The sequence below is a fragment of the Lethenteron reissneri genome, unplaced genomic scaffold, assembly GCF_015708825.2.
Source record: "Lethenteron reissneri isolate LAM-NWPU_2019-01 unplaced genomic scaffold, ASM1570882v1 scaffold_1639, whole genome shotgun sequence".
In the NCBI taxonomy this organism is placed as follows: Eukaryota; Metazoa; Chordata; class Hyperoartia; order Petromyzontiformes; family Petromyzontidae; genus Lethenteron; species Lethenteron reissneri.
The window spans coordinates 3,862,952-3,935,040 of NW_026891376.1; the positions used below are offsets into that span (position 1 = coordinate 3,862,952).

General features: G+C 54.8%; 2 protein-coding genes across 2 annotated transcripts in view; one reads left to right on the top strand and one right to left on the bottom strand.

Moving 5' to 3' along the window:
- The first annotated feature begins 1,149 nt into the window (after positions 1-1,149).
- LOC133362993 (1-phosphatidylinositol 4,5-bisphosphate phosphodiesterase gamma-1-like) lies at positions 1,150-49,293 on the top strand. The gene is made up of 32 exons (XM_061581979.1): positions 1,150-1,159; positions 5,902-5,995; positions 6,409-6,456; positions 13,081-13,165; positions 13,986-14,069; positions 14,665-14,708; positions 16,402-16,453; positions 17,218-17,319; positions 18,569-18,687; positions 20,439-20,524; positions 21,674-21,794; positions 23,183-23,351; positions 23,705-23,812; positions 26,617-26,727; positions 28,408-28,625; positions 30,136-30,336; positions 31,277-31,396; positions 32,763-32,946; positions 33,380-33,457; positions 34,387-34,490; positions 35,308-35,398; positions 36,262-36,328; positions 36,948-37,105; positions 37,857-37,947; positions 38,414-38,629; positions 40,464-40,615; positions 40,962-41,076; positions 41,569-41,736; positions 43,528-43,616; positions 44,354-44,547; positions 47,160-47,542; positions 48,911-49,293. Exons 2-31 carry the CDS (start codon positions 5,934-5,936, stop codon positions 47,215-47,217), a joined length of 3,495 nt encoding a protein of 1,164 aa, XP_061437963.1. The 5' UTR covers positions 1,150-1,159; positions 5,902-5,933; the 3' UTR covers positions 47,218-47,542; positions 48,911-49,293.
- Positions 49,294-60,573: 11,280 nt separating this feature from the next.
- Positions 60,574-72,089, bottom strand: part of LOC133362995 (uncharacterized) — a 12,165-nt gene continuing 649 nt past the window's right edge. Inside the window, exons 1-3 of the mRNA XM_061581986.1 lie at positions 71,694-72,089; positions 67,976-69,578; positions 60,574-63,268 (exon numbers count right to left, since the gene is read on the bottom strand). The exon at positions 71,694-72,089 is cut by the window's right edge and continues 649 nt beyond it. Coding sequence (XP_061437970.1) covers positions 62,176-63,268; positions 67,976-69,549 — 2,667 coding nt within the window. The 5' untranslated portion in view covers positions 69,550-69,578; positions 71,694-72,089 and the 3' untranslated portion in view covers positions 60,574-62,175. The remainder of the gene's footprint in view (positions 63,269-67,975; positions 69,579-71,693) is intronic.

Here is a 72,089-nt window from a genome sequence, read left to right on the forward strand (position 1 = left end):
TCACTCAACCACTCACTCACTCAACCACTCACTCACTCAACCACTCACTCAACCACTCGCCCGCTCACCTCACTCACTCAACCACTCACTCAACCACTCACTCAACCACTTAACCACTCACTCACTCAACCACACACTCACTCACTCAACCACTGACTCACTCACTCAGCCGCTCACTCACTCACCACTCACTCACTCACCACTCGCTCACTCAACCACTCACTCAACCGCTCACCCACTCACTCACTCGCTCAACCACTCACTCAACCACTCACTCAACCACTCACTCAACCACTCAACCACTCACTCACCCGCTCGCCCGCTCACTCAACCAACTCGCTCACTCAACCACTCACTCACTCAACCATACCCTCAGCGTCGCCGGTAACTCGACCGCTCACTCAACTCACTCACCGTATGCTCACTCACTCACTCCAACCGACTCACTCACTCACCGTATGCTCACCCGCTCACTCATCACTCAACCACTCGCTCACTCAACCATACACTCACTCACTCAACCACTCCTCCCTCACCCACTCACTCATTCAACCCTCCATTCAACCACTCACTCACTTCAACCCTCACTCAACCACTCACTCACTCAACCACTCAATCACTTCAACACTCACTCACTCAACCACTCAATCATCAACCACTCACTCACTCACGCCACTCACTCACTCTCAACCACTCACTCACTCACTCCCCCCTCACTACACTCACTCAACCATACGCTCACTCACCCGCTCACTCACTCACTCACCACTCGACTCACCTGCCCCTCACTCACTCGCTCACCTGCTCACTCACTACAACCATACGCTCACTCACCCACTCCACTCACTCACTCGCCGCCTCACTCACTCATCGACTACCATACGCTCACTCATCCGTTCACTCACTCACCCGCTCACCCGCTCACTCAACCATACGCTCACCCGCTCACTCACTCGTACACTCAACCCGCTCACTCACTCGCCCATATGCTCACCCGCTCACTCACTCGCTCAACCACTCACCCACTCACTCACTCGCTCAACCACTCACTCAACCACTCACTCAACCACTCAACCACTCACTCACCCGCTCGCCCGCTCACTCAACCACTCGCTCACTCAACCATCTCACTCACTCAACCATACCCTCAGCGTCGCCGGTAACTCGCCCGCTCACTCACTCACTCACTCACCCGTATGCTCACTCACTCACTCAACCACTCACTCACTCACCCGTATGCTCACCCGCTCACTCACTCACTCAACCACTCGCTCACTCAACCATACACTCACTCACTCAACCACTCACTCACCCACTCACTCACTCAACCACTCACTCAACCACTCACTCACTCAACCACTCACTCAACCACTCACTCACTCAACCACTCAATCACTCAACCACTCACTCACTCACCCGCTCACTCACTCACTCAACCACTCACTCACCCGCTTATTCACTCACTCACCGCTCACTCACTCACTCAACCACTCACTCACCCGCTTACTCACTCACTCACTCACCCACTCACTCACTCACTCAACCATACGCTCACTCACCCGCTCACTCACTCACTCGCTCACCTGCTCACTCACTCAACCATACGCTCACTCACCCGCTCACTCACTCACTCGCCGCTCACTCACTCACTCAACCATACGCTCACTCATCCGTTCACTCACTCACCCGCTCACCCGCTCACTCAACCATACGCTCACCCGCTCACTCACTCGTACACTCACCCGCTCACTCACTCGCCCATATGCTCACCCGCTCACTCAGTCATCCGTACGCTCACCCGCTCACTGACTAACTCACCCGTATGCTCACCCGCTCACTCATCTGTACGCTCACCCGCTCACTCACTAACTCACCCGTACGCTCACCCGCTCACTCACTCACACACTCACTCACCCACCTGTACGCTCACCTACTCACTCACTAACTCACCCATACGCTCACTCACTAACTCACCCGTACGCTCACCCGCTCATTCACTAACTCACCCGTACACTCACCCGCTGTGTCCATGCATGATTGCACCCAGCAGTTCACTAAACCCACTGACAAAGTCAAAGATCCCCTGCGTAGCCTCTAACAGGGCTGTAGGGGCAAGTGCTGTCAGTAGCGAGTAGCAGCAGCACCTGTGAAGGCTACCGGTGCGGTGGCACCTGAGGGGGTGGGTGGCCAGCACCACGCCCGGCCGACAGAGACACGCACAGACAGACACACAGACAGACACACACAGACAGACACAACAACAACCGCCATTCGCCACTAAGTGGCGGTGACGTCACCACGACGCTTGTGCCAGACACACACACAGACAGACACACACAGACACACACAGACACACAGAGACACACACAGACACACACAGACACAGACAGACACACAGACACAGACAGACACACACAGACAGACAGACACACATACACAAAGACACATACGGACACACAGACATACACACGGACACATACACAAGGACACACACACATTGACAAAATACACACGGACACACACACAGACGACACACACACAGACGACACACACACGCGCGACACACACGCGACACACACACGCACAAATACTAGAGCGGGGTCATGAATACTGAACGAATTTTTATCATTCTTCTTTCGCCGCTAAGATATTTACAGCAAGTTCACAATCGCCACTTTGGTTTGCAAAGTTACTACTCCTTGAGGAAGTAGCTGCATTCGTGTGTGTGTATGTATGTACGTGTGTGTGTACATGTCATCCACTCACCCACCCAGCCATCCACACACTCACCCACCCAGCCATCCACACACTCACCCATCCACCCATTCACCCACCCACTCACCCACTGACTCACCCACTCACCCACCCAGTCACCCACTCACCCACCCACTCACCCACCCACCCACTCACCCACCCACTCACTCACTCATCCAGTCACCCACCCACTCACCCACTCACCCACCTACTCACTCACTCACCCACCCACTCACCCACCCACTCACCCACCTACCCACGTGTTTATGTTACCAGCTGTAATGCCCCACCGAGCTACTGTGTAGGAGATCTTTTACAGAATCCACCTGGTCCATCGCAGATGATAGCAGCTCACACACACACACCACCATCACCACCATCGTCATCACCACCATCACCACCATCACCACCATCATCACCATCACCACCACCATCATCACCATCATCACCATCATCACCACCATCACCACCATCATCATCACCACCATCACCATGATCACCACCATCACCACCATCACCATCATCACCATCATCACCATCATCACCATCACCACCACCACCATCACCACCATCATCATCACCACCATCACCACCATCACCACCATCATCATCACCATCATCACCATCACCACCATCATCACCATCATCACCATCACCACCATCATCACCACCATCACCATCACCACCATCATCACCATCACCACCATCATCACCATCATCACCATCACCACCATCATCACCACCATCACCACCACCACCACCATCATCATCATCACCACCACCATCATCATCATCATCACCACCACCATCATCATCACTACCATCACCACCATCACTACCATCACCACCATCACCACCACCATCATCATCACTACCATCACCACCATCACTACCATCACCACCATCACCACCACCATCATCATCATCATCACCACCACCATCATCATCATCACCACCACCATCATCATCATCATCACCACCACCACCATCATCATCATCACCATCACCACCATCATCATCATCACCACCACTACCATCACCACCACCACCATCATCATCATCACCATCATCATCATCACCACCATCATCATCACCATCACCACCACCACCATCATCACCACCACCACCACCATCATCATCACCATCACCACCACCACCATCATCACCACCACCATCATCACCACCACCATCATCATCATCACCATCATCATCACCACCATCACCATCACCACCATCATCACCATCAGCACCATCACCACCATCATCACAATCATCACCACCATCATCATACATCACCACCATCACAGATGATAGAGACACATAGAGACACATAGTGACCCATCGAGACCCATAGATACACAGAGACCCATAGAGTCGCATAGCAACACATAGATACACAGAGACACGCAGAGCCCCATAGAGACCCACAGAGACCCATCATAGAGACACAGAGACCCACAGAGACACATAGAGACCCACAGAAACACATAGAGACCCATCATAGAGACACAGAGACCCACATAAACACATAGAGACCCATCATAGAGACCCATCATAGAGACCCATAGAGACCCACAGAGACCCACAGAGACCCACAGAGACCCACAGAGACACACAGAGACACACAGAGACCCACAGAAACACCACGTAGCGATGACGAATGACAGCAGCCCCCCCAGGTGGCTGCTGTCATTGCTGTCGTCACGGCTGTTAGAATTCAGAGCAGCGGCCGAATAACTCTGAGGGCATGGCGACTTCCATTCTAGAGGCGGTGACCGCCACGGGGAGAGAGACGCAGACTCCACATAGACAACAGCAGCAGCAGCAGGCATTGTCAGGGGTCGGGATCGAACCCACGACCTCCTGTAGCCCAGGCGAGGTAGTCAACATCTCCAAGCCACTGTGGTGATGATGATGATGATGAGAGAGACACAGACTCCACATATACAGCAGCAGGGATCGAACCCACGAACTACTGTAGACCAGGACCTCCTGTAGACCAGGCGAGGTAGTCAACATCTCCTAGTCACCGTGATTATGATGATGAGAGACGCAGACTCCACATGTACAGCAGTAGCAGCAGGCATCGTCAGGGGTCTGGATCGAACCCACGACCTCCTGCATACCAGGCGAGGTAGTCAACATCTCTACACCAAAAACGACATTTTTTTTTAGTTGAGCAGCTAAGGTCCCACTGAGTGTCTATAGACACTGCTGTTGCTACTCGCTACGAACAGCACTTGCCCCGACAGCCTGTTAGAGGCTACACGGGGGACCTTTGTCTTTGTGTCTCTGTGTGTATGTGTGTGTGCGTGTGTATGCGTGCGTGTGTATGCGTGCGTGTGTGTGCGCATGTGTGTTGGGGAGTGGTGGGGCAGTGGTTAGCACTACGCTGCGCTACGAACCCGGCGACCCGAGTTCGATTCCCGCTCACGGCCAACACCAGTGACGATTTTCTAAACCGGTCCTGGGCCTCCCCTAGGTCGACTCGGCCTCAAATGAGTTACCTGGTGTAGCGGTGGTGTAGTAGTAAACATCGCCACTGGGGGAGAGACAAAGGCGGCCGGGCGTGATGCTGGCCACCCACCCCCTCGTGTGCCACCGTGCCGGTAGCCTTCGTAGGTGCCGCTCGCTAACAGCACTTGCCCCTACAGTCTGTTAAAGCTACACGGGGGATCTTTGTGTGCGTGTGTGTGCGTGTGCATGCGTGTGTGCGTGCGTGTGTGTGCCTGTGTGTGCTGTGTGTGTGCGTGTGTGTGTGTGCGTGTGTGTGTGTGTGTACGTGTGTGTGCGTGTGTGTGTACGCGTGTGTGTGTGTGGGGGGAGCGGTGGTACAGCGGTTAGCGCACTGTGCTATGAACCCAGCGACCCGGGTTCGATTCCCGCTCACGGCCAACACCGGTGACGATTATCTGAACCGGTCATGGGCCTCCCCTAGGTCGACTCAGCCTCAAATGAGTACCTGGTGAGGTGTGTAAACATCGCCACTGGGGAGACAAAGGCGGTCGGGCGTGGTGCTGGCCACCCACCCCCTCGTGTGCCGTGCCGGCCTTCATAGGTGCTCGCTAACAGCACTTGCCCCTACAGTCTGTTAAGGCTTTATGGGGGATCTTTGTTTTTTGTTTGTGTGTAATCGCACCCTTCCAGCCCTGACGCGGGAGGATGTGAAGATCTGGCTGATGGGCCTGCAGTGGTTTGTGGCCGACACACAGAAGTCCGCCACGCCCCTGCAGATCGAACGGTACGCCGGTCAGCTCGCGCGCACGCACGGACACACGCACGTGCACGCACGCACACACGGACACACACGCACGCACGGACACCCTCGCTCGTACGCACACTCGCACGCACGCACACACACACGCTCGCTCACTCCCACACTCGCACGCACACTCACTCGCTCGCTCACTCCCACACTTGCACACACACTCGCACGTACACTCACACGCTCACTCACTCCCACATTCACACACTCGCACGCTCACTCGCTCGCTCGCACACACACTCGCTCCCTCACTCACACACACACACACACTCCCTCATGCACACACACACACACTCTGCTGTGTGATGAGTCTGTGGGTCTCTGCTGTGTGATGAGTCTATGGCTCTCTGCTGTGTGATGAGTCTATGGCTCTCTGCATTCCTTCGCAGGTGGTTGAGGAAACAGTTCTACTCGTTGGATCGTAACCGCGGCAACACGTGAGTCCAGCCACCAACACGAACCTCCCCCTGCCAGCACCTCCATAGAGACCCATAGACTACTCACACAGAGACCCATAGACTACTCACACAGAGACCCATAGACTACCCACACAGAGACCCATAGACTACTCACACAGAGACCCATAGACTACTCACACAGACCCATAGACTACTCACACAGAGACCCATAGACTACTCACACAGAGACCCATAGACTACCCACACAGAGACACATAGACTACTCACACAGACCCATAGACTACTCACACAGAGACCCATAGACTACTCACACAGAGACCCACAGACTACTCACACAGACCCATAGACTACTCACACAGAGACCCATAGACTACTCACACAGAGACCCACAGACTACCCACACAGAGACCCACAGACTACTCACACAGAGACCCACAGACTACCCACACAGAGACCCATAGACTCATCACACAGAGACCCACAGACTACCCACACAGAGACACATAGACTACTCACACAGAGACCCATAGACTCATCACACAGCAGCAACAACAACCGCCATTCGCCACTAAGTGGCGGTGACGTCACTACGACGCTTGTGCCAGGCTATGTGCACCTTGAGGCCATGTGAAGTGTTGAACGCCCGCTGGCAGGAGGTCACGGGGCAGACCCAGCAGGTGCCACGGGTCGACTGACTGAGATGACTGGCTGATGCACCACCTGTGCCCCCATTGTGCCAACTCGCTGTGCTTTGGCCACCCGGCGCTCCGCTCGTTGTTGTGAGCGTCGCTCCTCCGCCCTCCGTTGTTGTTGGAGGGCGACTGCCTCCAACTGCCCAGTAGCGTCCTTCACGAGCCTCCTCCACAGAGGCCGATCTTGACACCGCTGGTACCGGTCATCGGCAAGTTCACTCAGCTCCACGTCCTCCTGTACCACGTCACTCCATCTCTTCTCTAGCCTGTGCCGCGCCCGTTTAGCCCCCTCGATCCGGCCGAACAAAAGCTGTTTAGGCATGCGGTAGCTGGGCATGCGGGCTACATGGCCCAGCGAACGCAGCCTTGCCTGCCGGAGGAGCTCACAGATGCGACTTTGTCCAGATCTTTCAACGATTTGTGAGCTCCTCACACAATCCAGCCTGGCTAAACCCATGATGGATCGTAGGCAGGCCAGCCTAAATGTTTCCAACCGGCGAAGATGTTCCATTAGGGGGGTCCACGTTTCACAAGCGTAGAGAAGGGAGGGAATGACTGTGGCCGAGAAGACCTGAAGCTTCGTGCGGAGCGACAGACCAGGTAGCTTCCAAACAGCGTTACGCAACCAATGAAAAGATATTGCCGCTCGACTGACCTCTGCTGTTAAACTGGAGCCGGTCATAAACACACTGCCCAGGTATGGGAAACTCTCCACTCTCTCCACAACTGCCCCATCGCCGATTGGGAGTTGTGGGGGTGGAGTGTCCGATGGTACAAAATACCCAGGCAGGTGCTGAGTTTTGGTGGGGCTGATGGTAAGGCCCCACCTCTTAGTGGCATGCTCCAGTCTCAGCAGCAGCGTCTCCCAACTCCTCCTCTGAATGAGCAGCTATTACCAAATCATCGGCATACATAACGTGGTTGACCAATAGGGAGCCATCCCTTGATCGCACCCGGACATCGATCAGCCTCCCATTATATCTGTACCAAATGGAAATTCCCCCGGTACAGCTATTGAAGGCTTCACAAACTACGCAGTCAAAATAGATGTTAAATAATGTGGGAGCCAGAGGACATCCCTGTCGCACCCCAAGGTGTACAGGGAAAGGCTCCGACTCCCAGCCACGTAGTTTTACCCGGGCCCGCTCACCATCATGAAGGTCCTTAATGATCGTGAGCAGAGGGTCAGGGACTCCGAAAGCACGAAGAACAACCCAGAGCCCAGGCCTACTGATGGTATCATAGGCCTTGACCAGGTCAATAAAGCAGAGATGTAGGTCTTTTTGGAATTCCCTACACCTCTGCTGTAGCAGACGGACAGAAAATATGGCATCTGTACAGGACCGCCCTTTCCTGAAACCGCATTGGGGCTCCGCAAGCCTCTCCTCAGCGTGCCTAGAAAGGCGATGTTGAATAATCCTTGCCAGGACCTTACCCGGCACACACACGCACGTACACACACACACACATGCACGTACACACATGCACGTACACACACACACACGTACACGCACGCACGTACACACACACATGCACGTACACACGCACGCACGTACACACACACACGCACGTACACACGCACGTACACACACACGTACACACACACACGCACGTAGACACACACACATGTACACACACACACACGTACACACACACGCACGTACATACACAAATGCACGTACACACACACACGTACACACACGTACACACACACACACACACGTGTACACACACACACACACATGTGTTATCGATTCCCGGCCGAGTGGGCGCCGTGGTGGTTTTGCCTTCTCTCCCCCCTCATGCCGGGTCTGGTCCTGGACCCCGCCTGGGTGTTGGTGGGTTGGTGGGTGTGGGTGGGTTGGTGGGTGTGGGTGGGTTGGTGGGTGTGGGTGGGTTGGTGGGTGTGGGTGGGTTGGTGGGTGTGGGTGGGTATGTGGGTGTGGGTGGGTTGGTGGGTGTGGGTGGGTTGGTGGGTGTGGGTGGGTTGGTGGGTGTGGGTGGGTTGGTGGGTGTGGGTGGGTTGGTGGGTGTGGGTGGGTTTGTGGGTGTGGGTGGGTATGTGGGTGGGTGGCTGTGTGTGGCTGGGTGTGTGTGGCTGGGTGGGGTCTATGTGTGGCTGGCTGTGTGTGGGTGTGTGGTTGGGTGGGTGTGTGTGTGTGGCTGGGTGGGTGTGTGTGTGTGGCTGGGTGTGTGTGTGTGTGTGGCTGGGTGGGGTGTATGTGTGGCTGGGTGTGGGTGTGTGTGTGGCTGGGTGGGTGTGTGTGGCTGGGTGTGTTGTGTGTGTGGGTGCGGGGTGTGTGGTTGTGTGTGTGTGTGGCTGGGTAGGTGGGTGGGTGCGTGTGTGGGTGTGTGTGGCTGGGTGCGTGTGTGTGTGTGGCTGCGGGGTGGAGTGTGTGGGTGTGCGTGTGTGTGTGTGGCTGGGTGTGTGTGTGGGTGTGTGTGTGTGTGTGTGGCTGGGTGTGTGTGTGGGTGTGTGTGTGTGGGTGTGTGTGTTGTCGGTGTGGGTGGCTTCCAAACGGCTTCCTTTCGCCCGGCTGGAGGAAGCCGCTTGTACGTTATCGGCAAAGATCCCGGCCTCCTGGCAAAGATAACCGTCGGTGGAACTCCACGGCCTCCTGCGGCGTCGCCCGGCAACCGGCGGGTGCGCGCCCACCGATACCAGTGAAGCCGCGGTGACGTCACCGCCCGTGCCAGGCTAGGTGCAGGAGGAGGTCACGGGGCAGACCCAGCAGGTGCCGTGGGTTGACTGCTGTGCCAGGCTAGGTGCAGGAGCAGGAGGTCACCGGGCAGACCCAGCAGGTGCCGTGGGTTGACTGCTGTGCCAGGCTAGGTGCAGGAGGAGGAGGTCACGGGGCAGACCCAGCAGGTGCCGTGGGTTGACTGCTGTGCCAGGCTAGGTGCAGGAGGAGGTCACGGGACAGACCCAGCGGGTGCCGTGGGTTGACTGCTGTGCCAGGCTAGGTGCAGGAGGAGGTCACGTGGCAGACCCAGCAGGTGCCGTGGGTTGATTGCTGTGCTAGGCTAGGTGCAGGAGGAGGAGGTCACGGGACAGACCCAGCAGGTGCCATGGGTTGATTGCTGTGCCAGGCTAGGTGCAGGAGGAGGTCACGGGACAGACCCAGCAGGTGCCATGGGTTGACTGCTGTGCCAGGCTAGGTGCAGGAGGAGGAGGTCACGGGACAGACCCAGCAGGTGCCGTGGGTTGACTGCTGTGCCAGGCTAGGTGCAGGAGGAGGAGGAGGTCACGGGACAGACCCAGCAGGTGCTGGGTCTGCCCGTGTGGCGATGTTTACTGCACACCGCACCGGGTAACTCATTTGAGGCCGAGTCGACCTAGGGGAGGCCCAGGACCGGTTCAGATAATCGTCACCGGTGTTGGCCGTGAGCGCGAATCGAACTCGGGTCATAAGCCGGGTTCGTAGCGCAGCGCAGCGCTAAGCACTACACCAACGCTGCCCATCCGCTCCCCGCACTCACACACACAGGCACACGCACGCACACGCACACACACACACAGGCACGCACACAGGCATGCGCACACGCACACAGGCATGCGCACACGCACACACGCGCACACGCACACACACACACAGGCACACACACAGGCATACGCACGCACACACACACACAGGCACGCACACAGGCATATACACACACAGGCACACGCACGCACACACACACACACACAGGCACACGCACGCACACAGGCATATACACACACAGGCACACGCACACAGGCATGCGCACACGCACACACGCGCACACGCACACACACAGGCACATACACACACACATACGCATGCACACACACACTTGCACACATACTATACATTACACTACACACTAATATACACTACACACTACTATATAGTACACTACTACACACTACACAAGTATAGACCTTTAGACTCACACCATAGAGACCCATAGACACCCACAGACTACTCACACAGAGACCCACAGACTACTCACACAGAGACCCACAGACTCTCACAGAGACCCACAGACTCGCACAGAGACCCATAGACTACTCACACAGAGACCCACAGACTACTCACACAGAGACCCACAGACTCTCACAAAGACCCACAGACTCACACAGAGACCCATAGACTACTCACACAGAGACCCACAGACTCACACAGAGACCCATAGACACCCACAGACTACTCACACAGAGACCCACAGACTCACACAGAGACCCACAGACTAACACAGAGACCCATAGACTCACACAGAGACCCACAGACTCACACAGAGACCCACAGACTCACACAGAGACCCACAGACTACTCACACAGAGACCCACAGACTCACACAGAGACCCACAGACTCAACACAGACTCACAGACTCACAGACTCACACAGAGATAACCACAGACTCACACAGAGACCCATAGACTACTCACACAGAGACCCACAGATTCACACAGAGACCCACAGACTCTCACAGAGACCCACAGACTCACACAGAGACCCACAGACTCACACAGAGACCCATAGACTCACACAGAGACCCATAGACACCCACAGACTACTCACACAGAGACCCACAGACTCACACAGAGACCCACAGACTCACACAGAGACCCACAGACTCACACAGAGACCCACAGACTCACACAGAGACCCATAGACACCCACAGACTACTCACACAGAGACCCACAGACTCACACAGAGACCCATAGACACCCACAGACTACTCACACAGAGACCCACAGACTCACACAGAGACCCACAGACTCACACAGAGACCCACAGACTCACACAGAGACCCACAGACTCACACAGAGACCCATAGACACCTACAGACTACTCACACAGAGACCCACAGACTCACACAGAGACCCACAGACTCACACAGACAGACCCATAGACTCACACAGAGACCCACAGACTTACACAGAGACCCACAGACTACTCACACAGAGACCCACAGACTCACACAGAGACCCACAGACTCACACAGACTCACACAGAGATAACCACAGACTCATACAGAGACCCATAGACTACTCACACAGAGACCCACAGACTCACACAGAGACTCACACAGAGACCCACAGACTCACACAGAGAGACCCACAGACTCACACAGAGACCCATAGACTACTCACACAGAGACCCACAGACTCACACAGAGACCCACAGACTACTCACACAGAGACCCATAGACTCACACAGAGACCCACAGACTCACACAGAGACCCACAGCTCACACAGAGACCCACATACTCACACAGAGACCCACAGACTCACACAGAGAGACCCACAGACTCGCACAGAGACCCACAGACTCACACAGAGACCCACAGACTCACACAGAGAGACCCACAGACTCGCACAGAGACCCACAGACTCACACAGAGAGACCCACAGACTCACACAGAGACCCATAGACTACTCACACAGAGACTCACAGACTCACACAGAGACCCACAGACTCACACAGAGACCCACAGACTCACACAGAGACCCACAGACTCACACAGAGAGACCCACAGACTCACACAGAGACCCATAGACTCACACAGAGACCCACAGACTCACACAGAGACCCACAGACTCACACAGAGACCCACAGACTCACACAGAGACCCATAGACTACTCACACAGAGACCCACAGACTCACACAGAGATACCTACAGACTACTCACACAGAGACCCACAGACTCACACAGAGACCCACAGACTCGCACAGAGACCCACAGACTCACACAGAGACCCACAGACTCACACAGTGACCCACAGACTCACACAGAGACCCACAGACTCACACAGAGACCCATAGACTCGCACAGAGACCCACAGACTCGCACAGAGACCCACAGACTCACACAGAGAGACCCACAGACTCGCACAGAGACCCACAGACTCACACAGAGACCCACAGACTCACACAGAGAGACCCACAGGCTACTCTCACGTGCTCCCTGTCTCCGCAGTGTGGGCATGAAGGAGCTAAAAGTCTTCCTGCCAAATGTCAACTTCAAGGTGCCCAGCATGCGCTACCTGAGGGACAAGTTCGTGGTGGGTGACTCTTTGCGGCACGCACGCACACACGTTCGTGTGTGAGTGTGTCTGTGTGTGAGTGTGTGAGTGAGTGAGTGTGTCTGTGTGTGAGTGTGTAGGTGAGTGAGTGTGTCTGTGTGTGAGTGAGTGTGTCTGTGTGTGAGTGAGTGTGTCTGTGTGTGAGTGAGTGTGTCTGTGTGTGTGTGAGTGAGTGTGTCTGTGTGTGTGTGAGTGAGTGTGTCTGTGTGTTCGTGTGTGAGTGTGTCTGTGTGTGAGTAAGTGCGTCTGTGTGTGAGTGAGTGAGTGCGTCTGTGTGTGAGTGTGTCTGTGTGTGAGTGAGTGTGTCTGTGTGTGAGTGAGTGAGTGTGTCTGTCTGTGAGTGTCTGTGTGTGAGTGAGTCTGTATGTGAGTGAGTGTGTCTGTGTGTGAGTGTGTCTGTGTGTGAGTGAGTGCGTCTGTGTGTGAGTGTGTCTGTGTGTGAGTGAGTGAATGTGTCTGTGTGTGAGTGAGTGTGTCTGTGTGTGAGGAGCTGCTACTCGCTAACAGCACTTGCCCCAACAGTCTGTTACAGGCTACACTGGGAATCTGTGTGTGTGTGTGTAAGTGTGTGTGTGTGTGTGTAAGTGTGTGTGTGTGTGTAAGTGTGTGCGTATGTTGAACTCTTCATTTGCGCCATACGTAGTCAACTGTGCTAACCGGAGGTGCTGTGTGTGCTGTGTGTGCTGTGTGTGTGTGTGTGTGCTATGTGTGTGTGTGCTGTATGTGCTGTGTGTGCTGTACGTGCTGTGTGCTGTGTGTGTGCTGTGTTGTGTGTGTGCTGTGTGTGTGCTGTGTGCAGGAGGTGGAGCCAGGCCCAACAGAAATGTCCTTTGAGCAGTTTGCACTTTTCTACAAGAACCTCATGTTTGACTGCCAGCGTGTGGTGAGTGCCGATGGCGGTGACGGTGGTGGTGGTGGCGGCGTTGGTGGTGGTTGTCGCGGTGATGGTGGTGATGATGATGATGGTGGTGATGATGACGATGATCGTTGTGGTGATGATGATGATTGTGATGATGATGACGATGGTGGTGATGATGGTGATCGTGGTGATGATGATGATGATGATCGTAGTGATGATGATGATCGTAGTGATGACAATGATGGTGGTGATGATGACGATGATTGTGGTGATGATAACGATGATGATGGTGGTGACGATTACGATGATCGTGGTGATGATGACGATGACGATGGTGGTGGCGGTGATGATGATGATTGTGGTGATAATAACAATGGTGTTGGCGGTGATGATGATGATGGTGGTGATGATGACGATGATCGTGGTGATAATAACAGTGATGATGATGGTGGTGATGATGACGATGGTGGTGGTGATGACGACGATGATGGTGGTGATGATGATGATGGTGGTGCACTGCAGCTTTGGCCACGTGTTTGTATCTGTTGTTGTTACCGGACGTCCCATAGACTAGCGGAGTTGCAATAACAGGGGCTACGCTGTGCTCATTGTCTTACAGATCCTGCAGCATCTCCTGGAACAGGGTCTGTCCGTGAGCTTCAGGTACACACAGCATTTACCCCGTGCGCCAGTGTGCGTCTCTATGGGTCTTGTGAGTCTCTGTGCATCTCTGTGTGTTTCTGAGTCTCTGTGAGTCTCTGTGGGTCTCTATGGGTCTCTGAGTCTCTGTGCGTTTTTATGGGTATCTGAGTCTCTGCGAGTCTCTGTCAGTCTCTGTGGGTCTCTATGGGTCTCTGAGTCTCTGTGAGTTTCTGAGTCTCTGGGTCTCTGAGTCTCTGTGGGTTTCTGAGTCGCTGTGCATCTCTATGGGTCTCTAAGTCTATGTGAGTCTCTATGGGTCTTTGAGTTCCTGTGAGTGTCTATGGGTCTCTGAATCTCTGTGTACTCACAACTGACTCCCCCTGTCATTACCTCCCGTGGCCACCAGTCCCTTCACACTCACAGCTGACTCCCCTGTCATTACCTCCCGTGGCCACCAGTCCCTTCACACTCACAGCTGACTCCCCTGTCATTACCTCCCGTGGCCACCAGTCCCTTCACACTCACAGCTGACTCCCCTGTCATTACCTCCCGTGGCCACCAGTCCCTTCACACTCACAACTGACTCCCCTGTCATTACCTCCCGTGGCCACCAGTCCCTTCACACTCACAACTGACTCCCCTGTCATTACCTCCCGTGGCCACCAGTCCCTTCACACTCACAGCTGACTCCCCTGTCATTACCTCCCGTAGCCACCAGTCCCTTCACACTCACAACTGACTCCCCTGTCACTACCTCCCATGGCCACCAGTCCCTTCACACTCACAGCTGACTACCCTGTCATTACCTCCCGTGGCCACCAGTCCACTCACACTGCAGGCTGACTCCCCTGTCATTACCTCCCGTAGCCACCAGTCTCTTCACACTCACAGCTGACTCCCCTGTCATTAACTCCCGTGGCCACCAGTCCCTTCACACTCACAACTGACTCCCCTGTCATTACCTCCCATGGCCACCAGTCCCTTCACACTCACAGCTGACTCCCCTGTCATTAACTCCCGTGGCCACCAGTCCCTTCGCACTCACAACTGACTCCCGTGTCATTACCTCCCGTGGCCACCAGTCCCTTCACACTCACAACTGACTCCCCTGTCATTACCTCCCGTGGCCACCAGTCCCTTTGCACTCACAGCTGACTCCCCTCTCATTACCTCCCGTGGCCACCAGTCCCTTCGCACTCACAACTGACCCCCCTGTCATTACCTCCCGTGGCCACCAGTCCCTTCGCACTCACAACTGACCCCCCTGTCATTACCTCCCGTGGCCACCAGTCCCTTCACACTCACAGCTGACCCCCCTGTCATTACCTCCCGTGGCCACCAGTCCCTTCACACTCACAGCTGACCCCCCTGTCATTACCTCCCGTGGCCACCAGTCCCTTCGCACTCACAACTGACCCCCCTGTCATTACCTCCCGTGGCCACCAGTCCCTTCACACTCACAGCTGACTCCTCTGTCATTACCTCCCGTGGCCACCAGTCCCTTCGCACTCACAACTGACTCCCGTGTCATTACCTCCCATGGCCACCAGTCCCTTCACACTCACAACTGACTCCCCTGTCATTACCTCCCTTAACCACCAGTCCCTTCACACTCACAACTGACTCCCGTGTCATTAGCTCCTGTGGGTGTGTTTACCCACGAGCTGTACGGCACTTTTACCTTTTGCGCGTTTTTCTTTTTTCTCGTCCGCAGGAACCGCATTCCTCTGGATGAGTTTCAGAAGTTTCTCATCTGGGACCAGAAGGTGAGTTAGCGGCAGAGCATGTGTGTGTGTGTGTACGTGTGTGTGTGTGTACGTGTGTGTGTGTGTACATGTGTGTGTGTGTGCGTGTGTGTGTGTGTACGTGTGGGTCTGTGTGTGTGTACGTGTGTGTGTGTACGTGTGTGTGTAAGTGTGGCTCTGCTGTGTGAGTCTATGGGTCTCTGCTGTGTGATGAGTCTATGGCTCTCTGCTGTGTGATGAGTCTGTGGCTCTCTGCTGTGTGATGAGTCTGGCTCTCTGCTGTGTGATGAGTCTGTGGCTCTCTGCTGTGTGATGAGTCTATGGCTCTCTGTTGTGTGATGAGTCTATGGCTCTCTGCTGTGTGATGAGTCTATGGCTCTCTGCTGTGTGATGAGTCTATGGGTCTCTGCAGTGTGATGAGTCTATGGCTCTCTGCTGTGTGATGAGTCTATGGGTCTCTGCTGTGTGATGAGTCTATGGGTCTCTGCAGTGTGATGAGTCTATGGGTCTCTGCTGTGTGATGAGTCTATGGGTCTCTGCTGTGTGATGAGTCTATGGCTCTCTGCTGTGTGATGAGTCTCTGGCTCTCTGCTGTGTGATGAGTCTCTGGCTCTCTGCTGTGTGATGAGTCTATGGGTCTCCTAAATTCCACCATGATGATGGGAGAGAGAGCGATGATGTTGTGTTGTTGATATTGTTCATGTTGTTATTGATGTTGATATCCGCGTGCTTGTTGTTGTTGCTGTTGTTGTTGTTGTTGTCCTTGCCGCCGTGGCTGCACGCAGGAGAGCTGGGCCAACGACGTGTCGAAAGTGCGTCGCTTCATGGAGCTGTACCTCAACGACCCCATGCGGGAGATTGAGGAGCCCTACTTCGCTCTGGAGGAGGTGGCCCATGACCTCTCCCCACCCCCACACTCACCCACACGGTCACCCACATGCTCACCCGCACGGTCACCCACACACTCACACGCTCACCCACACGGTCACTCACACGCTCACCCACACGGTAACCCACACCCTCACCCACACGGTCACCCACACGGTCACCTACACGCTCACCCACACGCTCACCCACACACTCACTCACACGGTCACCCACACGGTCACCCACACACTCACTCACACGCTCACCCACACGGTCACCCACACACTCACTCACACGCTCACCCACACGTTAACCCACACCCTCACCCACACGGTCACGCACACGGTCACCCACACGGTCACCACCACGCTCACCCCCACGGTCACCCCCACGCTTACCACCACACTCACCCACACGGTCACCCACACGGTCACCCACACGGTCACCACCACACTCACCCACACGGTCACCCCCACGGTCACCCCCACGCTTACCACCACACTCACCCACACGGTCACCACCACACTCACCCACACGGTCACCACCACACTCACCCACACGGTCACCCACACGGTCACCCAAACGGTCACCCACAAACCTTTACCCCCACACACTCACCCACACACTCACTCACACGCTCACCCACACACTAACTCACACGCTCACCCACACGGTCACCCACACGGTCACCCACACACTCACTCACACGGTAACCCACACGGTCACCCACACGGTCACCCACACCCTCACCCACACGGTCACCCACACGGTCACCCACACACTCACTCACACGGTCACCCACACGGTCACCCACACACTCACCCACACGGTCACCCACACCCTCACCCACACGGTCACCCACACGCTCACCCACTCCCTCACCCCCACGCTCACCCACACGGTCACCCACACACTCACTCACACGGTCACCCCCACACTCACCCACACCCTCACCCCCACACCCTCACCCCCACACTCACCCACACGCTCACCCACACGGTCACCCACACGGTCACCCCCACACTCACCCACACGGTCACCCACACCCTCACCCCCACACACTCGCACGCTCACCCACATGGTCACCCACACGGTCACCCCCACACTCACCCACACGGTCACCCACACGGTCACCCCCATGGTCACCCCCACACACACCCCCACTCTGTGTGTCTATAGGCACTGCTACTAGTTCTGTGTGGACGCAGTTTATGACGTTCTGTTCTGTGTGAACGCAGTTTGTGACGTACCTGTTCTGTGTGAACGCAGTTTGTGACGTACCTGTTCTCGCGCGAGAACAGCATCTGGGACGCCAACCAGGAGCGCCTCTGCCCCGAAGAGATGAACCATCCCATCAACCACTACTGGATCGCCTCGTCGCATAACACGTGCGTGCCATACGCAACCACGCACAACAACAACAGCCGCATACACACACTCACGCACACACACACTCACGCACACTCACGCACACGCGCACACGCACGTACGCACACACACACAGTGGCGATGCTTGCTACACACCGCACCAGGTGCTCGTTTGAGGCTGAGTCGACCTAGGGGAGGCCCAGGACCGGTTCAGATAATCGTCACCACTGGTGTTGGCCGTGAGCGGGAATCGAACTCGGGTCGCCGGGTTCATAGCGCAGCGTAGCGCTAACCACTACACTACCGCTCCCACTCACCCACACACTCACATTCACTCACATTCACTCACATTCACTCGCTCGCACTCACTCACATTCACTCATACACTCACTCACGCTCACACACTCACATTCACTCGCTCACTCGCACTCACACACTCACTCGCACTCACACACTCACTCTCGCTCACACACTCACATTCACTCACACACTCATTCACGCTCACACACTCACATTCACTCGCTCGCACTCACTCACATTCACTCATACACTCACTCACGCTCACACACTCACATTCACTCGCTCACTCGCACTCACACACTCACTCGCACTCACACACTCACTCACGCTCACACACTCACATTCACTCACACACTCATTCACGCTCACACACTCACATTCACTCACACACTCACAATCACTCACACTCTCACATTCACTCACTCGCACACACACACAAACAAACAGTCGCACAACAACAACCACCATTCGCCACTAAGTGGCGGTGACGTCATCACGGTGACGTCATCACGGCGCTTGTGCCAGGCTAGGTGTCTGTTGAGGCGACGTGAAGTGTTGAACGTCTGCCGGAAAGAGGTCACGGGGCAGACCCAGGTGCCACGGGTCGACTGACTGAGATGACTGCCCGATACACCTCCTGTGCCCCCTACTGTGCTAATGTGTCTCTGCTGTGTGATGAGTCTATGGGTCTCTGCTGTGTGATGAGTCTATGGGTCTCTGCTGTGTGATGAGTCTATGGGTCTCTGCTGTGTGATGAGCCTATGGCTCTCTGCTGTGTGATGAGTCTATGGGTCTCTGCTGTGTGATGAGTCTATGGGTCTCTGCTGTGTGATGAGTCTATGGGTCTCTGCTGTGTGATGAGTCTATGGGTCTCTGCTGTGTGATGAGTCTATGGGTCTCTGCTGTGTGATGAGTCTATGGGTCTCTGCTGTGTGATGAGTCTATGGGTCTCTGCTGTGTGATGAGTCTATGGCTCTCTGCTGTGTGATGAGTCTATAGGTCTCTGCTGTGTGATGAGTCTATGGCTCTCTGCTGTGTGATGAGTCTATAGGTCTCTGCTGTGTGATGAGCCTATGGCTCTCTGCTGTGTGATGAGTCTATGGATCTCTACTGTGTGATTAGTCTATGGGTCTCTGCTGTGTGATGAGTCTATGGATCTCTGCTGTGTGATGAGTCTATGGGTCTCTGCTGTGTGATGAGTCTATGGATCTCTGCTGTGTGATGAGTCTATGGCTCTCTACTGTGTGATGAGTGTATGGGTCTCTGCTGTGTGATGAGTCTATGGCTCTCTGCTGTGTGATGAGTCTATGGGTCTCTGCTGTGTGATGAGTCTATGGCTCTCTGCTGTGTGATGAGTCTGTGGCTCTCAATGTGAGTCTACGTATGTGTGCGTGTGTGTGCGTGTGTGTGTGTGCGTGCATGTGTGCGTGTGTGTGTGTGTGTGCGTGTGTGTGTGTGTGTGCGTGTGCAGGTACTTGACGGGAGATCAGTTCTCCAGCGAGTCGTCCACAGAGGCGTACGCACGCTGCCTACGCATGGGATGTCGCTGCATTGAACGTGAGTCAGCATCAATTAATAAAAAAATATCGCCTGAAATCCACAGGAGGTCGTGGGTTCGATCCCGACCCCCACGACGCCTGCTGTTGTACATTTGGAGTCTGCTTCTCTCTCTCTCTATGTCATCATCACGGTGGCTAGGAGATGTTAATTGCCTCGCCTGGTATACAGGAGGTCGTGGGTTCGATCCTGACCCTGACGATGCCTGCTGTTGTACATTTGGAGTCTGCTTCTCTCTCTATGTCATCATCACGGTGGCTAGGAGATGTTAACTACCTCGCCTGGGATACAGGACGTCGTGGGTTCGATCCTGACCCTGACGATGCCTGCTGTTGTACATTTGGAGTCTGCTTCTCTCTCTCTATGTCATCATCACGGTGGCTAGGAGATGTTAACCACCTCGCCTGGGATACAGGAGGTCGTGGGTTCGATCCTGACCCTGACGATGCCTGCTGCTGGAGATTTGGAGTCTGCGTCTCTCTCTCATCATCATCACGTTGGCTAGGAGATGTTAGCTACCTCGCCTGGTATACAGGACGTCGTGGGTTCGATCCTGACCCTGACGACGCCTGCTGTTGTACATTTGGAGTCTGCGTCTCTCTCTCTATGTCATTATCACGGTGGCTAGGAGATGTTAGCTACCTCGCCTGGTACGCAGGAGGTCATGGGTTCTGCTAGAAGTCTCCACGGGACGATGTCTGCGTCTCTATAGGTTGCTGCTGCTGCTGCTACTCGCTATGAGCAGCACTTGCCCCGACAGCCTGTTAGAGGCTACACGGGGGATCTTTGTCTGTGTGCGTGTGAGCGGTAGTGTAGTAGTAGTAAGGGGGAGTGGTGGTGTAGCGGTTAGCGCTACGCTGCGCTATTCACCCGACGACACGGGTTCGATTCCCGCTCAAGGCCAACACCAGTGACGATTATCTGAACAGGTCCCGGGCCTCCCCTAGGTCGACTCGGCCTCAAATGAGTATCTGGTGTAGCGGTGGTGTGTAGTGAACATCGCCACTAGGGAGACAAAGGCGGTCGGGCGTGGTGCTGGCCACCCACCCCCTCGTGTACCGTGCCGGCCTTCGTAGGTGCTCGCTAACAGCACTTGCCCCTACAGTCTGTGAAGGCTACACGGGGGGTCTTTGTCTTCGTGTGACGCAGTGGACTGCTGGGACGGTCCTGAGGACACGCCGATCATCTACCACGGCCACACGCTCACCTCCAAGATCCGCTTCCTGGACGTCATCTACACCATCCGCGACCACGCATTCCTCACCTCCCAGTGAGTCCGTGGGTGGTGGGTGGGTCGATGAGTGGGCGAGTGAGTAGGTGAGTGGGTGAGTGAGTGGGTGAGTCGATGAGTGGGTGGGTAAATCTATGAGTGGGTGGGTGGGTCAATGAGTGAGTGGGTGGTTGGGTGGATGGGTGGGTGAGTCAATAAGTGAGTGGGTGAGTCAATGAGTGAGTAGGTGGTTGGGTGGGTGGGTGGGTGAGTCGATGGGTGGGTGAGTCGATGAGTGGGTGGGTGAGTCAATGAGTGAGTAGGTGGTTGGGTGGGTGGGTGAGTGAGTGGGTGGGTGGGTGAGTGGGTGGGTGAGTCAATGAGTGAGTGGGTGGTTGGGTGGGTAGGTGGGTGAGTGGGTGAGTCGATGAGTGAGCGAGTGAGTAGGTGAGTGGGTGAGTGAGTGGGTGAGTCAATGGGTGGGTGAGTTGGTGGATGGGTGAGTGAGTCGATGAGTGGGCGAGGGAGTGAGTCAGTCAATGGGTGGGTGGGTGAGTGAGTCGATGGGTGGGCGAGGGAGTCAATGAGTGGGTGAGTGAGTCGATGAGTGGGCGAGTGAGTAGGTGAGTGAGGGAGTGAGTGGGTGAGTCAATGAGTGGGTGAGTGAGTCAATGGGTGGGTGAGTGAGTGAGTCAATGGGTGGGTGGGTGAGTGAGTTGGTGGGTGGATGGGTGAGTGAGTGAGTCGATGGGTGGGTGGGTAAATCGATGAGTGGGTGGGTGGGTCAATGAGTGAGTGGGTGGTTGGGTGGATAGGTGGGTGAGTCAATGAGTGAGTGGGTGAGTCAATGAGTGAGTGGGTGGGTGAGTGGGTGGGTGGGTGAGTGGGTGGGTGAGTCAATGAGTGAGTGGGTGAGTCCATGAGTGAGTAGGTGGTTGGGTGGGTGGGTGAGTGAGTGGGTGGGTGAGTCAATGAGTGAGTGGGTGGTTGGGTGGGTGAGTGAGTTGATGAGTGGGGGATTGAGTCGATGAGTGGGTGGGAGAGTGAGTCAATGGGTGAGTGAGTGAGTCGATGAGTGGGTGATTGAGTGAGTGAGTGAGTCGGTGGGTGAGTGAATTGATGAGTGGGTGAGTGAGTCGGTGAGTGGTCTTGTGGATGAGTGAGTGAGTGGGTGAGTTGATAGGTGAGTGAGTGAGCCACCCGGTGTTGTTGGTGGCCCATGAACAGGAATCAAACATGGATCATGGCCAGGTTCGTAGCGCTAACCGCTGCACCACCACTCCCGCACGCACACACACGTGCACGCACACACACACGTGCGCACACACACACGCACACACGTGCACACACACGTGCACGCACACACACACGTGCACACACACACACACGCACGCACACACACACACACACGCACGCACACACACACACACACGCGCGTGTACGTGCAGGTACCCCGTGATCCTGTCCATCGAAGACCACTGCACCATCCCGCAGCAGCGCAAGATGGCGCAGCTGTTCCGCCAGGTGTTTGGGGACGCGCTGCTCACCAAGGCGGCCGACGGGCCCGTGGACGAGCTGCCCTCGCCCAGCCAGCTCAAGAACAAGATCGTCGTCAAGGTGACCGCGGGGGGGGGGGGGGGGGTGGTGGGAGGGGTGGTGGGGGGGGTGGTGGGGGCGGTAGTGGGGGGGGGGCGGTAGTCGGGGGGGCGGTAGTGGTGTCACAAATGGGTAGACTCGATAACCTGCACACACATCACACATCCACGCTCGCACACACATCCACGCTCACACACACACGCACATCCACGCACACACACACACGCTCACACATACACATGCTCCCACGCACACACACACATCCACGCACACAAACACATCCACGCACACACACATCCACACGCACACACACGCACGCTACACTCGCTCACGTAACCAAATGCTCCCCCCCTCCTCCCCCCCCGCGTCTGCAGCACAAGACGATTGAGTCGCAGGTGCTGGAGGAGAGTGTGGGCAGCGAGACGGATCTCAGCAACTCGCTCAAGAACGGCATCCTCTTCCTGCAGGACCCCGTCGACCACGTACGCACACACACACGTACACGTACACACGTACACACACGTACACACACAATCACACACTCACCGCACTCGCACACTCACACACACGCACGTAGACACACACACACGCACACACAGACACACGTACGCTCGCACACACACGCACGCACACACGCACACACACACACTCGTACACACGTACACTCACACACTCACACACACGTAGACACTCACACACTCGCACACACGTACACACACACACACGTACACGCACACTCACACACACACGTACACACACGTACACACACGTACACTCGCACGTAGACACACACTCACACACGTGCACACGCACACTCGCACGTACACGCACAATCACACACACACGTACACGTACACTCGCACACACACACGCACACACACACACTCGTACACACGTACACTCACACACTCACACACACGTACACTTGCACGTAGACACTCGCACACACGTACACACACACACACGTACACGCACACTCCCACACACACTCACACACACACACGTAGACACACACACTCGTACACTCACACACACGTACACACACACACGTACACTCGTACACACACACACTCACACACTCGTACACTCACACACTCACACACACGCACATTCACACACTCGCACACTCACACATGCACACACGTACACTCACACACTCGCATGCTCGCACGTAGACACTCACACTCGCACACGGACACGCACGCAGACACACAGACACACACACAAACACACAGACACGCAGACACACACTCACACGCAGACACACTCGCACACAGACACACAGACACACTCACACACTCACACACTCACACACAGACACACTCACACGCAGACACACTCACACACACAGACACACTCACACACTCACACGCAGACACACTCACACACACAGACACACAGACACACTCACACGCAGACACACTCACACACACAGACACACTCACACGCAGACACACTCACACACACAGACACACAGACACACTCACACGCAGACACACTCACACACACAGACACACTCACACGCAGACACACTCACACACACAGACACACAGACACACTCACACGCAGACACGCGGAGATGTAGTCACGCAGAGACGTGGAAACACGGCCACACGGAGACACGGCCACTCAACCACAGGGCCACGTGGGGTTTCCCTGTGTGTCCCTGTGTGTCTCACCGTGTGTGTGTGTCTTACTGTGTGTGTGTGTCTTACTGTGTGTGTGTGTCTCACCGTGTGTGTGTGTCTCACCGTGTGTGTGTGTGTGTCTCACCGTGTGTGTGTGTGTGTCTCACCGTGTGTGTGTGTGTGTCTCACCGTGTGTGTGTGTGTCTCACCGTGTGTGTGTGTGTCTCACCGTGTGTGTGTGTGTCTCACCGTGTGTGTGTGTGTCTCACCGTGTGTGTGTGTCTCACCGTGTGTGTGTGTCTCACCGTGTGTGTGTGTCTCACCGTGTGTGTGTGTGTCTCACCGTGTGTGTGTGTGTCTCACTGTGTGTGTGTCTCACCGTGTGTGTGTGTGTCTCACCGTGTGTGTGTGTCTCACCGTGTGTGTGTGTGTCTCACCGTGTGTGTGTGTGTCTCACCGTGTGTGTGTGTGTGTCTCATCGTGTGTGTGTGTGTCTCACCCTGTGTGTGTGTGTCTAACTACTGTGTGTGTCTCACCGTGTGTGTGTGTGTGTCACTATGTGTGTTTCACCGTGTGTGTGTGTGTGTGTCTCACCGTGTGTGTGTGTGTCTCACTGTGTGTGTCTCACCGTGTGTGTGTGTCTCACCGTGTGTGTGTGTCTCACTATGTGTGTCTCACCGTGTGTGCGTGTGTCACTGTGTGTGTCTCACCGTGTGTGTGTGTGTCTCACTGTAGGAGTGGAACCCGCACTACTTTGTGTCTCACTGTGTGTGTGTGTGTTTGTCTCACCGTGTGTGTGTGTCTCACTGTGTGTGCGTGCGGTGTGTGTGTGTCTCACCGTGTGTGTGTGTCTCACTGTAGGAATGGAACCCGCACTACTTTGTGTCTCACTGTGTGTGTGTGTCTCACTGTGTGTGTCTCACCGTGTGTGTGTGTGTGTGTCTCACTGTAGGAGTGGAACCCGCACTACTTTGTGTCTCACCGTGTGTGTGTGTGTCTCACCGTGTGTGTGTGTGTGTCTCACTGTGTGTTGTCTCACCGTGTGTGTGTGTCTCACTATGTGTGTCTCACCGTGTGTGTGTGTGTCACTGTGTGTGTCTCACCGTGTGTGTGTGTGTCTCACTGTAGGAGTGGAACCCGCACTACTTTGTGTCTCACTGTGTGTGTGTGTTTGTCTCACCGTGTGTGTGTGTCTCACTGTGTGTGTGTGTGTCTCACCGTGTGTGTGTGTCTCACTGTAGGAATGGAACCCGCACTACTTTGTGTCTCACTGTGTGTGTGTGTCTCACTGTGTGTGTCTCACCGTGTGTGTGTGTGTGTCTCACTGTAGGAGTGGAACCCGCACTACTTTGTGTCTCACCGTGTGTGTGTGTGCCTCACTGTGTGTGTGTGTGTCTCACTGTATGTGTGTGTGTCTCACCGTGTGTGTGTGTGTCTCACTGTGTGTGTGTGTGTGTCTCACTGTATGTGTGTGTGTCTCACCGTGTGTGTGTGTCACTGTGTGTCTCACTGTGTGTGTGTGTCTCACTGTGTGTCTCACTGTGTGTGTGTGTCTCACTGTGTGTCTCACTGTAGGAGTGGAACCCGCACTACTTTGTGTCTCACTGTGTGTGTGTGTCACTGTGTGTCTCACTGTGTGTGTGTGTGTCTCACCGTAGGAGTGGAACCCGCACTACTTTGTGTTGACCAACGCCAGGATCTTCTACTCGGAGGAGACGGCGGTGACGCGGCCCGCTGACGACGACGAGGGGGAGGAGGCGCCCGGGGAGGTGCTCACCACAACAACAACAACAACAACGCCACAACAACAACAACAATGCCACAACAACAACTACAATGCCACAACAACAACAATGCCACAACAACAACAATGCCACAACAACAACAACACCACAACAACAAAATGCCGGGAGCAGTAGCGTAGTGCTGCGCTACGAACCCGGCGACCCGAGTTCGATTCCCGCTCACGGCCAACACCGGTGGTGACGATTATCTGAATCGGTCCTGGGCCTCCCCTAGGTCGACTCAGCCTCAAATGAGTACCTGTTGCGGTGTGTAAACATCGCCACTGGGGAGACAAAGGCGGCCGGGCGTGGTGCTGGCCACCCACCCCCTCGTGTGTGCCACAGTGCCGGTAGCCTTCACAGGTGCCACGTGCTGATACTTGCAGTCAAATGCAAACAAAAACACAACTATGATAATTTATGCATTGTCCTTGAAACTGATTGGTCCATACCAGAGACAGCTTTCTTTAGAGCCTAGTCTCATACGGTGTTCGACCAGATGACGCCAAAAGGCGCACAGTTCAAAGACAACACACTACCAGAGTAATGAGAGCTCGGGGTGAGCAGCTACATCATGGAACCTCCTTTGCCAGTACCAACATATACTAACAGGGTTTTTTCCCCTTTTTTCTGGCAAGAAAACTGACACCTTTCGATTTAAAGCTTTCGTGACTGCAGGGATTCATCTTCTTGGTTCTTTCGGTAAAGTCACGTAGAAGGGAAATAATAAAATTATAAAAATAAAACATAATAAAATAATTCTCACGACGTTTCGGCCACAACGCAAGCAGCCGTCCTCAGGTGAAGACCAGGTCTGTCGGGGAGACAGCGTCTGAATGAAACACCACCACGCTTGGAGCGTATATTTAAGCTGCTGGGTTGGAGGGGGGAAGAGCGCCTTGACAAAAGAATTTGCATATCAAGAGGAATTTAGCATATTTATGGGAAATGCAGGTATGTGATTAGTACTACTTGTGAAATGCGTATGAGGTGGGCGGGGGGTTTCAAAGTCATATTATGCCCGTGCATGATGCAGGATTAGCAGCATCAAAGGGAGGGGGTAGGGGTAGCATTAATAAAGGGAAGGAATGTTAATAGTATGTAGCTGCAGAAACTAAACCACCACGTAAACAACTAAAGTATAAACTACATAGTATCATCAGTATACTAAATATACTCTTCAATAAGCTGGGCTACTAACAGTAAAGTAATACATCTTCTTGGTTCTTTCGGTAAAGTCACGTAGAAGGAAAGTAATAAAATAATAAAAATAAAACACAATAAAATAATTATCACGACGTTTTGGCCACAACGCAAGCAGCTGTCCTCAGGTGAAACCAGGTCTGTCGAGGCGACAGAGTCTGACCTGGTTTCACCTGAGGACGGCTGCTTGCGTTGTGGCCGAAACGTCGTGAGAATTATTTTATGTTTTATTTTTATTATTTTTATTATTTTATTACTTCCCTTCTACGTGACGACTTTACCGAAAGAACCAAGAAGGTGAATCCCTGCAGTCACGAAAGCTTTATATCGTAAAGTAAGTAATACGTTACAATTATACGTCGCAAAAAATATAACGTGCTTCCAGACGACGCTGCTAACTTCGCTTGCGTGTCGACGGGCACGGGTTGACCTCTGTCCCTCCGGCGTGCCGCGTCTGTCAAGGAGCTGGGGCGAGGCGAGCTGCACTACAGCGAGAAGTGGTTCCACGGCAAGTTGGCGGGCGGACGCAGCATGGCGGAGAGCCTCCTGCTGGATGTGTGCAGCGTGGGGGGCGGGGCGGGGGGGGCGGTGGCGGGGGGGGTTTGCGACGGGGGGCGCGATGGGACGTTCCTCGTGCGCGAGAGCGAAACCTTCGTGGGGGACTACACGCTGTCATTCTGGTGGGTGTGGTAGTGGTGGTGTAGTAGTGGTGTAGTGTAGTGGTGTAGTGGTAGTGTAGTAGTAGTGTAGTAGTAGTGGTGTAGGGGACTACACGCTGTCATTCTGGTGGGTGTGGTGGTGGTGGTGTAGTAGTAGTGTAGTGGTAGTGTAGTAGTAGTAGTGTAGTAGTAGGAGTGGTGCAGTAGTAGTAATGTAGTAGTGTTGTAGTAGTGTAGTAGGAGTGGTGTAGTAGTGTAGTAGTAGTAGTGGTGTAGTGGTGTAGTAGTGGTAGTGTAGTAGTGGTGGTGTAGTAGTAGTGGTGTAGTAGTAGTGGTGTAGTGGTGTAGTAGTAGTGGTGTAGTAGTGTAGTAGTGTTGTTGTAGTGGTGTAGTAGTAGTGTAGTGGTAGTAGTGTAGTAGTGGTGTAGTACTACACGCTGTCCTTCTGGTGGGTGTAGTGGTGGTGTGGTGTGGTGTAGTATAGTAGTAGTGTAGCTTAGTAATGTCACGTTCACCCACCATCTCACTCACTCATTTACCCACTCACTCATTCACTCACCCACCCACCATCTCACTCACCATCACACTCACTCGCCCACCCACTCGCCCACTTACCTACTCACCCCCCACTCACCCACTCACCCACTCACTCACCCCCCCCCCCACTCACCCACCCACTCACTCACCCACCCACCATCTCACTCGCCCACCCACTCACCCACTCGCCCACCCACCATCTCACCCACTCACCCACCCCCCACTCACCCACCCACTCACCCATTCACCCCCCCCCACTCACCCACCCACTCACCCACCCACCCACTCACCCCCCCACCCCACTCACCCACTCACTCACTCACCCACTCACCCACCCACCCACTCACCCACCCACTCACTCACCCGTCCACCATCTCACTCACAATCTCACTCACTCACTCACCCCCCCCCAATCACCCACTCACCAACTCACTCACCCACTCACCCACCCACTCACCCACTCACCCCCCCCCCCCACTCACCCACCCACTCACTCACCCACCCACCATCTCACTCGCCCACCCACTCACCCACTCGCCCACCCAATCACCCACCAACCCACCCAACCACTCACCCACCCACCCACTCACTCACCCACTCATTCACCCACCCACTCACCCACCCAATCACCCACCCACCAACCCACCCAACCACTCCCCCACCCACCCACTCACCCACTCACTCACCCACTCACCCACTCACCCACCCACTCACCCACCCACCCCCCACTCCCCCACCCACTCCCCCACCCACTCCCCCACCCACTCACCCACCCACTCACCCACTCACCCACTCACCCACCCACTCACCCACCCACTCACCCACCCACTCACCCACCCACTCACCCACTCACCCACCCACCCACTCACCCACTCACCCACCCACTCACCCACTCACCCACTCACTCACCCACCCACCCACCCACTCACCCACCCACCCACCCACTCACCCACCCACCCACTCACCCACCCCCCACCCCCTCTCTCTGTGCCAGGCGCTCTGGGCGGGTGCAGCACTGCCGCATCCACTCCCGGCAGGAGTCGGTGCCGGTGCGCTACTACCTGACGGAGAACCTCATGTTCGACTCGCTCTACTCGCTCATCATGCACTACCGCGACGTGCCTCTCCGCTGCAACGAGTTTGAGATGCGGCTCACGGAGCCCGTGCCCCAGCCCAACGCGCACGAGAACAAGGAGTGAGTCGTCACGCTCCTCACGCCACCCTCGCCCGCTCGCGCTCGCTCGCTAGCTCACTCACTCGCTCGCTCTCGCTCACTCACTCGCTCCCTCCCTCACTGGCTCTCGCTCACTGGCTCACTCACCCACTCGCTCACTCACCCACTCGCTCACTCACCCACTCGCTCACTCACCCACTCGCTCACTCACCCACTCGCTCACTCACTCGCTCGCTCTCATTCGCTCGCTTTCACTCGCCCTCTCTCACTCGCTCACTCACTCGCCCTCTCGCTCTCACTCGCTCTCACTCGCTCGCTCACTCCCTCACTCGCTCGCTCACTCGCTCGCTAACTCACCCACTCACCCGCTCTCTCACTCGCTCGCTCACTAACCCACTCGCTCCCTCGCTCGCTCACTCCCTCACTCGCTCGCTCACTCGCTCGCTCACTCACCCACTCACCCGCTCTCTCACTCGCTCGCTCACTAACCCACTCGCTCCCTCACTCGCTCACTCACTCTCACTCGCTCTCTCATTCCCTCACTCCCTCACTCGCTCACTCGCTCCCTCGCTCCTTCGCTCGCTCACTAACTCGCTCACTAACTCGCTCACTAACTCGCTCACTAACTCGCTCACTAACTCACTCACCAACGCTCTCACCAACACTCTCACCTGCTCACCAGTGCTCTCACTCGCTAACCAACGCTCTCACCTACTCGCTGTCTCGCTACTAGCAGCACTTGCCTCTACAGCCTGCTTGAGGCTACACGGGGGACTTTTGTCTGTGTGTCTATAGGGTGCTGCTGCTACTCGCTACTAACAGAACTTACCCCTACAGCCCTGCTAGAGGCTACACGGGGGACCTTTGTCTGTGTCTATAGGACACTAATACTCGCTACTAGCAGCACTTGCCCCTACAGCCTGCTGGAGGCTACACGGGTGACCTTTGTCTGTGTGTGCAGGTGGTACCACGCCAGCCTGTCGCGGGGCGAGGCGGAGCACATGCTGATGCGGGTGCCTCGCGACGGCGCCTTCCTCGTGCGCAAGCGCAGCGAGACCAACTCCTACGCCATCACCTTCCGGTACACACAGCAGATACAGCAGCAGACACAGCAGCAGACACAGCAGCAGACACAGCAGCAGCAGCAGACGCAGCAGACGCAGCAGCAGCAGCGACCACAGCCACCACTACCGCCACTACTACTACCACCACCACCACCACCACAGCCACCACCGCAGACACAGACACAGACGCAGCGACCACCACCACCACTACCACCACCACCACTACCACCACCACCACTACCACCACCACTACCACCACCACCTCAGACACCGCAGACGCAGCAGACACAAACGCAGTGACCACCACCACAGCAGACCAGACGCAGCGACCGCAGACACAGACACAGCGACCACCACCACCACCGCAGCAACCACTCCTGCCACCACCACCACTCCACCCTCCTCCCGTTGTCACGGACCCCACCACCACCACCAGAGCCACCACTACTGCCACCACCAACACCACTACTGCCACCACCGCCACCACTACCGGCACCACTACCGCCACCACCACTACCGCCACCACTACCGCCACCACCACTACCGCCGCCACCACTACCGCCACCACCACTACCGCCACCACCACCACCGCCGCCACCACTACCGCCACCACCACTACCGCCACCACTACCGCCACCACCACCACCACTACCGCCACCACTACTACCGCCACCACTACCGCCACCACTACCGCCACCACCACTACCGCCACCACCACCACCACTTATCCTCCCCCACCTCTCGACGTTTCCGCCCTCTCTCTCTTTCGCCCCCTCCCCGCAATTCACCGCCTGATGGTGAGAGAGACACTCACCTGTACACACACTCACTCACCTCTCCACCCCACCCCTTCCCCACCCCACACACCCCACCCACCACACACACCACACACACACACACCACACACACCACACACACCACACACACCACACACACCACACACCCCACACACACCACAACCACACACACCACAACCACACACACCACACACACCACAACAACCACACACACCACACACACCACCCCCCACACACACCACACACACACACCCACACACCGAAACCAAACCCACACACCACACACACCACACACCCCACACACACCGATACAACACCCACATACCACACACACCCCACCACACCCCACACACCACCCCCCACACCCCACCACACCCCACACACACCCCACCCCCCACACACCACCACCACCACCCTCCACACACACACCACACCACACACCCACACCCCCCACACACCACACACACACCACCCCCACCACCCCACACCCCACCACCCCCCACGTACCCCACCACCCCCCACGTACCCCCCACCCCCCACACACCACCACCACCACCGCCACCACCACCACCCCCGCCGACGCCAGTGCCGAGGGCAAGATCAAGCACTGCCGCATCCAGCGAGAGGGCCGCCTCTTCATGCTGGGCAGCTCGGCCGAGTTTGAGAGTCTGCTGGAGCTCGTGTGCTACTACGAGCGGCGGCCGCTCTACCGCAAGATGCGCCTGCGCTACGCCGTCAACGAGGACACGCTGCACAAGCTCGGCACCGACGTGAGGGATGACACAGCCAGTGGCGCCCCGGGGGCATGTCCAGCCATGATGCTGCTGATGATGATGCTGCTGATGCTGCTGCTGATGATGCTGCTGCTGATGATGCTGCTGCTGCTGATGATGCTGCTGCTGCTACTGGTGCTGCTGCTGCTGCTGCTGCTGATGATGCTGCTGCTGATGATGATGATGATGCTGCTACTGCTGGTGATGCTGCTGGTGCTGCTGATGATGCTGCTGCTGCTACTGCTGCAACCCCCCACCCCCTCGTTTCTGGCACTCACTGTCGTTTCGGAAGAACGTTGCCGTGGCCGCCGTTCGCCGCACCGTTGCCGTGGCGATCACCCCGACCTGTTGTCTCACCCCCCCCACCACCCCCCCACCACCACCCCCCACCACCCCCCCACCACCCCCCCACCACCCTCCCACCATGCAGGACCCGGACTACAACGCCCTCTACGGCATCGGCAACAACCACCTCTACGTAGAGCCCAACCAGATGCCTCCCTCCAAGGTTCTGACACCACCACCATCACAACCACCACCATCCACCCACCCACCACCCACCACCGTCACCACCACCACTCCTACCCACCCACCATCACCCACCACCACCACCGTCACCACCACCACCGTCACCACCACCACCACCCACCACCACCCACCCACCCACCACCACCCACCACTACCCACCCACCCACCACCACCACCCACCACGCAACAGCCACCTGTACCACGGTTTCCCCCACTCCCTTCACCGTGACGATGATGACGGTGGTGACGGTGGTGGTGGTGACGGTGGTGGTGATGGTGGTGGTGGTGGTGACGGTGGTGGTGACGGTGGTGGTGACGGTGGTGGTGACGGTGGTGATGACGGTGGTGATGGTGGTGGTGACAGTGGTGGTGACGGTGGTGGTGGTGATGGTGGTGATGCTGGTGGTGACGGTGGTGGTGACGGTGGTGGTGGTGGTGATGATGAAGGTGGTGATGGTGGTAGTGTGGTGGTAATGATGATGAAGGTGGTGGTGGTGGTGATGATTGAGTTGTGTGGTGGTGGTGGTGATGATTGAGGTGGTGGTGGTTGACGGTGGTGGTGTGATGGTGATGATGATGAAGGTGGTGGTGGTGGTGATGATGAAGGTGGTGGTGGTGGTGGTGACGGTAGTGAGGTGATGGTAATGATGAAGGTGGTGGTGATGATGAAGGTGGTGGTGACGGTGGTGGTTGACGGTGGTGGTGTGATGGTGATGCTGATGATGATGGTGGTGGTGGTGGTGATGATGAAGGTGGTGGTAGTGGTGACGGTAATGAGGTGATGGTAATGATGAAGGTGGTGGTGGTGGTGACGGTGGTGGTGACGGTGGTGGTGATGATGAAGGTGGTGGTGGTAATGATGAAGGTGGTGGTAACGGTGGTGGTGTTGGTGGTGGTGGTTACCGACAGTGCTCGGTGAAGGCGCTGTACGAATACAGGGCTCACCGTGACGACGAACTCTCCTTCGTCAAGAACTCTGTCATCTACAACGTGGACAAGCAGGACGGTGGCTGGTGAGGCTCGCTCCTCACCACTCACTCACTCACTCACCCACTCACTCACCCACTCACTCACCCACCACTCACCCACTCACTCACCACTCACTCACCCACTCACTCACTCACCCACTCACTCACCCACTCACTCACTCACCCACTCACCACTCACTCACTCACTCACCTAACTCACTCAACTCACTCACCCACTCACTCACCACTCATCCCATCAACCCAGTCACTCATCACCAACTCACGAACTCACTCACCCACTCACTAACTCACCCACTCACTCACCCACTCACTCACCACTCACTCACCACTCACTCACCACTCACTCACTCCTCACCCACTCACTCACTCACCCACTCACCCACCCACTCACTCACCCACTCACTCACCCACTCACTCACCCACTCACTCACTCCTCACTCACCCACTCACTCACTCACCATTCACTCACTCACTCACCCACTCACTCACTCACTCACCCACTCACTCACCCACTCACTCACCCACTCACCCACTCACTCACGCACTCAACCCACTCACTCACCCACTCACTCACTCACTCCTCACCCACTCACTCACTCACCACTCACTCACCCACTCGCTCCTCACCCGCTCGCTCCCCCTCCCTCCCCCCCCACCCTCATTTTCTCCCCCTCTCTCTTTCTCTCACCGCCACCACCACCATCGCCACCGCCACCACCGCCACCGCCACCACCACCGCCACCGCCACCACCACCACCACCACCACCATCACCACACCACCGCCACCGCCACCACCACACCACCGCCACCACCACCACCACCGAATCTCCGTGTGGCTCAGGTGGTGCGGTGACCACGGCGGCAAGAAGCGGCACTGGTTCCCGGCAAACTACGTGGAGGAGATGTCCATCCCTCAGCCTCCGGAGGCCGAGGTGCTCACCACACCCCACACCACACCACACACCACCACACCACACCACACTACACCACACTACACCACCACACCTCACCCCACCACACCACACTACACCACGCTACACTACACCACACCACCACACCACACTAAACCCCACCCCACCACACCCCACCACACCCCACCACACCACACCACACTATGCCTGATGCTGTATATTCTGATTCGGCGATTTGGAGTTTGCGTCTCTCTCTCTCATCATCACAGTGGCTAGGAGATGTTGACTACCTCGCCTGGTACGCAGGAGGTCGTGGGTCCGATCCTGAGCCTGACACCAGCTGCTTTGTATTTGGAGTTTGCGTCTCTCTCATCATCATCATCACCACGGTGGCTAGGAGATGTTGACTACCTCGCCTGGTCTACAGGAGGTCTATGTGGAGTCTGAGTCTCTCTCATCATCATCATCATCACAGTGGCTAAGAGATGTTGACTACCTCGCCTGGTCTACAGGAGGTCTATGTGGAGTCTGTGTCTCTCATCATCATCATCATCACGGTGGCTAGGAGATGTTGACTACCTCGCCTGGTCTACAGGAGGTCTATGTGGAGTCTGCGTCTCTCTCATCATCACCATCACGGTGGCTAGGAGATGTTGACTACCTCGCCTGGTCAACTGGAGGTCTTTGTGGAGTCTGCGTCTCTCTCATCATCATCATCATCACAGTGGCTAGGAGATGTTGACTACCTCGCCTGATCCGCAGGAGGTGGTGGGTTCGATATGATTCTGATAGGCTGCTGCTGCTGTTTGCTCTCAGCACTTGCCCCGACAGCCTGTTAAAGGCTATACCGTGTGGGCGGTGGTCTTTGTCTTTGTCTTTGCCAGGGAGTCGACAGCAGCCCGCTGGGCTCCCTGCAGAAGGGAACCATCGACCTCAAATCGTGCACAGTCGGTGGGTAGCAGGTGGGGGGGTGGTGGCGGTGATGGTGGTGGTGTGGGTGGTGGTGGTGGTGGTGGTGTGGGTGGTGGGGGTGGTGGTGGTGTGGGTGGTGGTGGTGGTGGGTGGTGGTGGGGGTGGTGGTGGTGGTGGTGGTGATGGGTAGCAGGTGGGGGTGGTGGTGGCGGTGATGGTGGTGGTGGTGGTGGTGTGGGTGGTGGTGGTGGTGCTGGTGGGGGTGGTGGTGGCGGTGATGGTGGTGGTGTGGGTGGTGGTGGTGGTGTGGGTGGTGGTGGGCGGTGGTGGTGGTGCTGGTGGGGGTGGTGGTGGTGTGGGTGGTGATGGTGGTGATGATGGTGATGATGGTGGTGATGATGGTGGTGGTGATGGTGGTGGTGGCGGTGGCGGCGGTGGTGGTGACGGTGTGGGTGGTGATGGTGGTGATGATGGTGGTGGTGGCGGTGTGGGTGGTGGTGATGATGATGGTGGTAGTGGCGGTGGCGATGGTGGTCATGGTCATGATGGTGATGGCGAGGGGAGTCTAACTGAAACCGGTCCTGCTACTCGCCGCTACAAACAACACTTGCCGCGTCCTGTCCGAGGCTCCGCGGGTGACCTTTGTCTGTGTGCCCAGCTGCCCTCACGCAAGGCAAGGGGGGGCAGCGCTGGGTGTTTGCCCTCATGGCCGGGGGCAGCAGCTCGGCCTCGCTGGATGTGGCGGCGCCCGACGAGAGGGAGCTCAGCGACTGGATGACCAAAATAGTGCAGGCCAAGCAGGTGGCGGGCACACGGGTGAGTGGGGGTGGGGGGGGGGTGAGGGTGGGTGGGTGGTGGGTGAGTGGGGGGAGGGTGAGTGAGTGGGGTGGGGGGATGGGTGAGTGGTTGGGGGGGTGGGTGGGGGGGGTGGGAGGGGGGTGAGTGGGGGTGGTGGTGGGTGAGTGGGTGAGTGGGTGGGGTGGGGTGGTGGGTGAGTGGGTGAGTGGGTGGGGTGGTGGGTGAGTTGGTCGGTGGGGGGGTGGGTGAGTGAGTGGGGTGCGGTCGGGTGAGTGGGTGGGCGGGTGAGTGGGTGGATGGATGAGTGAGTAGGTGGGTGGGTAAATAGGTGAGTAGGTGAGTGAGATGGTGAGTGGGTGAGTGGGTTGAGGGGGTGAGTGGGTGAGTGAGGGGGTTGGTGGGGTGGTGAGGTGAGTGGGTGGGGGATTGAGGGAGGGGGTGAGGGGATGGGTGAGTGGGTGTGTGTGTGGGTGGGTGATTGGGTGTGTGTGTGTGGGTGGGTGATTGGGTGTGTGTGTGGGTGAGTGAGTGAGTGAGTGGGGTGGTGGGTGAGTGCGTGTGTGTGTGTGTGTCTGTGTGTGTCTGTGTGTGTGTGCGTGCGAGTGAGTGGGTGTGTGCGTGCGAGTGAGTGGGTGTGTGTGTGAGTGGGTGAGTGTGTCTGTGTGTGTGTGGGTGAGTGGGTGTGTGCGTGCGAGTGTGTGGGTGTGTGTCTGTGAGTGTGTGTGTACATGTGGGTTAACCATTGCCACCACCGTCACCTCTGCTGCAGAGCTCCAAGCGCACCGAGGAGGAGAAGCGGAAACGAGTCGCCTCCGAGATCTCCGAGCTCGTCATTTACTGCCGCCCCGTGCCCTTCGAAGGTGCTCACTCGCCCGCTCACTCGCCCGCTCACTCACCCGCTCGCTCACTCACCCGCTCACTCACCCGCTCGCTCGCTCACTCACTCACTCACCCGCTCGCTCACTCACTCACTCACCCGCTCGCTCACTCACCCGCTCACTCACCCGCTCACTCACTCACCCGCTCACTCGCTCACCCGTTCGCTCGCTCACTCACCCGCTCGCTCGCTCACCTGCTCACTCACCCACTCACTCCACCCACCCACCCTACTCACCCCACTCACCCCACCCCATCCACTCACCCCACCCATCCCACCCCACCCACCCCACCCCACCCACCCCACTCACTCCACCCACCCACTCACCTCACCCACCCCACCCACCCCACCCCACCCCACCCCACTCACCCTACCCACCCCACCCACCCCACCCCACCACCCCCTCCACCCCCCTCCTCCTCCTCCCCCTCCACCCCCCCACCCGCCAGGCCCCAAGTTGAGCTGCCGCGAGATGTCGTCCCTGCCGGAGACGAAGGCGGAGAAGTATTGCCGGCGCGGTGCGGCCCGTCCGCTGGTGGAGCACAACCGGCGGCAGCTGAGCCGCGTCTACCCCAAGGGGCAGCGCATCGACTCCTCCAACTACGACCCGCTGCCCCTGTGGGCATGCGGCACGCAGATGGTGGCTCTCAACTACCAGACGCCTGGTGAGGGCTCGCGGTCGGTCGTGGCGGTGGTGGTGGTTGTGGTTAGTTGTGGTGGTGGTAGTCGTGGTTGGTGGTGGTGGTGATGGTCGTGGTGGTCGTGGTGGTGGTTGTGGTTGGTGGTCGTGGTGGTGGTCGTGGTTGTGGTGGTGTTGGTGATGGTTGTGGTGATGGTTGTGGTGGTGGTCGTGGTGGTGGTGGTTGGTGGTCGCGGTTGGTGGTGGTCGTGGTCGTGGTGGTGGTCGTGGTGGTGGTTGTGGTGGTAGTCGTGGTTGGTGGTGGTAGTGGTTGGTGGTGGTGGTGGTGGTTGTGGTCGTGGTGGTTGTGGTTGGTGGTCGTGGTGGTGGTGATGGTTGGTGGTCGTGGTTGTGGTGGTGTTGGTGATGGTTGTGGTGGTGGTCGTGGTGGTGGTGTTGGTGGTCGCGGTTGGTGGTGGTGGTGGTTGTGGTGGTAGTCGTGGTTGGTGGTGGTAGTGGTTGGTGGTGGTGGTTGTGGTGGTGGTGGTCGTGGTGGTTGGTGGTGGTGGTTGTGGTTGGTGGTCGTGGTGGTGGTCGTGGTGGTGATCGTGGTGGTCGTGTTTGGTGGTGGTGGTGGTGGTGTTGGTGGTGGTCGTGGTTTGTGGTCGTGGTGGTGGTGGTGGTGACGGTGGTGGTGGTGGTCGTGGTGGAGGAGGCTCGTGAAGGACGCTACTGGGCAGTTGGAGGCAGCCGCCCTCCAACAGCAACGGAGGGCGGAGGAGCGACGCTAAAGCACAGCAAGTTGGCACAGTAGAGAGTGTGTGTGAGTGAATGTGTGTCAGTGTGTGTGATAGACAGTGTGTGTGTGTGCGAGAGAGAGTGCGTGTGTGTGACGTTGTGTGCTACTTGCTACAACGCCGCCTGCCCCCCGCCGTCACGCGTGTGTGTGCGTCACGCGTGTGTGTGCGTCACGCGTGTGTGTGCGTCACGCGTGTGTGTGCGTCACACGCGTGTGTGTGCGTCACACGCGTGTGTGTGCGTCACACGCGTGTGTGTGCGTCACACGTGTGTGTGTGCGTCACACGCGTGTGTGTGCGTCACACGCGTGTGTGTGCGTCACGCGTGTGTGTGCGTCACGCGTGTGTGTGCGTCACGCGTGTGTGTGCGTCACGCGTGTGTGTGCGTCCACGCGTGTGTGTGCGTCACACGCGTGTGTGTGCGTCACACGCGTGTGTGTGCGTCACACGCGTGTGTGTGCGTCACACGCGTGTGTGTGCGTCACGCGTGTGTGTGCGTCACGCGTGTGTGTGCGTCACGCGTGTGTGTGCGTCACACGCGTGTGTGTGCGTCACAAGCGTGTGTGTGCGTCACAAGCGTGTGTGTGCGTCACGCGTGTGTGTGCGTCACGCGTGTGTGTGCGTCACGCGTGTGTGTGCGTCACGCGTGTGTGTGCGTCACGCGTGTGTGTGCGTCACGCGTGTGTGTGCGTCACGCGTGTGTGTGCGTCACGCGTGTGTGTGCGTCACGCGTGTGTGTGTGTGCGTCACGCGTGTGTGTGCGTCACGCGTGTGTGTGTGCGTCACGCGTGTGTGTGTGCGTCACGCGTGTGTGTGTGCGTCACGCGTGTGTGTGCGTCACGCGTGTGTGTGTGCGTCACGCGTGTGTGTGTGCGTCACGCGTGTGTGTGTGCGTCACGCGTGTGTGTGTGCGTCACGCGTGTGTGTGTGCGTCACGCGTGTGTGTGTGCGTCACGCGTGTGTGTGCGTCACGCGTGTGTGCGTCACGCGTGTGTGTGCGTCACGCGTGTGTGTGCGTCACGCGTGTGTGTGCGTCACGCGTGTGTGTGCGTCACGCGTGTGTGTGCGTCACGCGTGTGCTAGACAAGCCCATGCAGCTGAACCAGGCTCTGTTCAAGCTGAACGGCGCCAGCGGCTACGTGCTGCAGCCCGAGTCGATGCTGCGCGGAGACTTTGTCGACCCGTTCTGCAACAGCGCTCTGCCCACCAGCGACACAGTCAGCCTGCAGATCATGGTGCGTGCGGGGGGTGCCTGTGTGTGCCTGTGCGTGGCTGTGTGTGCGTGCCTGTGTGTGCGTGCCTGTGTGTGCGTGCCTGTGTGTGCGTGCCTGTACGTGCGTGCCTGTACGTGCGTGCCTGTGTGTGCGTGCGTCCGTGGGGTGTCTGTGCATGGTGTGCGTGCGTGCGTGTGTGGTGTGCGTGCGTGGGGTGACTGTGTGTGGTGTGTGTGGGGTGTGTGTTTGTGGTGTGCGTGCATGCGTGGGGTGTCTGTGCGTGCCGTGTGCCGTGTGCCGTGCCGTGTGACGTGTCATGTGCCATGTGTCGTGTGACGTGTGCCATGTGCCGTGTGCCGTGCACCAGATCTTCGGCGCCCGCCACCTGCCCAAGAACGGGCGCAGCATCGCGTGCCCCTTCGTGGAGGTGGAGGTCTGTGGGGCCGACTACGACTGCAACAAGTACAAGACGGAGGTCGTACGTGAGTCACCCCACCCCCCCCACAAGCTCACAGCGCTCACTGTCAGAGGCTACACGGGGGACCTTTGTCTGTGTCTCTATAGGGCGCTGCTGCTGCTACTCGCTACTATCAGCACTTGCCCATACAGCCCTGCTAGAGGCTACACGGGGGACCTTTGTCTGTGTCTCTATAGGGCGCTGCTGCTGCTACTCGCTACTAACAGCACTTGCCCCTACAGCCCTGCTAGAGGCTACACGGGGGGCCTTTGTCTGTGTGTCTATAGGTGACACCCACCCCCTCGTGTGCCACAGTGCCGGCCTTCACAGGTGCTGCTCGCTAACAGCACTTGCCCCTACAGCCTGTTACAGACTATACGGGGGACCTTTGTATATGTCTGTGTGTGTGTTTTGTCCCCTCCCTCCCCCTCGCTCCCCCCTCCCCTCCCTACCCTCCCTCCCCCCCTCCCTCCCCCCCTCCCTCCCCCCCTCCCTCCCCCCCTCCCTCCCCCCACAGCGGACAACGGCCTGAACCCCGTGTGGAGTGTCAAGTCCCCGGGCCTGGTGTTCGACATCCAGAGCCCGCGTCTCGCCTTCCTGCGCTTCGTGGTCTACGAGGAGGACATGTTCAGTGACCCCAACTTCCTGGCACAGGCCACCTTCCCCGTGCGCGGTCTCAAGTCTGGTGAGAGGTCAACGCGTGGCGGCGGTGGTGGTGGCGGTGGTGGTGGCGGTTGTGGTGGTGGTTAGGGAGTGGCGGTGATGGCTGCGGTGGTCTGTGTCTGTGGTGGTGTTTGTGGTGGTGGTGTCTGTGGTAGTGGCTGTGGTGGTGGTGGCTGTGGTGGTGGCGGCGTTAGTGCTGTCTGTGGTGGTAGTAGTGGCGGTGGTTGTAGCGGTGGGGGTAGGAGTTGTACTCTCCACACAAATCCTACATCCACTCAGAGCTCGTTTTAGCCGACTCTAAATGTCTGCCTTTCGGTAAACGCTGTGCGAGTTACCAGTTAGGCCGCCCCAGAGCAAAACATTGAGGAATTGTCACCTCCACGGTGAACCGGATGGTTTTAATTTGGCGATTTGAGATGATTTGGGAGTGCGTTGGTGACCTCCACGGTGAACCGGATGTGCGGGTGTTGTTTTGGCGAGTTGAGATGATTTGGGAGTGCGTTGAGCGTGTGGTCTCTACCGTGTGGCCAGACTAACTGAGAGTGGCGTTGCTTGAGACTCGGCTCTTGAGAAAGCTGCCTCTCTGGTGTGGACCAATCGGTTTCACAGACCAGGCATCATCACGTACCACCAGAGCATCATGTTTATTTGCACGAACAACGCAAGTTCGCGTGGCTCACACGGTGCAGAGGTCGCAACTGGGTACCCGATACCCGTACCCTACCCGATACCCGGCTACCCGTACCCGGCCAGGTACGGGTACGGGTAGCCGTTTGCGACCCTGGTGCGGCCGGGTACGGGTAGGCCGTGAGTCACTGGTGAGTCACCGTTTGTCACTCATTTCTGGTAGGGTACGGGTAGGGTACGGGGAGGGTACGGGTACCCATTTGCGACCCTGGTGCGGCCGGGTACGGGTACGGATAAGGAATCAAAACCCGTTTGCGACCTCTGACGCGGTGGCAGCATTATCATTTGAACACAACTCGTGTTTGATTGCCAGGCAGGGTGAAAACCATTCTGTTATTTTGATACTGACAAGGGAGGTCCCATGATGTGGCTACCCTCACCCCTGACAGTGGCATTCTCCTTGTGCTGGTCACCTTTGAACCGAACACCGTTTGAGACTCGGCTCTAGAGAAAGCTGCCACTCCGGTGTGGACCAATCGGTTTCAAAGACGATGCATCATCACCTACCACCAGAGCATCATTTTTATTTGTTCGTGAATAGTATTGGCCTCGAAATCCAGCAAAGTTCGGGTGGGGGGATGATGGAACTTGTGTGTCTGTGTGTGTGTCTGTGTGTGTGTGTCTGTGTGTGTGTCTGTGTGTGTCTGTGTGTGTGTCTGTGTGTGTCTGTGTGTGTGTCTGTGTGTGTCTGTGTGTGTGTCTGTGTGTGTGTGTGTGTCTGTGTGTGTGTCTGTGTGTGTGTCTGTGTGTGTGTCTGTGTGTGTGTCTGTGTGTGTCTGTGTGTGTGTGTGTGTCTGTGTGTGTGTGTGTGTGTCTGTGTGTGTGTCTGTGTGTGTCTGTGTGTGTGTCTGTGTGTGTGTCTGTGTGTGTGTGTGTGTCTGTGTGTCTGTGTGTGTGTCTGTGTGTGTGTGTCTGTGTGTGTGTGTCTGTGTGTGTGTGTCTGTGTGTGTGTGTGTCTGTGTGTGTGTCTGTGTGTGTGTGTCTGTGTGTGTGTGTCTGTGTGTGTGTGTCTGTGTGTGTGTCTGTGTGTGTGTCTGTGTGTGTGTGTCTGTGTGTGTGTGTCTGTGTGTGTGTGTGTCTGTGTGTGCGTCTGTGTGTGTCTGTGTGTGTCTGCGTGTGTGTCCAGGCTTCCGCTCCGTGCCCCTGCAGAGCAGCTACAGCGAGGACCTTGAACTGGCCTCGCTGCTCGTTCACATCTCCATCACCAACGTCAAGGTTCGTGCCGCTCACCCGGCACCACCGGTGCTCGGTCGCCCATTCACCGGCGCTTGCCGTCGGCACAGAGACAGACAGTGCCCCGTGCAGCCTCTACTAGCAGGGCTGTAGGGGCAAGTGCTGTTAGTAGCGAGACCCACAGACTCACACAGAGACCCACAGGCTCACACAGAGACCCATAGACTCATCAGACAGCAGAGACCCATAGACTCATCACACAGCAGAGACCCATAAACTCATCACACAGCAGAGACCCATAGACTCATCACACAGCAGAGAGCCATAGACTCATCACACAGCAGAGACCCATAGACTCATCACACAGCAGAGACCCATAGACTCATCACACAGCAGAGACCCATAGACTCATCACACAGCAGAGACCCATAGACTCATCACACAGCAGAGACCCACAGACTCATCACACAGCAGAGACCCACAGACTCATCACACAGCAGAGACCCATAGACTCATCACACAGCAGAGACCCATAGACTCACCACACAGCAGAGACCCATAGACTCATCACACAGCAGAGACTCGGACTCATCACTGAGACCCATAGACTCACACATAAATCCACAGACTCATACAGAGACCCACAGACTCACACAGAGACCCATAGACTCACACAGAGACCCACAGACTAGTCACACACAGACGCACAGCCTCACACGTAAGCCTATAGAATCACGAGTAGATACCGAACGCCATCTCCCCCCTTGCCGCCCTCGTAGGAGGCGGACGACGAGGAGATGTACTCGTCGATCCAGCAGCTGCGCGACCGCACGACGGAGCTGCAGAGCCAGGTGATCCTGTACGAGAGCCGGCGCAGCGACGCCGCCAGCGTCACGCGCTACGAGCAGCGCCTGCGCGAGCTGGAGGACGCGCAGGAGCAGCTCATGGAGCTCACGGCGACACGCTCGGAGCGGTGAGTCTCTCACACACACACACTCTCACATTCACACACGCACACACACACACACTCGTGCACACGCACACATTCACACATTCACACACACACGTACACACTCACGCACACTCTCACACGCACACACTCTCACACACACACACACACTCTCACATACTCTCACACACACTCTCACACACTCTCACACACTCTCTCACACTCACACACTCACTCTCACACACTCTCACACTCTCTCACACTCTCTCACACTCACACACTCTCTCACACTCTCTCACACTCACACACTCACTCACACACTCTCACACTCTCACACACACTCTCACACACACTCTCACACACTCTCTCATACTCTCACACACGCACACACGCACACACTCTCACACTCTCACACGCTCTCACACACGCACACACACGCACACACACGCACACACTCATGCACACATTCACACACGCACACACTCACACACACTCTCTCATACTCTCACACGCACACACTCATACACACATTCTCACACTCACACGCACACACTCTCACACACACGCACACATACTCTCACACACTCTCACACACTCTCTCACACGCACACATGCTCACACTCACACAACAACAACCGCCATTCGCCACTAAGTGGTGGTGATGTCACCACGACGCTCACACGCACAAACTCTCACGCACATGCTCACACTCACATTCTCACACTCTCACTCTCTCACACGCTCGCTCACACGCACATTCTCACACACATGCTCACTTACCCACACACTCACACCCACACACTCATCCACATACTCACCCACACTCTCACTCACCCACCCACCCACTCACTCGCCCACACACACACACTCTCACACGCTCAAACACCCTCACCCACCCACCCACCCACCCACTCACCCACCCACCCACCCACCCACTCACCCACCCACTCACCCACCCACTCACCCACCCACTCACTCACCCACCCACCCACTCACTCACCCACCCACTCACCCACCCACTCTCACACACACTCACCCAATCACCCACTCTCACTCACCCACACTCTTACCCACTCCCACCCACCCACTCTCACACGCTCAAACACCCTCACTCACACACACTCACCCAATCACCCACCCACTCACCCACCCACCCACTCACACCCACCCACTCTCACACGCTCAAACACCCTCACTCACACACACTCAAACACCCTCACTCACACACACTCAAACACCCTCACTCACACCCACCCACCCACTCACTCACACACACTCACCCAATCACCCACCCACCCACTCACCCACTCTCACACGCTCAAACACCCTCACTCACTCACCCACTCTCACTCACCCACACTCTTACCCACTCACACTCACCCAATCACCCACCCACCCACAATCACCCACCTTCTCACTCACTCACCCACACTCTCACACGCTCAAACACCCTCACTCACACCCACCCACTCACCCACCCACCCACACACTCACCCACACTCTCACTCACTCACCCACACTCTCACTCACTCACCCACCCACACACACACTCTCACACGCTCAAACACCCTCACACCCACCCACCCACTCACCTACCCACCCACCCACTCACCCACCCACTCACCCACCCACTCACCCACCCACTCACCCACTCACCCACTCACCCACCCACCCACTCACCCACCCACTCACCCACCCACCCACCCACTCACCCACCCACCCACCCACTCACCCACCCACCCACCCACTCACCCACCCACTCACCCACCCACTCACCCACCCACCCACCCACTCACCCACCCACCCACTCACCCACCCACCCACCCACTCACTCACCCACCCACCCACTCACCCACTCACCCACCCACTCACTCACTCACTCACCAACCCACCCACTCACTCACCCACCCACTCACACTCACCCACCCAATCACCCACCCACCCACCCACAATCACCCACCTTCTCACTCACTCACCCACACTCTCACACGCTCAAACACCCTCACTCACACCCACCCACTCACCCACACTCAAACACCCTCACTCCCACTCACCCACCCACTCTCACTCACCCACACTCTTACCCACCCACGCTCACCCACACTTTTACCCACCCACACTCACCCACCCAATCACCCACCCTCTCATACGCTCGCCCACCCGCACTCACTCACACCCACCCACCCACCTACAATCATCCACCTTCTCACTCACTCACCCACCCACTCACTCACACACACCCTCACCCACACTCTCACACGCTCAAACACCCTCACTCACACACTCACCTGTTTACCCACAGGCTCACTCACCTGCACACACTCACACTCTCACTTACTCACACCCACCCACCCACACTCACCCACAATCACCCACCCTCTCACTCACTCACACCCACCCACCACCCACACTCTCACCTAATCACCCGCACTTTCACTCACCCACACTGTCACTCAACTACACCTCACACACACTCACCTGCACCCACACTCACACACTCCCACTCACCCACCCGCTGACCCACTCGCTCACCCACTCACCTACTCACTCACCCACCCACTCACTCACCTGCACACTCACCTGCACACTCACCCGCGTACACTCAGCCTCACGTGTGTCTCTGCGTGTGGGTGCAGGTTGCGGGAGAGGGAGCAGGCTCGCAAGCACCAGCAGAAGGGCCCCTCCAAGTACTGACAGCCCCCGCCAGGACCCCCCCCTCCTCACCAGGACCCCCCCTCCTCACCAGCACCCCCCCTCCTTACCAGGACCCCCCCTCCTCACCCACCACCTCACCCACTCCAGAGTCCTCACCTGGGAACCAGCGTCACACCGCCCCCACGCGATGATGGTGATGGTGATGACGGAGGTGGTGGTGGTGACGATGACGATGGAGGTGATGATGATGAAGGTGATGATGATGATGGTGGTGGAGGTGGTGACGATGATGGAGGTGGTGATGATGATGACGGTGGTGGTGATGATGATGATGGAGGTGGTGATGATGATGACGGTGGTGGAGGTGGTGATGATGACGGTGGTGGTGATGATGGTGGTGGTGGTGATGATGATGGTGGTGGTGGAGGTGGTGGTGATGATGATGACGGTGGTGGTGGTGATGATGATGATGGAGGTGGTGACGATGGTGGTGGTGGTGATGGTGGTGGTGGAGGTGATGATGATGACGGTGGTGGAGGTGGTGACGATGATGGTGGTGGTGGAGGTGGTGACGATGATGACGGTGGTGGAGGTGGTGACGATGATGGTGGTGGTGGAGGTGGCGACGATGATGATGGAGGTGGTGGTGGTGACGATGATGATGGAGGTGATGATGATGGAGGTGATGATGATGGTGATGATGATGGAGGTGATGATGATGATGGTGGAGGTGGTGACGATGATGATGGAGGTGGTGATGATGATGACGGTGGTGGAGGTGGTGATGATGATGATGATGATGGAGGTGATGATGATGGAGGTGATGATGATGGTGGTGACGATGATGATGATGGAGGTGGTGACGATGATGATGGAGGTGGTGATGATGATGACGGTGGTGGAGGTGGTGACGATGATGGTGGTGGTGGAGGTGGTGATGATGATGATGGTGATGGTGACGATGATGATGGAGGTGGTGGAGGTGGTGACGATGATGATGGAGGTGGTGATGATGATGACGGTGGTGGAGGTGGTGATGATGATGATGGAGGTGATGATGATGGAGGTGATGATGATGGAGGTGATGATGATGGTGGTGACGATGATGATGATGGAGGTGGTGACGATGATGATGGAGGTGGTGATGATGATGACGGTGGTGGAGGTGGTGATGATGATGGTGGAGGTGGTGGTGGTGATGATGATGGTGGTGGTGGAGGTGGTGACGATGGAGGTGATGATGATGGAGGTGATGATGATGGTAATTGAGGTGGTGACGATGGTGACGGTGATGATGATGGAGGTGATAATGATGATGATGGAGGTGATAATGATGGAGGTGATGATGATGATTGAGGTGGTGACGATGGTGGGTGAGGTGGTGATGACGGTGACGATGACGATGGTGGTGATGACGATGACGGAGGTGGTGACGATGATGATGGAGGTGGTGACGATGATGATGGAGGTGGTGACGATGATGATGGAGGTGGTGACGATGATGACGGTGATGATGATGACGGTGGTGGTGATGATGATGACGGTGGTGGTGATGATGATGGTGGTGGTGGAGGTGATGATGATGGAGGTGGTGACGATGGTGGTTGAGGTGATGATGGTGGTGGAGGTGGTGACGACGATGATGATGGAGGTGGTGACGACGATGATGATGGAGGTGGTGGAGGTGGTGACGATGATGGAGGTGGTGATGATGATGATGACGGTGGTGGAGGTGGTGACGATGATGATGATGGAGGTGATGATGGAGGTGGTGACGATGGTGGTTGAGGTAATGATGATGGTGATGTTGGCTCGGCCGTGGTTGGTGGACTTTAGACCAGGGCGAGGTTGTGGCCAGGGTAACAAAACCTGTGGAAAGGTTGTTGCGGGGAGAGGGTTTAAGTGGTGGCGGTGGTGGTGGTTGTGGCCCCGGTTTTACACGTTTTCAGTTTGTCCACCGCGTTCTTAAATATATGGAGACATTTTTATTCCGCTAATTATAATAATTATTATTGGTTGTTGTTGTTGTCCTCGTTATCGTTGTTGTTGTTTAACGTGAAGGGGGAAAATGTGTCGTCTTGATTCTCTCGGATATCACGAAGCGAGAGAGACGGAGTCTGTCTCGGGGTCATTTTTCCGTTACGTTTGCGTCCATCTACCGCGAATCTCACACTACACACGCATAGTACACAGTACACACACATAGTACACAGTACACACACTCACACAGTACACACACATAGTACACAGTACACACACTCACACAGTACACACACATAGTACACAGTACACACAGTATACAAAGTACACACACTCACACAGTACACACACTCACACAGTACACACATTACACACACACAGTACACTGCACACAGTACACACATCACACACTACACTGCACACAGTACACACATCACACACTACACACACTACACTACACACAGTATACACACTACACACAGACAGTACACTACACACAGTACACACACACAGCACACACACTACACACACACATAGTACACACAGTACACACACACAGTACACATACACTACACACAGACACATAGTACACACACACACTACTCACAGTACACACACACAGTACACACACACACAGTACACACACACAGACTACGCATTACACACACACATACTACACTAATATACACACTATGCATTACACACACTACACACAGTACACTACACGCAGTACACACACAGACTGCATTACACACACACATACTACACTAATATATACACTACGCATTACACACTACACACAGAACACACACACAGACTATGCATTACACACTACACACAGAACACACACACAGACTATGCATTACACACAGTACACACACAGTACACACTACACACAGTACACACACAGACTACACTAATATATACACTACGCATTACACACACTACACACAGACTACGCATTACACACTAATATATACACTACGCATTACACACACTACACACAGACTACGCATTACACACATACTACACTAATATATACACTACGCATTACACAGTACACACACAGTACACACAGTACACACACGCACTACACTAATATATACACTACGCATTACACACACTACACACAGTACACACACACAGACTACGCATTACACACACTACACACAGTACACACACACAGACTACGCATTACACACATACTACACTAATACTGGTAGGAACGAAGTGGACCAGCCTACAATAGATTATTTCGTCCGTCCGTCCGTCCGTCCGATGTCCGATTACGTGTAGCAACATCGCCCCCTACTGAAAACACTTGGCAGGACCCTCCAAAAACCTTTAGACTCTGTGAGGCTTTCCTGGCTAAACAAGTGTAACATTCCCTTATAATTCCCTCAGATAGCTTTTAATTAAAACATTTAAATTAATGAGGCTTTCCTGGCTAAACACGTGTAACATTTCCTTACAATTCCCTGAGATAGCTTTTAATTAAAACTTTGAAATTAAATAAAAAAACTCAGCGCCCTAAAGCCTACAGCTAAGCCTAAAGCCTAGAACTAGGCCTCAAAGTCTCCCTTCGTATCGTACCCCCGCGTGTGTGAAAGGGAGTTAATGTTTAACAATGTTACATTCCCTGATGTTTTAAAATAGAAACATTTACATTTAAAGCTTTTACATTAATAATTAAAACATTTAAATTATACAATAATTTAAACATTTAAAATTAAGTCACAGCGCCCTAAAGCCTACAGCTAGGCCTAAAGCCTAGAACTAGGCCTCAAAATCTCCCTTCGGATCGTCCGATTAGGTGTAGCAACATCGCCCCCTACTGCAAACACTTGGCAGGACCCTACAACAACCTTTAGACTCAGTGAGGCTTTCCTGGCTAAACAAGTGTAATAATACATTATGTTTATATTCTTTGGTTATTCATTCCTACCAGCCCACCCCGCAGGGTCCTGTTATATACACTATGCACTACACACAGTACACACTACACACAGACTACACATTACACACATTACACACACACATACTACACTAATATATACACTACGCATTACACACACTACACACAGACTATGCATTACACACACAGTACACACTACACACAGACTACGCATTACACACATTACACACACACATACTACACTAATATATACACTACGTATTACACACACTACACACAGACTATGCATTACACACAGTACACACACAGTACACACTACACACAGACTACGCATTACACACATTACACACACACATACTACACTAATATATACACTACGCATTACACACACGACACACAGACTACGCATTACACACATTACACACACACATACTACACTAATATATACACTACGCATTACACACACTACACACAGACTACGCATTACACACAGTACACACACAGTACACACTACACACAGACTACGCATTACACACATTACACACACACATACTACACTAATATACACACTACGCATTACACACACTACACACAGACTACGCATTACACACAGTACACACACAGTACACACTACACACAGACTACGCATTACACACATTACACACATACTACACTAATATATACACTACGCATTACACACACTACACACAGACTACGCATTACACACAGTACACACACAGTACACACTACACACAGACTACGCATTACACACATTACACACCACACACATACTACACTAATATATACACTACGCATTACACACCACACACATATATGCTACACACCACAGGGGACGAGAGGTTTGGACCACCACCACTCAACACGCTGCTGCTGCTGCTGCGACCCTCACCAGGACAAGCGGGTTGAGAAACGAAAAAAATGAACTAACACACACACATATACATATATACTACACATTACACACATCGCAAATATATAAACATATGCCTGGTTCTTTCGGTAAAGTCACGTAGAAAGGAAATAATAAAATTATAAAACAATAAAATCCTCACGACGTTTCGACTCCATCACAAGCAATCATCATCAGGTGTGACATCCACAGCAAGAACATTTATAGTTTGACAGTTTTACTATTTTATTATTTCCCTTCTACGCGACTTTACCGAAAGAACCAAGAATGTGAATCCCTGCAGTCACGAAAGCTTTAAATCAAAATATACTGGTAGGAACCTCCTGGTTACACCAGCCCACAGGGGATTATTGTGTCCGTCCGTCCTTCGTGAAGGGAGGGGCTGGGTGGGGAGGGGCTTGGTGGGGAGGGGTGGGGCTGGGTGGGGAGGGGAGGGTGGGGAAGGACTAGGTGGGGAAGGGCTAGGTGGGGAGGGTGGGGCTGGGTGGGGAGGGTGGGGAAGGGCTGGGTGGGGGGTGGGGCTGGGTGAGGAGGGGCTGCTCACCCCGTGGTGCCCTTATAAAACTCAACGTTTCACCTACTCACGCCGGCTTGTGCCCGCCCTCACAGTCGGCCATATTTGCGGAATACACCACGCCGCCGTTGACCCTGGCCATTGACCGAGCAACCCGACGTTCCTACCAGCTCCCTCCGCAGGAATGTATTGTATACATTACACATCAGTCATCGTCAGGGGTCAGGATCAAATGCCACGACCTCCCGCATACCTAGTGAGGTCGTTAACATCTCCTAGCCACCATGATGATCCGAAAGAGAAACACGCATACTCCAAATACACAGCAGGTATCGTCAGGGTCACGGTATTGAACCCATAACCTGCATACCAGGTGAGGTAGTTAACATCTGCTAGCCACCGTCATGATGATGAGAAAGAGAGACAGAGACTCCAAATATACAGCAGACAATGTCAGGGTCACGGGATCGAACCCATGCCCTCCTGCATATCAAGCGAGATAGTTAACATCTCTTAGCCCAACGTGATGACTCCAAATAAATATACAGCAGCAAGTGGGACGAGGTGCAGAGGTCGCAAACGGGTTTTGATTCCTTACCCGTACACAGCCGCACCAGGGTCGCAAATGGCTACCCGTACCCGTACCCGGCCGGGTACGGGTACCCGTTCCCTACCCGGCCGGGTACGGGTACCCGTTCCCTACCCGTACCCTACCCGAAATGAGTGACAAACGGCTACTCACCAGTGACTCACGGCCTACCCGTACCCGGCCGCGCCAGGGTCGCAAACGGGTACCCGTACCTGGCCGGGTACGGGTAGCCGGGTATCGGGTAGGGTACGGGTATCGGGTACCCGGTTGCGACCTCTGGCGAGGTGTCACACAGAGCCGTGTGGTGTGTGTTGTATCGACGAAGGGGGCTCCATTACTGCAACTGCCGTTACAGGTAACGACAAACACGACGCATTGCCGAAATCCAGTGTGCACACATTCCCTGGCACGATGTGACGGGCTCCTGTAAGATCCGACCGTGTCCGCGACTGTCCGGTGGCTTGCCAAAGCTGCGACTCGCTACTCTACGGGACGTCCGGTAACGATAAAAAACCACATGGCCAAAGCTGTAGCGTGCGTACGACATTCTCTGGCACGTTGTGATAGGTTATAGGGGCTCCTCTACTTTCGAACGAGTTCCAGAGGTCTGTTCGTAAATTGATTTGTTCGAAAGTCCAACTTTACTCCTGCATGGCGTGTACACTAAACAGGGATAATGGTTTTACAAGTTGTATAATCTCCTGCAGATGTAGATGCCACTTGTTCTTCACGTTCTGGAGATGCCACAGGTTCTTCACATTCTGCAGATGTAGATGCCACTGGTTCTTCACGTTCTGCAGATGTAGAAGCCACTGGTTCTTCACGTTATGTAGATGTAGATGCCACTCGTTCTTCACTTTCTGTAGATGTAGATGCCACTGGTTCTTCACGTTCTGCAGATGTAGATGCCACTGGTTCTTCACGTTCTGTAGATGTAGATGCCACTGGTTCTTCACTTTCTGCAGATGTAGATACCATTGATTCTTCACGTTCTGTAGATGTAGATGCCACTGATTCTTCACCATCTTTAGATGCCACTGGTTCTTCACATTCTGCAGATGTAGATGCCACTGGTTCTTCACGTTCTGTAGATGTAGATGCCGCTGGTTATTCACGTTCTGTAGATGCCACTGGTTCTTCACGTTCTGTAGATGTAGATGCCACTGGTTCTTCACGTTCTGCATATGTAGATACCACTGGTTCTTCACATTCTACAGATGTAGATGCCACTGATTCTTCACGTTCTGTAGATGTAGATGCCACTGATTCTTCACCATCTTTAGATGCCACTGGTTATTCACATTCTGTAGCTGTAGTTGCCACTGGTTATTCACGTTCTGTAGATGCCACTGGTTCTTTACATTCTGTATATGTAGGTGCAACTGGTTCTTCATGTTCTGTAGATGTAGATGCCACTGGTTCTTCACATCCTGCAGATGTAGATGCCACTGATTATTCACGTTCTGTAGATGTAGATGCCACTGGTTCTTCACCATCTGTAGATGCCACTGGTTCTTCCCATTCTGCAGATGCCACTGGTTCTTCACATTCTGCAGATGTAGATGCCACTGGTTCTTCACGTTCTGTAGATGCCACTGGTTTTTCACGTTCTGTAGATGTAGATGCCACTGGTTCTTCACGTTCTGTAGATGCCACTGGTTATTCACGTTCTGTAGATGCCACTGGTTCTTCACGTTCTGTAGATGTAGATGCCACTGGTTGTTCACGTTCTGTAGATGTAGATCCCACTGGTTATTCACGTTCTGTAGATGCCACTGGTTCTTCACGTTCTGTAGATGTAGATGCCACTGGTTCTTCACGTTCTGTAGATGTAGATACCACTGGTTATTCACGTTCTGTAGATGTAGATGCCACTGGTTCTTCACGTTCTGTAGATGTAGATGCCACTGGTTCTTCACGTTCTGTAGATGCCACTGGTTATTCACGTTCTGTAGATCCCACTGATTCTTCACATTCTGCAGATGTAGATGCCACTGGTTATTCACGTTCTGTAGATGCCCCTGGTTCTTCACGTTCTGTAGATGTAGATGCCACTGGTTCTTCACCATCTGTAGATGTAGATGCCACTCGTTCTTCACTTTCTGTAGATGTAGATGCCACTGGTTCTTCACGTTCTGCAGATGTAGATGCCACTGGTTCTTCACGTTCTGTAGATGTAGATGCCACTGGTTCTTCACTTTCTGCAGATGTAGATACCATTGATTCTTCACGTTCTGTAGATGTAGATGCCACTGATTCTTCACCATCTTTAGATGCCACTGGTTCTTCACATTCTGCAGATGTAGATGCCACTGGTTCTTCACGTTCTGTAGATGTAGATGCCGCTGGTTATTCACGTTCTGTAGATGCCACTGGTTCTTCACGTTCTGTAGATGTAGATGCCACTGGTTCTTCACGTTCTGCAGATGTAGATGCCACTGGTTCTTCACATTCTGCAGATGTAGATGCCACTGATTCTTCACGTTCTGTAGATGTAGATGCCACTGATTCTTCACCATCTTTAGATGCCACTGGTTATTCACATTCTGTAGCTGTAGTTGCCACTGGTTATTCACGTTCTGTAGATGCCACTGGTTCTTTACATTCTGTATATGTAGGTGCAACTGGTTCTTCACGTTCTGTAGATGTAGATGCCACTGGTTCTTCCCATTCTGCAGATGCCACTGGTTCTTCACATTCTGCAGATGTAGATGCCACTGGTTCTTCACGTTCTGTAGATGCCACAGGTTTTTCACGTTCTGTAGATGTAGATGCCACTGGTTCTTCACGTTCTGTAGATGCCACTGGTTATTCACGTTCTGTAGATGCCACTGGTTCTTCACGTTCTGTAGATGTAGATGCCACTGGTTGTTCACGTTCTGTAGATGTAGATCCCACTGGTTATTCATGTTCTGTAGATGCCACTGGTTCTTCACGTTCTGTAGATGTAGATGCCACTGGTTCTTCACGTTCTGTAGATGTAGATACCACTGGTTATTCACGTTCTGTAGATGTAGATGCCACTGGTTCTTCACGTTCTGTAGATGTAGATGCCACTGGTTCTTCACGTTCTGTAGATGCCACTGGTTATTCACGTTCTGTAGATCCCACTGATTCTTCACATTCTGCAGATGTAGATGCCACTGGTTATTCACGTTCTGTAGATGCCCCTGGTTCTTCACGTTCTGTAGATGTAGATGCCACTGGTTCTTCACCATCTGTAGATGTAGATGCCACTCGTTCTTCACTTTCTGTAGATGTAGATGCCACTGGTTCTTCACGTTCTGCAGATGTAGATGCCACTGGTTCTTCACGTTCTGTAGATGTAGATGCCACTGGTTCTTCACTTTCTGCAGATGTAGATACCATTGATTCTTCACGTTCTGTAGATGTAGATGCCACTGATTCTTCACCATCTTTAGATGCCACTGGTTCTTCACATTCTGCAGATGTAGATGCCACTGGTTCTTCACGTTCTGTAGATGTAGATGCCGCTGGTTATTCACGTTCTGTAGATGCCACTGGTTCTTCACGTTCTGTAGATGTAGATGCCACTGGTTCTTCACGTTCTGCAGATGTAGATGCCACTGGTTCTTCACATTCTGCAGATGTAGATGCCACTGATTCTTCACGTTCTGTAGATGTAGATGCCACTGATTCTTCACCATCTTTAGATGCCACTGGTTATTCACATTCTGTAGCTGTAGTTGCCACTGGTTATTCACGTTCTGTAGATGCCACTGGTTCTTTACATTCTGTATATGTAGGTGCAACTGGTTCTTCACGTTCTGTAGATGTAGATGCCACTGGTTCTTCCCATTCTGCAGATGCCACCGGTTCTTCACATTCTGCAGATGTAGATGCCACTGGTTCTTCACGTTCTGTAGATGCCACAGGTTTTTCACGTTCTGTAGATGTAGATGCCACTGGTTCTTCACGTTCTGTAGATGCCACTGGTTATTCACGTTCTGTAGATGCCACTGGTTCTTCACGTTCTGTAGATGTAGATGCCACTGGTTGTTCACGTTCTGTAGATGTAGATCCCACTGGTTATTCACGTTCTGTAGATGCCACTGGTTCTTCACGTTCTGTAGATGTAGATGCCACTGGTTCTTCACGTTCTGTAGATGTAGATACCACTGGTTATTCACGTTCTGTAGATGTAGATGCCACTGGTTCTTCACGTTCTGTAGATGTAGATGCCACTGGTTCTTCACGTTCTGTAGATGCCACTGGTTATTCACGTTCTGTAGATCCCACTGATTCTTCACATTCTGCAGATGTAGATGCCACTGGTTATTCACGTTCTGTAGATGCCCCTGGTTCTTCACGTTCTGTAGATGTAGATGCCACTGGTTATTCACGTTCTGTAGATGTAGATACCACTGGTTCTTCACGTTCTGTAGATGTAGATGCCACCCACTGGTTCTTCACGTTCTGTAGATGTAGATGCCACTGGTTCTTCACGTTCTGTAGATGTAGATGCCACTGGTTCTTCACGTTCTGCAGATGTAGATGCCACTGGTTCTTCACCATCTGTAGATGCCACTGGTTCTTCCCATTCTGCAGATGCCACTGGTTCTTCACATTCTGCAGATGTAGATGCCACTGGTTCTTCACGTTCTGTAGATGCCACTGGTTTTTCACGTTCTGTAGATGTAGATGCCACTGGTTCTTCACGTTCTGTAGATGCCACTGGTTATTCACGTTCTGTAGATGCCACTGGTTCTTCACGTTCTGTAGATGTAGATGCCACTGGTTGTTCACGTTCTGTAGATGTAGATCCCACTGGTTATTCACGTTCTGTAGATGCCACTGGTTCTTCACGTTCTGTAGATGTAGATGCCACTGGTTCTTCACGTTCTGTAGATGTAGATACCACTGGTTATTCACGTTCTGTAGATGTAGATGCCACTGGTTCTTCACGTTCTGTAGATGTAGATGCCACTGGTTCTTCACGTTCTGTAGATGCCACTGGTTATTCACGTTCTGTAGATCCCACTGATTCTTCACATTCTGCAGATGTAGATGCCACTGGTTATTCACGTTCTGTAGATGCCCCTGGTTCTTCACGTTCTGTAGATGTAGATGCCACTGGTTCTTCACCATCTGTAGATGTAGATGCCACTCGTTCTTCACTTTCTGTAGATGTAGATGCCACTGGTTCTTCACGTTCTGCAGATGTAGATGCCACTGGTTCTTCACGTTCTGTAGATGTAGATGCCACTGGTTCTTCACTTTCTGCAGATGTAGATACCATTGATTCTTCACGTTCTGTAGATGTAGATGCCACTGATTCTTCACCATCTTTAGATGCCACTGGTTCTTCACATTCTGCAGATGTAGATGCCACTGGTTCTTCACGTTCTGTAGATGTAGATGCCGCTGGTTATTCACGTTCTGTAGATGCCACTGGTTCTTCACGTTCTGTAGATGTAGATGCCACTGGTTCTTCACGTTCTGCAGATGTAGATGCCACTGGTTCTTCACATTCTGCAGATGTAGATGCCACTGATTCTTCACGTTCTGTAGATGTAGATGCCACTGATTCTTCACCATCTTTAGATGCCACTGGTTATTCACATTCTGTAGCTGTAGTTGCCACTGGTTATTCACGTTCTGTAGATGCCACTGGTTCTTTACATTCTGTATATGTAGGTGCAACTGGTTCTTCACGTTCTGTAGATGTAGATGCCACTGGTTCTTCCCATTCTGCAGATGCCACTGGTTCTTCACATTCTGCAGATGTAGATGCCACTGGTTCTTCACGTTCTGTAGATGCCACAGGTTTTTCACGTTCTGTAGATGTAGATGCCACTGGTTCTTCACGTTCTGTAGATGCCACTGGTTATTCACGTTCTGTAGATGCCACTGGTTCTTCACGTTCTGTAGATGTAGATGCCACTGGTTGTTCACGTTCTGTAGATGTAGATCCCACTGGTTATTCATGTTCTGTAGATGCCACTGGTTCTTCACGTTCTGTAGATGTAGATGCCACTGGTTCTTCACGTTCTGTAGATGTAGATACCACTGGTTATTCACGTTCTGTAGATGTAGATGCCACTGGTTCTTCACGTTCTGTAGATGTAGATGCCACTGGTTCTTCACGTTCTGTAGATGCCACTGGTTATTCACGTTCTGTAGATCCCACTGATTCTTCACATTCTGCAGATGTAGATGCCACTGGTTATTCACGTTCTGTAGATGCCCCTGGTTCTTCACGTTCTGTAGATGTAGATGCCACTGGTTCTTCACCATCTGTAGATGTAGATGCCACTCGTTCTTCACTTTCTGTAGATGTAGATGCCACTGGTTCTTCACGTTCTGCAGATGTAGATGCCACTGGTTCTTCACGTTCTGTAGATGTAGATGCCACTGGTTCTTCACTTTCTGCAGATGTAGATACCATTGATTCTTCACGTTCTGTAGATGTAGATGCCACTGATTCTTCACCATCTTTAGATGCCACTGGTTCTTCACATTCTGCAGATGTAGATGCCACTGGTTCTTCACGTTCTGTAGATGTAGATGCCGCTGGTTATTCACGTTCTGTAGATGCCACTGGTTCTTCACGTTCTGTAGATGTAGATGCCACTGGTTCTTCACGTTCTGCAGATGTAGATGCCACTGGTTCTTCACATTCTGCAGATGTAGATGCCACTGATTCTTCACGTTCTGTAGATGTAGATGCCACTGATTCTTCACCATCTTTAGATGCCACTGGTTATTCACATTCTGTAGCTGTAGTTGCCACTGGTTATTCACGTTCTGTAGATGCCACTGGTTCTTTACATTCTGTATATGTAGGTGCAACTGGTTCTTCACGTTCTGTAGATGTAGATGCCACTGGTTCTTCCCATTCTGCAGATGCCACCGGTTCTTCACATTCTGCAGATGTAGATGCCACTGGTTCTTCACGTTCTGTAGATGCCACAGGTTTTTCACGTTCTGTAGATGTAGATGCCACTGGTTCTTCACGTTCTGTAGATGCCACTGGTTATTCACGTTCTGTAGATGCCACTGGTTCTTCACGTTCTGTAGATGTAGATGCCACTGGTTGTTCACGTTCTGTAGATGTAGATCCCACTGGTTATTCACGTTCTGTAGATGCCACTGGTTCTTCACGTTCTGTAGATGTAGATGCCACTGGTTCTTCACGTTCTGTAGATGTAGATACCACTGGTTATTCACGTTCTGTAGATGTAGATGCCACTGGTTCTTCACGTTCTGTAGATGTAGATGCCACTGGTTCTTCACGTTCTGTAGATGCCACTGGTTATTCACGTTCTGTAGATCCCACTGATTCTTCACATTCTGCAGATGTAGATGCCACTGGTTATTCACGTTCTGTAGATGCCCCTGGTTCTTCACGTTCTGTAGATGTAGATGCCACTGGTTATTCACGTTCTGTAGATGTAGATACCACTGGTTCTTCACGTTCTGTAGATGTAGATGCCACCCACTGGTTCTTCACGTTCTGTAGATGTAGATGCCACTGGTTCTTCACGTTCTGTAGATGTAGATGCCACTGGTTCTTCACGTTCTGCAGATGTAGATGCCACTGGTTCTTCACCATCTGTAGATGCCACTGTTTCTTCACGTTCTGTAGATGTAGATGCCACTGGTTCTTCACGTTCTGTAGATGCCACTGGTTCTTCACGTTCTGTAGATGTAGATGCCACTGGTTTTTCACGTTCTGTAGATGTAGATGCCACTGGTTCTTCACGTTCTACATTTGTAGCTGCCACCGTTTCACAACGCTTTATCACGTCCACTTTAGTTTCCATCGTAATAGTGGAGCTTTTCTTATGACCACCCGACACATTCACCACTCTCACGCTTCCGAGACACGAAAAGCAGAGAACTCGACAAGAGAGTGGCGGTGCGTCCGTGAGCCGAGAACTGCCTTCACAAGAAAACAAACGGCGCACGGGGTGTATGTACAAGACAGTGAACAAATGCCCACTCCAATTTATTCTCCTGCAGACAAATCTCACCTCTCCCTCGCCAACAACAACCACCAAAACTTCCCCGGCCTGTAACCACCACCTCCCCCTGGGGAATCTGCCCCTCTCCTCCCTCCCTCTCCACGCTGCCCCCTCCCCTCACCTGGCTTTGTGCCGGTTGTAGGAGCGGGCAATTCACTCGCCAAGGGCTCCCCCCCCCCCCCCCCACCATGACGGACCTGCGGTAGCGGACGCCACAAATTTGGTGTTGGCGTCTCTGTGACGTCGCACCTCTGCAAATAATCGTGTTGTCGTTGTTCCGTTCCGAGTGCAAGGATTGAGGAATGAGTGCAAGGATTCAGGAATGAGTGAAAGGATTGAACGAGTGCAAGGATTCCGGAATGAAGTGACCGCAAGGCCTATAGAAGGAGGGGACGGGAAGGAGTGGAGGGAGGGAGGGATGGGGCTCAAGTAAGAGGGGTGATGGGGAAGGCCGTGGAGCACCGCTGGAGCCGTGTCGGCACCGCAAGACGAAAGAGAGTTCAGTGGAAATAAAGAATAAGAAAACGTAGCGGTGGAGACCACCACCACGAACACCACCACCAACGCAGCCACCACGACCACCACCACCGCCACCACGATCACCACGGACCACCACCAATCTAATAAGGGTGGGGGGGGGGGGGCTACCTGCCTGCACCAACGGACCATGACCACAACAATGTTGTTGTTGAAGCTTCCAAAAAATTCAAGGGCGCATCGCCGGCAAGGCATCAACCGCTGGGCAGGCGACGGTCAGTGCCGTGGCACCGGTGCCAACGCCGACTTGCCGACAGTCCGGCCACGTGTCCCTTGCTCCGCCAACTTGGCGAGGAGTGAGCTGGAGGAGATGGAGGAGGTGGAGGAGGTGGAGGAGGTATAGTGGTGCCATTGTCCGCTGGTACCGGGGAACTGTTGTGGGCATGTCGCGGGCCACAGGAGTCTTCTCACCGCCGGCAGCGCCAGCTAACGCACCGCCACCGGCACAGCCGCCAAGGGGTGCCGCCATCGCGCCGCCCACGCCGCCTGCGCCACCACCACCGCCGCCGTGCGCCGGCGCGGGGACCGGCAAAGCCGTTTGGTTCAGTGCTCGCCGCCGCCGTCGTCGCCGCCCATCCTCTTCACGATCCCACCGATGCCGCAGCCGACGCTGCCGATGACGACCATGATGCCCCTCCCCTCCCTGGCGCCGTTGGTGCCGGCGCCACCGCCGGCGCCGGCATCGACGGCCGCCCCCTCGTCCGAGAATTTAATCAAAGCGTGGCCGGGACGTCTTACCGACTCGGGCGCGACGTCCTGCACCGCCGCCGCCGGCGCGAGAGGGCCGCCTGCTGCCACGGGCCCCCCAGCGGCGCCGTTGCTGCGCCGGCGCTTGCGCTCGAAGAAGTCGGCGACGTCCTGCGGGGCCAGGCCCGTCTGCTCCACGAGGCGCCGCAGCGTCGCGTCCGAGGGCGACCGCTCCATGAGGAAGGCCTCGTTGAGCGAGATGAGCGGCAGGGCGCGCGCGATCGCCGCGGCGACGTCGCCTGGCGGCGCCGGGCTGCGCTTGCGCCCCTCCGAGGCCTGAGCGGGCGAGTGACCCCTGGAGGTTCCGGGCGACGTCGACGCCGGCGGGCGGCGCCTGGCGTTGCGCGTCGGCCGCTTGTCCCGGCCGCCGCCCCCCCCCGCCTCCTCCTCCTCCTGCTGCTGCTGCTGCCGCTCGGCCAACATCAACTTCTTGCGCTGCTGCTGCCGGCGGTAGGAGAAGGACTTGCGCACCTGCAGGGGCGTCATCCGGAGCACGTTCGACAGCAGGGCGACGACATCTTCCGTGGGCCACGGGTTCTCCTCGAATTTCACCCGCAGGATGTCGCGCTCGCACGGCACGTGACCCGGCGGCGTCAACTGCTTCTGCGCCGGTGCCGCCGCCGCCGCCGCCGCCGCCGGCGCTTTCCTGCCGTTGCCCGGCCTGTAGCTGGGGTCGCTGGCGTCGCTGGCGTCGCTGGCGTAGCCCGCCCGCTCCCGCGTGCCCCTCCTCTCCCCCTCCTCCTCCGCCACCCGCCCCCCGTCGTCGTCGTCGCTGTCCGAGTCCTCACCCACGTCACTGGCGCCGAGTTCGATGTCGATGGTGGCCGGCGCCGCCTGCTCCGCCCGCACGCCGGTCAGCCCGGCGCTGTTCTCGCTGCTCCAGTTGGGCCTGCGAACGGCAGCGTGGGCACCGCTGATTACCGGGGCGTTGTGTTTCCGTGTGGGCGACAACGCTCGACCCTTTCGCCCCTTTCCAACCGAGTCCGTGCTCACCTCGTGACGTTTGTCCCACCCTCCGGTTCCCGTTTCCGACGGAGTCCGTGCGTGTACGTCGGTGTCAAAGTACGTCAAAATAAGAATGGGTTTTACCCTTTCTGGCACTACAACAAGGGGTGTGAAGATGATAATTGTTTTTTAACCCTTTTATCTGGCAACAAAACTGACACCTTTTTTACGAGGAGTCTTGTTTGCATAGACCACAATACCTGCAATCATAATGCAAACATAACACAACTCTGATACTGTATGCACTGTCCTTGAGGTTGATTGGTCCACACCCGAGACAGCTTTCCTTAGAGCCTAGTCTCACATGGGTCACAGACTGGATCATCTGGTCTCATCACCTTCCCTACTTCCTGAACGTGTGGCACTTCAGCCAGTCACTTCTAATATTTGAGGCATCTCAGTCCAGAGGTCGCAAACGGGTTTTGATTCCTTACCCGTACCCGGCCGCACCAGGGTCGCAAACGGGTACTCGTACCCTACCGATACCCGGCTACCCGTACCTGGCCGGCCGGGTACGGGTAGCCGGGTATCGGGTAGGGTACGGGTATCAGGTACCCGATTGCAACCTCTGGGATGAAACCATGTTGCAGACGCGGGTGGGTTGATTCTAGGAACTTGAATTGTGAGAAGAGACAAGGCGTTGGGAAATGAGCGACAAACGGTGACTCACCAGTGACTCACGGCCTACCCGTACCCGGCCGCACCAGGGTCGCAAACGGGCACCCGTACCCAGCCGGTACGGGTAGCCGGGTATCGGATAGGGTACGGGTATCGGGTACCCAGTTGCGACCTCTGCCTCAGCCTCAGCAGGGTCACCCCCCCCCCCCCCCCCCCCCACTTTGCCTCACGATGTTTTCTGGGCCGAGGCATTTCCCCTCCCCCCAAGACCTCACAGAAATGCTCAGCAAATCTGAAAACCTGTTCCTGGGGGTTGGAGACAGATCATCTTTCTTTCCCCTAATGATGGTGATAGGTGTGGCGCTGCAAGTTACTTTTTTTGATGGAGTTAAGAAGTGATTTGTGATCGCGGGTTACTGAGGCAGATTCCATTTCTTCAGCAACCCGCGACCACCACCCATCCTTGCAGCGCCGCACGGCTCTCCGAACCTCCGAGCGAATGCTGCGGTAAACCTCCTCATTCTCTGATGTGGGATGCTGTAGACGATGAGAGTGGGCCTGTCGCTTTTTCTCAGCCAGCTTGAACACCTCCTCTGTCAGCCAGGGTCTCTGGGGAGGTCTGGACCGTGTACCCAAAGCAGCCATTGCAGCTGCATGAGGCACAGTCCTGAACGTCGCCCATTTACCCTCGACATCAAGGGGAGAGGGGAGGACGATGCCAACCCCAGCTGCAAGTGATGATGAAATTTTCGCTTGCAACTTTCATCAGCAAACAGAGACCAGGCCACCTTAGGTTGGAATGGGGTCCTGGGTGTACACCCACCACCGGAGTGGAAGAATGGCAGGCACATCTTACAGATGACAAGTCGATGGTCAGTGGGCAGATTAGCTCCACGGTAGGTCCTGGTGTAAAAGGACATGGGCCCGCATCCGCTGTTCCATCACTATGTAGTGTATTCTTGCTTGGACTCGGCGTGCATCCATGATGTTGTGGATGCACTGATGTCAGAACAGTGCGTTGATAATGAGCAGCACAAAAACCTATCAGCCTCCTACCGTTGTTATTGAGCCGATCTACCCAATGGCTAGCGATCATTCTAGCCCAGGTGTCAGCATCATGACCCACTCACGTGTTAGTCACCACAATAGGATGACTATTCCGAGGGGCCAGATTTGAAGTTTTCGTGACTGCAAGGATTCTTACTCTTTGGTTTTTTCGGTAAAGTCACCACGTAGGTGAAAAATTAAAATAAATTAAATCACGACGTTTCGGAGGCAACACAAGCTTCCGTCTTCAGGTGAAACCGTCACAGAAAAATTAATGTATCAATTGATACAGTAATTTTACAAATGATAGTAATTTTACAATTGATACAGTAATTTTACAATTGATACAGTAATTTTACAATTGATACAGTAATTTTACAAAACAACCAAAAAGTATGAATCCGAGGGGCCACTTTAGCTAGCACCTAGGACAGGGAGTTGTAGTCTGCATCCCTCCACTGATGTTCATCTTCGGTGAGGGCGTAAGCAACCACCACCACCATTCCTCACCTATTGTTGATGGGGAGGAGAGCCCAGATCAAGCCTGGGACTTACAGCTTCCCACACCTTACCGCTAAGCTCCCACACCTTCATTCTAGTTCAACTGTCCCACTCACTGATGTTTGGGAGTTTCCTACCTCGAGTGCAGAGCTGTCTACTCGGGCTGAACGATTCATCAATTTCAAATCGAAATCGCAATTTGAAACAATTCGATTAGCAAATCGCAAAGGCTGCGGTTTTCTGCGCGTCTTTATTCATTTATTTAACTTGAGAATTGTACTATGTTTGATTGTTCTATTTCATCTTCTTGGTTCTTTCGGTAAAGACCTGTTCTCCACCGGAGGACGGCTGCTTGCGTTGTGGCCGAGGCGTCGTGAGAATTATTTTATTATGTTTTATTTTTATTATTTTATTATTTCCACGTGACTTTACCGAAAGAACCAAGAAGATGAATCCCTGCAGTCACGAAAGCTTTAAATTGTTCTATTTCAATTAAAACATTTTAATAAATACACGTTGGAAGCAATTCATATTGTTTAAGTTCTCATCCTTGCACTAGAATATCTAGAGCAGTTCATATTTTGATGGTATCACGTGGTAATGCTCCATCACATGTTTAAAATCCATTACACAGCGAATATTGAACTGCAGCTTGCCTTTAAAACGTTTTATCGCAAATCAAATCGCAATATCTGTCAGAAAATCGCAATTAGAGACTTTCCCCAAATCGTTCAGCCCTATTGCCCACCACCACTCAAGATGGCTGGAGCTAAAACGGGTCCACCAAACACCTCCTGTATTCAACAGAGATCCAGGCGGTAACGGTCTAGCTCCTGACAGAGGAGCGGCAGCCTCTCCACCACAACAAGAGTTTGAACATTCCACGTAGCCACTCATAGTGCTTTTTGACATTTCTGGAGGAACCCCTGGCTTTGCCATCTGCAGAATGTGAAGAACCAGTGGCATCTAGAGCTGCAGAACATGAAGAACCAGTGGCATCTACAGAACATGAAGAACCAGTGGCATCTACATCTACAGAACGTGAACAACCAGTGGCATCTACATCTACAGAACGTGAAGAACCAGTGGCATCTACATCTACAGAACGTGAAGAACCAGTGGCATCTACATCTACAGAACGTGAAGAACCAGTGGTATCTACATCTACAGAACGTGAAGAACCAGTGGCATCTACATCTACAGAACGTGAAGAACCAGTGGCATCTACATCTACAGAACGTGAAGAACCAGTGGTATCTACATCTACAGAACGTGAAGAACCAGTGGCATCTACATCTACAGAACGTGAAGAACCAGTGGCATCTACATCTGCAGAACGTGAAGAACCAGTGGCATCTACATCTACAGAACGTGAAGAACCAGTGGCATCTACATCTACAGAACGTGAAGAACCAGTGGCATCTACATCTACAGAACGTGAAAAATCAGTGGCATCTACATCTACAGAACGTGAAGAACCAGTGGCATCTACATCTACAGAACGTGAAGAATCAGTGGTATCCACATCTACAGAACGTGACGAACCAGTGGCATCTACATCTTTCTAGATTTGAAGCTTTTGTGACTGCAAGGATTCATACTCTTAGGTTTTGTCGGTAAAGTCACGTAGGTAAAAATAAAAATAATATGATAGAAATAAAATAATAAATCACGACGTTTCGGAGGCAACACAAGTCTCCGTCATCAGGTGGGACCGTAATAGCTAAATTTACTGTATCAAGTGAGGCAGAGATTCCAAGCTCTTAAATACAAGTTAAGGGGGGGGGGGCCTTATCTGAATGTGGTAGCCAATGAATGGAACGTGTTGGGGGGGGGGGGGTGCGCGGGGCTAAAAGAGAACAATAGGTGCACTTTTTGTTGTAACCGGTGTTGGCTGACAATCCAAATACAAAAAAGGGCAGTTCTGTTAAACGCTGGGGATGTCAACACTCCATAAAGTAGAATAGAGCCTGTCAAATAAGATGGTACAAATATGTGTAGTTAAATCTTTTTTACACGGTTAATAACATCTTTCAAACGATTACTCAGTTTGTATCCATCATCACGGTTGAAGTTACATCTGCGTTTGTATATCTGGATGGCTTCGTGTACAAAGCTTAGTTAGATTGTTTCCACGTAGTTTAGTGGTAATTCAATGTAAGGTGGAGGGGTTACCAGCCCCCCGCACCCGTCCAAAGCCCCCTCTTGGTCGCTGCGGTGGCTACAAACGCCACGAGGTGGAATAGCCAATTGAAATTGCCCCCCCCCCCCCGCCCCCAGCCGGCAATTGCTAACTGCAGCGTTACCGTCCAGCACAACCGAGGCGGTAGGGAGTTGTTTTGCCGGACGATGACACTCACTCACTCACGTAACTGCATCAAACCTCACACACGAAGGGGGGGGGGGGGGTGAGGGGGTGACTCACTTCCAGTTCGACGTGAACGCTCCGCTGGCTCCCTGCGTGCTCGTCGTCGGCAGACGGCCCGCCGACCGCCAGATCTCGAACCACTGCTGCACCGTCTTGAGCGTCAGCCCCGTCTCCGAGCACAGGCGCTCCTGCTTGTCGGCCGATGGGAAGGGCGACTCGTGGAAGCTGGCCCACAGCGCCATGTGGATGTGCGTGGGCAGCGAGGTGTCCTGCGTCTCCGGCACGTCGCCACGCTGCACCACCTCGCTCAGATCCACAATCTCGCCAGGCTCCAGCACCTCGCCGCGCTCCGGCACCTGGTCGTGCGTTGACGTGCACAAGACGTCCCCGCTGCTGTCGCTGCTGCTGTCGCCGTTGGCCACCCCGGACGCGTGCCTCGCAGTCGGCTCCGCGTGCCGCCAAGGTCTCGCGTGACCGCCCTGAACGCCGTCTTCGTGTTGGCCGTGACCGCCGGCGTTGCTTCTGCCGTTGTTGCCTCTCGTCGTCGTCGCCGGCGGCGGCGGCGGCGCCGCGGTCCTCGCGCCCGCGCTGAAGCCGCTGGGCCACCCCGAGCCGCCCTCTTCCGCCTCCACCCCGTCGTCGTCGCTGTCGACGGTGTCGCTGCTGCGCAGCCGCAGCCGGGCCTCCAGCACCTCGTCCGGGGTCCAGCTGATGCCGTGCTTGAGACGCTGGGCCTCGAACCAGGCCTGCAAGTTCTCCGCGGTGACGCGGACGCGCCTCGCCAGGCGCAGGGCGCGGTCCCGCGTCGGGTACGGGAAGGCGTCGAACGCCCGCATCAGCCGCGGGTTGACGTCCAGCATGGGGTCGTAGGTCGAGTAGCGGAACGGCACCGCCACGCTCTCCTGCAGCGCCGGGTCAGGCGCTTGCCGCACCTTCACGGTGAAGGGGTTCTCCGCCTCCGCTCGGACCGGGGGCGGGGCGAGGACGGCCTGCGCAGGAGGAGCGACCGCTGGGATCGGGGCCGCCGCCGCTTTAGCGCCGCGCCCGTCGGCATTGCCGCCGCCGCCGCCCTGGCCACGAGCGCCGACCTTGGCCGAGGTCGGCGGCACGGCGCCGCCTCTCTCGCCGACGGAGAGGGCCTCCTGCGCCGGCCGGGGCCGTCGACCCGCGTCCAGAGGGGTCGCCCTCGGCGCGGCGTCCGCCCTCGGCGGCGGCCTCGCGGCTGCCGGGGACGCGAAGTCTTTCTCGGACGCGGCGGCCTTCGGCAGCCAGCTGCGGCACAGCTCCTCGGGGTCGTCCAAGATTCTCTCCGGCGCCTGGCCCCCCGCCTGCCGAAACGAGCGGCGGGGGGTCACCGACGCCGGCTCCCGCGACAGTCCTTCGTCGCAGCGCCAGCCCTCCTCGGTCACAAACGTGCGGAAGCTCTCGGGCGAGAGGGCACCGGCGCTGGCGGCGCGCTCCAGCACCGGCACGCGCTCCAGCCGCACGTGCAGAAACCCGCCGGTCACGGGCTCCCGCTCCGCCGGCGTCGCCTCCGCGGGGTGCGGCCATGATTTCTTCATGCAGATCTTCCTCCGCTGGTAGCAAAACTCGTTGATGGTCCTCCTGGAGCTCTTGCGGTTGGTCCTCATTGGCGCCCGGATCCGACCGCGACGTCAACCTGCGGCGCACAACGCGGCCGAGTTTCAGCGCCCGCCCCCACCAGGCGAGGCTTCCCCCACGCGCTCACCTGCGGGGGCAACTTGTACACTACGGGGAACTTCATGCACCGGGTGACGCTGGCATGCGCCATGACTGTCGCTGTGGTTCAACTAAAGCATCGAGAGAGACTGCTGCTCTTGCGGTGGCCTACACTCCCAGAGGGGGGTGGTGGTGGTGGTGGTGGTGGATCTCTCCCGGGGGGATGAGTGCCCCCCCCACCCCCCCCGAGAGACAGATCACCCCACACCGGAGCATGACGTGAACCTGCCCCACGAGCTCACTTCTCTCAGTTTCAATGGATTCTCGAATTAATGTTCGCCGGTAATACCGACGACAATCACCCAGGAAATCTCTGGCCTTGAAGCTCGCGACGTCACTCCACGTTGACCAGCCCCCCCCCTCATTAATATTCATGAGCAGGTGACGTCCTCCAAATGGACACCCTCCCCCCCCCATTATTATTACCATAAGCCAAGAATGTCTGTGTGCAACGCTCGCGACGTCACTCCACATCGACCAGTCCCCCTCATTAATAATCATTATAAGCCGTGACGTCACTCCACATGGGGGGGGGCGAGGCACCTCCTCCCCCCTCCTCTGCGTCAACTCACAACCCTCACTACAAAGGCAGAAGCCCTCACGTCACGCGATCTCCGTGACGCTGTTGAGACATCGAAGTAAAAAGGACGTCGAAATGAACAAGGGATTATAACCTTGACATGAAATAGGTCTGTGTCAACGCTCCCTTACACATTGCACACAAATTGATGCGATTAATATCACGTCCTGGTCTGATTTTCGCTTACAAGTTTCAAATTTACTTGGACGGGCAAAAGGCGAGTAAATCATTAGTTTTACACAACACTTCAACATTATCAAAATCAATCGAGTCTCCTTTGTTGGCAAGCATTCTCTGCAACTGCCGACATTTGGGGCAAGTGTTGCGAGTCAGTAGCACCCTATGAAGGCCGAAACGGCACACGAGGGGAGGGGGGGTGGAGTGGCCTTTGTCTCCCCGGTGGCGATGTTGACTGCTCTGGACCGGATCAGATAACCAAACAACACTGCCGCCACCACCGCCACCATCCTCCTCACTCCATATCACGGATCTGCATGGCTGGCTTGAGGTGGTTGCGAAAGAAGGTCAACACACACAGACTCACACAGAGACCCATAGACTCACATAGAGACCCACAGACTACTCACACATACACATAGACTCACACAGAGACCCATAGACTCACACAGAGACCCATAGACTCACACATAGACTCACACTGAGACCCATAGACTCACACATAGACACATAGACTCACACTGAGACCCATAGACTCACACAGAGCGTCATAAACTCAGTATCAAAATGTAAGGGTATGTTTTACCCTTTACGGCCATGAAACAGCCGTGTTAAGATGTTAAAACACCCAACAGAAACATGTTTCTGCATGTTCACCACCAGTATATGTGGTAAAACCTATTCTTATACTCAACACTTATCACATGGCAGAGACCCACAGACTACTCACCACAGAGACTCATAGACTCACATAGAGACCCACAGAATACTCACACAGAGACCCATAGACTCACATAGAGACCCACAGACTCACACAGAGACTCATAGACTCACACAGAGACCCACAGACTACTCACCACAGAGACCCATAGACTAACAGAGACCCACAGACTACTCACACAGAGACCCATAGACTCACATAGAGACCCACAGACTACTCACACAGAGACTCATAGACTCATATAGAGACCAACAGACTACTCACCAGAGACCCATAGACTCACATAGAGACCCACAAACTACTCACACAAAGAGCCATAGACTCACACAGAGACCCACAGACTCCTCACCACAGAGACCCATAGACTCACAGAGACCCACAGACTACTCACAGAGACCCATAGACTCACACAGAGACCCGTAGACTCACACAGAGACTCATAGACTCACATAGAGACCCACAGACTACTCACACAGAGACCCATAAACTCACACAGAGACCCAGACTACTCACACAAAGACCCATAGACTCACACAGAGACCTAAAAGACTACTCACCATTCGATTGTTGTTCTTCACCATCAGCGACGTGAGTGGTGGCGAGGTGGTGAGGGTGGTAGTGTGGGTGGTGAGGGTGGTGAGGGTGGTGGTGAGGGTGGTGGTGAGGGTGGTGGTGTGGGTGGTGAGGGTGGTGGTGAAGGTGGTGGTGAAGGTGGTGGTGAGGGAGGTGGTGAGGGAGGTGGTGAGGGTGGTGGTGAGGGTTGTTGTGAGGGTGGTGTGGGAGGTGATGGTGGTGAGGGTGGTGGTGAGTGTGGTGGAGGTAGTGAGGGTGGTGGTGAGGGTGGTGTGGGTGGTGGTGGTGTGGGTGGTGGTGAGGGTGGTGGTGAGAGTGGTAGTGTGGGTGGTGGAGGTGGTGAGGGTGGTGGTGAGAGTGGTGAGGGTGGTGGTGGTGAG

What these genes read in the sequence shown, in the direction of transcription:
- LOC133362993 (XM_061581979.1), top strand. Translation starts at nt 5,934, where the DNA reads ATGGGCCTGCAGTGGTTTGTGGCCGACACACAGAAGTCCGCCACGCCC. An exon ending in ACGCCCCTGCAGATCGAACG is followed by an intron (nt 5,996 to 6,408) that starts GTACGCCGGTCA and finishes ATTCCTTCGCAG; the next exon opens with GTGGTTGAGGAAACAGTTCT. An exon ending in TCTCCATCACCAACGTCAAG is followed by an intron (nt 43,617 to 44,353) that starts GTTCGTGCCGCT and finishes CCGCCCTCGTAG; the next exon opens with GAGGCGGACGACGAGGAGAT.